Source organism: Chelon labrosus (assembly GCF_963514085.1).
Source record: "Chelon labrosus genome assembly, chromosome: 16".
Lineage (NCBI taxonomy): Eukaryota > Metazoa > Chordata > Actinopteri > Mugiliformes > Mugilidae > Chelon > Chelon labrosus.
This window is the reverse complement of record NC_140349.1, coordinates 25,215,769-25,287,857: the sequence shown is the minus strand read 5'-3', so window position 1 is coordinate 25,287,857 and position 72,089 is coordinate 25,215,769. Positions and strand designations below refer to the sequence as shown.

The 72,089-nt window shown below is 42.1% G+C and overlaps 2 protein-coding genes across 2 annotated transcripts; both read left to right on the top strand.

Annotated features, from left to right (window-relative positions):
* Positions 1 to 49,697: 49,697 nt before the first annotated feature.
* irx1b (iroquois homeobox 1b) lies at positions 49,698 to 53,372 on the top strand (the record flags this gene model as incomplete). Its single annotated transcript, XM_084563647.1, has 5 exons — positions 49,698 to 49,934; positions 50,653 to 50,895; positions 51,409 to 52,210; positions 52,404 to 52,464; positions 53,041 to 53,372. 5 exons carry the CDS (start codon positions 49,698 to 49,700, stop codon positions 53,087 to 53,089), a joined length of 1,392 nt encoding a protein of 463 aa, XP_084419773.1. The 3' UTR covers positions 53,090 to 53,372.
* A 14,045-nt stretch (positions 53,373 to 67,417) lies between these two features.
* Positions 67,418 to 71,710, top strand: irx4b (iroquois homeobox 4b). The gene is made up of 6 exons (XM_084562805.1): positions 67,418 to 67,821; positions 68,114 to 68,302; positions 68,556 to 68,668; positions 69,009 to 69,165; positions 69,349 to 69,502; positions 69,601 to 71,710. The coding sequence occupies exons 1-6, from the start codon at positions 67,777 to 67,779 to the stop codon at positions 70,170 to 70,172; spliced, it is 1,230 nt and encodes a 409-aa protein (XP_084418931.1). The 5' UTR covers positions 67,418 to 67,776; the 3' UTR covers positions 70,173 to 71,710.
* The last annotated feature ends 379 nt before the right edge of the window (positions 71,711 to 72,089 follow it).

The following is a 72,089-nucleotide window of genomic DNA, read 5'->3' as shown; positions in this document are numbered from 1 at the left end:
TCTCCTTCATTTCTTCCTGTTTGTCCTGTTGTTCATGCGACCATGCAGATCTATCTGTTCTGTAGGCAGAACTGCAAACTCACTTCTTCCCTTTCTTATTTTAGTTCTCTACATCCATCTTTGCGCCTAAAGCTGAGCTGGTCTCATCTCTGCTCTCAGCCTGCTGTAGGACTCAACATTCGCTCAGGGCTTGTTCTTCGGCTTTGTTGATCACCTGTTTGTGTATGTAGGCATGTTCTGTATATGTGTGCATGTTATTTGTCTAATCTCCACACCACCTTCCTTGTGTTGCTTTCCTTTCCCTTCCATCCTTCTCGTTCTGACTTTGCGGAGGGCTTTGAAGGTTACAGGTACATTGCATCTCATTATCATTTTCATATCGACATCCCCACAGGCTTTTACGAGACGAGCAATCGGGCATGGACCCAGATGCAGATCTGAAATTTCTCGTAATAACTACATTATGTATTATAGTGTGAGTGTGTGTGCAAATGGGTGTGCACATGAACTGACTGCCCTCTAAGCTCTTCCCCCTAACATGTGTTTCACAATCACTCCAATCTTAGCAACCGTTATAAACACGACAGGGCCGTTTATGTCTAGATGTCTCCCTAGGCCAAAGTGGTGTGTGTAGGCTGTGCAATGAGGTTGTGTCTTTTTTTTTTTTTTTTTTTAAAAACATAAAAACTAATGGTGGGACATTAATTAAAGCTTTGATAAAAGCGGAGTTTTGTGCAAAAGAAAACCTTCAAAGCACTTCAAATCTAAGGTGCCATCTAAATGCAAAGCATGTTACAGTGAGCACAGAAACTGCCGTTTAAAGTCAATACTATTCTGAAAAAGTACTTAAAATGACACTTTAACTTTATATCTGTTCAGTTTTGAATCTACTGTTTTGAACTGAAATACAATTAAATGCATTTTTCCAGACTTTAAAAGAGCTTGAGCTTACAGTATTCATGTCTGTGTCTATTATTTGATTCAGTCGTCCACTGAAGTCCATTTAAATAAAGAAGTGTTGCTTTTTGGGGCAAATATTTTGTATGTGATTAAAATGTGATTAATCGAGATTAATTAATTACAAAGCCTCTAATTAATTAGATTATTTTTTTAAATCGAGTCCCACCCCTAATAAAAACATAAATGTAAGGAGACTAACATGGATGTAAGCTTACACAGCTTTAGCCCCAGTCAAAAAAACAAAAAACAATATCACATAAGTGCATATTGAAGATGCAGTGTTTCTTTGCCTGTTTTTAAACATCTGAAATATGAAAAGTATACTTCAGGCATTGTTTTAGTCAGCTTGTAGGTCTGGTTTGCTAGTAATACATATGACAGTTGCCATTACAGATGACAAAACTGCCATTCACTTCTGATGAATAATGAAGTGATAAATCGGCCTCTATTGTCACTTTAAAGTACATGTTTGCAGTGCGTGAAAAAATGGAAGGCTCAACTGGCACCCTGGGCTCCGAAAATTGGCGACTGGATTATAAAAAACTGAGGCTTTGAGAGAAAAAGGTCTATCATAACACCTCATTTCTGTTTTATTTTACAAGCATTTGCAGTCTGATTTAGTCTCTCCTTGTGATGCCAACATGTCAGCCCCTTTCACTGCAGGTCCATCTGTCTCTTTCAGAGTCCAGCCGTGGCCTTAAATGTGTAAGCGTGGCAGGGCTGCAGTAGGGGTGGTGGGGGTGCTGGGATTGGCGGGGCCGTGGCCAGTCGGCATCCTCTGAGGAGATTCCTGCTCTTGTGGACAGTCGATAATTGGGACAAGACCCGGCTGCGCGACCAGGGTCACGCGCTGCTTCTGTGTCCTGAGAAAATGAGGTGAGGGAGGGAGGGACGGGGATAAGACTGGCGGACATAATCGAGTCATTAGTCCTTAACTGTTAACTGTCAGCGCTTGATGAACGTGAGGTGGAGAGAGAGACATAAATAATGAAAAGGAGAGCGAGAGGAATACACAGAGGTGCGTAAAAAATCTGCCACGATGAGGCAGTGTTGAGGAATGGAAACAAATATGTCCAGACTCCAGCTTGATGCCTATGGTTACCGTGGCAACCCCAAAGTGATATATGGTTTTAATGTGTTTCTTTTTCTTCTGTGGACCCGATCCACTCCCACAATAAATGGGCAGATGTTTCTCCTTTCATTTGGGCATCAGACAGTGTGTTTGTTTTGCATTTCTCAAAAGGTGAGATGACAAAAAAGGCAGAGATGTTGGTGCAGTGTCTGCAGAGATGGCAGAGATGGATAGATGTGGTGTTACCCAAACAGAGATGGAGAGATTTTTAGGCACAGAGAAGGGAGGAGACAAAAGCAAGCAATGAATGAAAATCTTTACCTTGTCTCACTGACAGCTAGGGCTGGGTAAAGAGGACTGAAATGAATGGGTGAATGAATAAGAGGGACGAAGGAGGGAGAAGGAGTAGACATGTGGGGGGTGGGTTGAAGAGGGGGAGGACTCATGATCCATCTTCTGGCACCTGACACCAGATCAATACTCGCTGAACCACGGCAAAGCGTCCACATCTCTCTGCATCTCTCTCTCTCTCTCCCTCCCCTCCCTTCATGCTCTCTATCTGGATCTCTCGGCCTGATTCATCTCCCCCCTCCGCCTTCATCTTTTCCCTGGTGTCTGTGCCTATGACCTCCTTTACATCCTCCCTTCCAAACAGACCGACAGGCTGCTATCCTTCATCTTACAGGGGTTTTTGAAGGCTGACACCAACGTCAGTATTTGCACTGAAGCTCCAGGTAGCTGCTTCTTTGCTGCTGACATTGGAAAATCTGACCATTTTACAGTTAAGGGCCCGCGCTTCAAACATAAATTGAGACTTTGTTGGAAAAGCTTCTGAAACAGCACGGCACGGAAACGTATTATTGACAGACAACAATCCCATATTGACACAGTTTTGACTAAAATAGTATAAACTGCTTCATGTATCAATCCAAATCCTAAGTGGCACTCCCATGACCTAATTCTTCGCTATTTTCATTTAGTTTTTCTTCCTCTCAGAAAGAGGTAAATGATGATTTGCCTCTTGGTTGTTTGTTCAGTTTTCATTTCAGTCTGTCTGTTTTCTATTTACTGACTCTTATCATTTTAGACCTGCCACTCTCCATTAATGTGGAATCACCTGATTTTTTTCTGTTTCTCTGCTCACTTGCATCCACTATTCTGATCCGGCTCCTTAGTGTGCCATCAGTTCACCTTCCAGATTATTTTTGTGCCCATCATCTGAGCTTTTAAGCCTGCTATCACTTGTTTAGTTGTTCCCTGACCTCTGCCTTTTAACCTGGATATAGATTTTCGCCTCACCCTTTCCTGCTTGTCTGCCTGTTTGGAGAACCTGGCCAGTGAAACGAACCTTGCAAAATACAAGTTTAACTTTACCTGTCTGTTTCTGTATCAGGCATTTCAAGTCCCTTTAGTTGAGTTACTTAACATGCACCTTTTAACCACAGATATTGTTAACCAGAATTTCATATATTAGCTAGTGTTCAACACGGTTTCTAGCTATCTCACTCAGAATCACCCACCTCAGCTCCTCTCACTCTCCACTTCTTTTCCAGTTTTGATTTAGGTGGTCACCAGGCGCTTGTAAGATAGCATTCTTGTCTGTACTTGTGCTCTTGTGAAACATCATCTCTTGCTGCCCAAGTACTGCTTCAATTTATATAATGCATCTGACAAAGTACACTAATGAACTGACTTTACTGACATTTTTTTTTTAGTTTGTTTAATTTAATTCAGAGTTCACAACTTGGCATAAATTGCACATAAATCAACTACTGACTTCAGATTAAATTAAAGTTCACATTCACTTAATCATATCAAATAAATGCTTGAATCTACACAATAAGGAATGATCAGGATCAGGAATGAATCATTAACCAGAGGGATATTACAATTAAATATAGAAACGGCTCCAATATCAATGCAGTGAAGATGGACTAGAAGTACCACCACCCTATACCATGTTGAAGATGTCATCTTCAGCAAAAACAGTCACACCTTGAGTTCGTTGGTTCCTGAATCACCCGGGTTAATGATTCAAATCTTCTCACTGAATTAGGAATCACGAGTCCGAGGTCTCCATTAATCTGGATTCTATGGGTCCTTTGGCTGACTGCTGCTGAGAACACAAGGCAAGTCAGAAGATTCACAGGGTCTGCCTTCACAGATAAATATCATGTTAGAATTAACAGTGTATGGTCCAAATACCCAATGTGTGTTTCCCATGCCTATTTCAACAAGGACGCATCAGGAGGTAACTTGTGTGGACTTGGATCAGCTAGGCATCCCAGAATACATTTTTCAGGTGTCATCAAGTGCACTAGTGTTCCAAATTACCTAATTTCTGTTGTCTGTCCTCCACAGTTTGTACCTCAGTGTCAAAATTGTCAAGTCTGAACTACCAAGTACCCAACTTTGAAGTTCACGTACTTGGCATTAATAAATGCCCTGAGATTTAAAATTGCTAGTTCATCCTTCTCTATATACAGTATACAGTCACAGAACATTCATAAATACTGTCCTTGAATGATGCTGTGTTTTTCACGTTGTAACCACTGTCTCACATGTTCCATTTGAAGGCAGCAATAGCTGACCAGATGAGACTTTCAAACAAGCTACTTAACACAAAACCAGACGGTCAAGTGCCTAACAGCAGCAGAATGTATCATGCCAGTTGCTGTGTTCACTAGCAATTGTTGTCAAATTATTGCACAAAGCAGTGGACATGCAGGATGGTTCATAATAGACAATGTTATTAAACTAAATTTCAAACATCAAAAATTGTGCAGTCGGTGAAAAAAGAAGATACATATTGATAACCAGAGGAGAAGAATGATCTGACTGAATATGTATTGTCATATGACACTGTATAGGTAGCTATGGAATTCTGTGTGCAGTGGATCATGAGTGAGTGGGTGTTTTCTGACACAGCGCACGTCTTTGTGGATCTGAAATGCAAACAGCTGTTCTCTGTCACTGTTATCCAAGACCAAGAGGATGTCCAATATGGCTGTCAGGGGATGTTTTACAATTCATCTATTCTATAAACAAGTGCAAATGACCCTGTGGATATGTGGGTCAAATTCATGTGTATGGCTGTTTGTTCTGTAATCCATCATAGCGTACTCTATGTTTGCATGTCCTGACATAGTGATAGATATACAGAGAGAACAGAGGGGGGACCAGATGAGACGGGACACAGACAGAGGATGAGGGCACGAGGCGATAGGCTGCTGCCTCTTATGTCATTTCATAAGGCAGCAGATGCGCCATCAAATTCAATTAACAGCTTAGCCCCCACTGGATGACGCTGACTTAGCCGGACCAAAATGACATCAGGGAATATGGAAGCATTTTATTTCATGGAAATCCCTGTGATGTTTTCACTCATCTGAAAGTGACACAGGCTTCCGCTCCCTGCCACTCACATCTTACAAATCACTGCTCTAATGAACTGGCAAGAATTGATTATGAAACCCAGCAGTAACGGTTCATTCGATTACTAGTGGCAAACCCCCACCAGAAAACACAATTATTTCAAACATAGGAGGCACCCCACTAACCTACTAACCTAATGACAGATAATCAGTTAATAATCAGTATCTTAGAAATTGCATTGAAGCTGATAAATTGGATTTTAATTCCATCAACCGAACTAAAACCAATGGCTCTGTGTCTCCATGGCGAGATGTATGGATCTGTGATGTTACAACAGTACCTGCTTATGGATTACTTACTTGCTTACGGTATATCTACAACTTAAAGTGAAAAATCCAATCAAGTTTAGTGGCACAGAAAATATGGAAATCAATGTAAATTTTGTGACAGGCAGACACAAAATTCCCTCTGGGCCTTTTTTTGGGAACTAATATATGGTATTGTAATCACTAACGAGATGATGATCCTGTTTGGATTCTGCCACAAGAAATACACATGTGAAGATTTACAGTTTAATGGATAACGTCCCAGGTCAGGAAGCTGCAATTTGATGTAATACTGTTAAAAGACTGTGAAAATAGTTAATTAGAAAGACAAAACACCCCAAAGTAATTGATGTCAGCATCATTTTCTATTTGCGCAAGCTACCCAGAGTTGCCAAAGACTGAGAGAGGTTCCATATGAAAGAAAAGTGAAAAATTATCTTTTTAATTGACAAATAGTATATGTGCATTTCATGGCAAAAATCAGCCATGGCTCAAAGACAATCTCTTGCCATCATAGACTGTATAAAGATGGATAGTGTAAAAGCTCCTCAAAAGCAAAGACAAAGCAAATAAAGCTCCCCCTGGAGTCTGGTTGCAATATAGGTCATAAGCTCCACCCCCTCCATGTTAGTGGATGGGACTTGGGCCAAAATAAAACACGAAAGTTCATGTCAAATAAAGTTCTTCAAGGATGATTTCAGTCATTTTAGGTAGTTAATATAATACTGATGCATATTCAAGTATTTTTCCTGAGAAGTTTTGTTTTAGTTATTTGATGCTATAGGAAGAGGATGTGACATTGTGATGATTAAAGTTGCCATGCCAACTGCTCCATGAAGTGATCCAGTACGGCCGTGACAGCTGGAAACAAATAATTAAATAAATAAGTACAGTGTATAATCCAACGTTTCCTTGTAACTGGTGGAGGTAGCACAGAGTGCAGTAATAATTAAACGAAAAAACAAGTGTGTCTACGGAAGTGTGGGCGGGTCGTCGATAACACGGCTCCGCGTGGCTCTACTCTTGGACTCTTGTTCTGCACAGACTCTGGCTCCAAAGTTGCAAGATGGCGCTGCACGTATCCCTGGGAAAATAGCATCAGTTTCACCAATGCAAGGAAGTGGGGACGTGTTGTCCATATTTATATACAGTCTATGCTTGCCATTGACTACTGTAAATCATATTTCCAAAATAAAGTTTTAAGATCTAAAGAAACTTTGCCTCTCTATTGAAAACAACTCACTTTCTGCAAACCAACAACTTTTTTCATTGTCAGTGAAGCTTTACAAAGACACTAACGTGGAAGGACATGTTTTTCTCCTGTATCTGTTTCAAACGAAATCAGTAGGTGTTCACAGACAGCCTCTGCTGATATTTCACACAGCTTGTATAATAATATTCAGGATAATTCAAATAGTGCCACATGACATTAATTTTGTCTGTCTAGCTCCAATGTATCTACAGTATGTGGTGTGGTATAGTCAGAGGCACTCTTCTGAAAGAGAGTAGGTATAATTGAGGTATAGTACAGGGCAGCTCACCGTAGTTTTCAGTCTGTCTGGCGAAGAGATGTCAGCAATTGTGATTCCTCCCTCTGAGAAATCCTACCACCAGGAAAGCAAAGCTTTATACTGTTGTGTATTCTTCTCTATCTCTGTCATACCAACAGAGAGTGGGAAAATATGAAAGCGTGAAAGAAAGAATAATCCATTCTCCACTGTAACCAAAAACTACCCTTGTCTATTTTAAATAAAGAAAATAAATAATAATAATAATTATATGGACAGCCATTGTAGTGAAAAGCTTAAATATACTGTGGCAGCAAAAACATAAAATGAAAAAGCTACACATTCAGACACAATGAAAAGGAATAATAGGAGCACTGATCAATGGGTGATTTGAGAAATTTGATAGCTCTGCATTTATGTCTACACTTAAAAATTGAATTAGTGTTATTGTCACATATTCAGTGTATTTCTCTGTATTTGTTTTTATTTAAAAAGTGATGTCAAATAAGATTAAATAAACTTTCAAACTTTGAAAGTTGTTTTCAGTGAAAGAAATAGCAAAGAAAAGGTTTAATTGGAGCGGCAGAACGTGGCACTCAGGAGGCAGTAACAGGAAGGTCGATACGGAGGAAAGTGGGGGGTGGGAGTCAGATGAGGAAAAACAAGGTCTGCTAGGCTGAAGAAGGGGAAATGTGTTCAGTGACAGGAGGGGGTCAAGGGTCGGTGTGACAATGTCACCACGACCCCCTGCACGGTGTCTCAGGAATGCTGAGGAAGGGGTTATGAGTCTGTCTCTGGGGAAAGAAGAAAGGGAAGGGACAGACGGTTAAAGATGGCATGGATGCTCCAGCCGTCCAGACCTGTTAGCATCAATTTCCACTGAAGTGGATAATGGACTCCCAGCATATTGCTTCTATGTGAAGAGTAAAACTTGAAAATCAAATATTCTCCAAATAAATACATCGTTTCACAACGTACAAAATACAATCGTCTATTAAAATGAGAGCTGCATGTGTTTCCATCCTGAAGGAAACTATTCCAGGAGATTGGATATGATGATTAGATATGCGGTCAGACTCTCAGACCTGTTACGATCGATGGTAAACATATTCTAAAATAACAAAAGAAATACATTGACTAAAACAGACATAATTTGGAAATGTAGCTATGAAAAAAATTCAGATTTTTAAGTTTTTTCTATACATTTTTATTTGAACCCAAATTAAGGGCCTGTTTTGGATGATCAGGAATCAACCTATACATGTGGACAAAATTGTTGATATCCTTCCATGGTCACTGAAATAACTTGAAACAGACACAAATAATAATATATAAAAATATATTGAAAATTAACTAATGAAAATAAGACATTGATTTTGAATTGTGGTTCACCAGAATCGTTTTATAAATCAACCTAATGAAACTTGTCTGGACAAATATTATGGTACCCCTAATATCGTGTTGCACAACCTTTTGAGACAATCACTTCAATCAAGTTTCTTTCCGTAACTCTCAATCAGACTTCTGCACCTGTTGACAGGTGTTCTAGCCCACTCCTTGTTAGCAAACTGCTCCAGCTGTCTCAGGTTTGAAGGGTGCCTTCTCCAGACTGCACGTTTCAGCTTCTTCCACAGATGTTCAACAGGATTTAGATCAGGGCTCATGGAAGTCCACTTCAGAATAATCCAGTGTTTTGTTCTCAGCCATTCTTGGATGTTTTTAGCTGTTTTTGTTTTGGGTCATTATCCTGTTGGAGGACCCATGACCTACGACTGAGACCAAGCTTTCTGACACTGGGCAGCACATTTCCCTCCAGAAAGCCTTGATAGTCTTGAGATTGCACTGTACACTGCACAGCTCCACACTTGAAGCTTAAAAATGGCTGTGCGCCAGTGGGTGATGGCCGCCACATGCATCTTTTCCACACACTGTGTGAATACAACCCACTTTCTCTGACGCAAACCTGATCGTAACACTAGCACTTTTTTGGCAATATTGTTACATCAATACATTATGCATAGCAGATTTGCTTTTATCAAGTAAGTCATTCTCTTATTATCCTTGTGTAGCCCGTAAAACTGGCAATTGTTTTCATGTCAAGTGTGTCACATAATACACTGGCCCCTAGCTCACATTTCACTTGACCACGAGTCATGAAAAACACGAGCATAAGCCGGCGAGCACGAATAGACACGCACCCAAGTATGTACGCACAGGCCTCCTGCCTGTATTATGCCTCTATTTAGTGAATAATGTATGAGTTTTCTGCTAGTGTGCTTCTCTGACAGATGCTCTCCCCTGTCACTCATCCAGCACTACCCGCCCCCCTCACACGGCACTCGCCAACACACACAAGCAAGCAGACACACACACACATCCTGGATATGTCCAGAGGTCACGCAAGAGCATGGTGGAGACAGTATGGTCTCTTCAGCACAAAACAAATGCTGCCCCATTTAGTCCAAATGTTATCATGGCTGCTTTACAGCACAATGACTCATATCCATGCTGCAGTCTAGCCACCTGAGACCAAGAGTAAAAGCTTTATTAAGTGGATACTGTTCACGCAAAGCAGAGGAGAGAATATGAGATATACCATCGTGCTGCCAGCCGGGCTCTCCTTTTAAGTCTGCATCAGTGGAAGTTATCAGAGCTCTGAAAATCAAGATGAGAGGCTGGAATGAGGGGCTTTTGGAAATAAGAAATCTGCTGGCGGTGAGCGTAGCCGTGTAATTTCCTCTCCTGGCACTTAGAGGCTCTTCCTATCACCGCCATTGATCTAGTGTGTCTGGGGGATCTCTGGCTCTCTCTTTCTCTCTGTCTCTGGTCTGTCTGGGAGAGAAACCGAAGGAGGAGAACAGAGAGGGGAGGGGAAAGAGAAGATGAAGAGCGGGAGGAGGGAGGAGACGGCCTGAAAGACAAGATGAAAGGGGCTGGTGTAGAAAGTGTAGATAAACACCAGGCTCGAAGAGAACGAAGGGAGCAGACATGGGAGGAGAGAGGGGGGAATCCTGAGCGCCTTTCTCTGCTACTCTGCAAATATAACCCTCGTTTCCTGCTGTTCTTGTTTCAAACCTTAGCCTTGCACCTCTCTCTGCAACCTTGATCATGTTCCCTGCAGCAAGAACATAATGAATGTTACTCTGCTCTCCGTGGACCACAATAAATTGCAGGTCCATTTATTCCCAGCGAGCACAAGGGCACAAGAGTCACACAGACAATACGCAGTAAAGCCGCTGGATGAACTGGCGTCTCATTTTCCTATTAGGTGTGCACCGATCCGGTGTACTCTCTCCCGCCGAGCACTGTGGCATGGGGACATTAACACATACAAGTGCAGCAGACAAATATTAAGGGCTAATTTGGACATGCACTCGCTGCTGCCCTCTCATTCTACTTCTGCCATTCCCGTATCATATCATATGCATTAGCAACACTAGCAAGGGAAATGGTGGCAATATTCACAGCTTGGATCCATGTCCGGGAGATGATTAGAGTAAAATCATTTTGTATTCATGTATTGATGTGAAGCAGGCAGGCTGGTTAAAAATACCTCCTCAGTGACATCAGTTGAACACGCTCTCCTCTACACATTTTAGTCCTCAACAATGTACTTTTTATTGTCACAGTATGCTGCATTATAGTATGTGCATATTTAAAGGTCCAATACAATACTCCCTTTCTAACAAGTTAATGCATGACTCACACGTCCCCAGAATGCGTATTTCAAGATTCAGCTCAAAATACAACACAGATCTTTCATTCTACCATACCCGAGTAACCTTGGTTTTAGCCCAGTTTCAAACAGGCTGTTTTGGGTTCTGTACCTTTAAATGCAAACAAGCTGCTGCTGCCCACACTTCTTTCCCTAAAAGAGGGCTGAGCTTTTCCTGCCGTTGGTATCACAGCAAAAAACAGGCAAAAGAAAGAAACTGGATTTGAACCCAAACTGCCAAGAGCGGTGCTTATTATTGTGGAATTGACATCATAACAAGCTACACAGCTGAATGGCTCATTTAAGGCGCTTTCACACCTAGGTCATTGTTCTGAAAAGGTTGTGATTGCAATCAATCCCCTGTTCGTTTGCAGTATGAAAACATGCACATGTCCACCCATGGCCCAATACAACCACCAACAACACTATAAAGTTTACCTGAAATACCCAACATAATGATGTATCATGCTCGTACATTGTTGATATGACTAACTTATTAGCACTTCCATGTGAATGTACACCAGTTTATTGGGTACACTAGTGAAAACCAGTGTATCCTAACGTAACAGTCCTGCACTAAATCTTAGCTTCATGAAGCATTAGTTTCAGTCTGGCTTTCACCATTCGGCTGTGGTTTGTAGTACTATTAAATTGTATTGTATTGTTATAATGGACACATGAGTCTATTATTTAACAACCCCATTGTAGTCAGTGGGCTAGGTTAAATAACAGGAACACTTCAGTGTTTAATTCAGTCCAGTTTAGCTGCATCATATACTATGTCCTCCAAAATGATCATCCAGTTGAATTACCATCTATCTGACTCTGTTTCAACATAAATGAATGCATTTATTTTCACGTGCATATCTAATGAACTGGCAAGTGTCTAAATCCAATATTTACTTACCCCTTCACTTTTCTTACTCTTTCTTTGCATGTCCTCTTTGTGGTAGTGTGCAGCTAATAAACACTGGGTTTATCAGAGCTTTAAAAAGCTGCTTTTATTGACGAAAGTTGTGAAACTGAATGAAATTACCAAAGCTGCACCAAAACAACAGGTTGAAAGATGATAGAATGCACAGTGGTGCTGTTTTGTGTTTTCCAGTAAGTGGTTTGTCACCACATGAGTCCCGTTTCACATTAGACATGGTTAATTGATCCAGTGTTCATATGCACATTCTGAATAGTGCAGCTTTAAAGGGTAAACCAACACTGAATCACATTCAGAACTGAACCCTTCTTTTTTTACGAGCTGAAACTTTGGAGCGTGATGTGCTTCTGTCCTCACTCCAATCAGCGGTGTCGCTGCAGGTGTTTTGCCTTTGACAGCTGATGGAAAGCTCCCGCGGGGGCATCGCTGATTGAGGTTTGAGAAGTGCAACATGCTTGAAAGTTTCAACCCAGCAAGAGTACGTTCTCTGTTCTGTGTGAGTCTGCCTTGAATCTTCTTGATGAAGCAGTTTTTCAAACAGACACCAAGTGCTTCCAGCGCCTTCAGGATTACAGTCAACATAGTCTATTTAAGCCCACTTACGCTGAGATTGATGTTTACATGTGTTTGTAGTGGGTTTCTGATTAAATACAGGTTAACCAAGAAAGTCATAATCAGGTCATGTGTGATTTTCAGCCAGCTAAAGGACGCTGTGTGGATGCCAGGCCGATGTTGGCATGGTAATCAATCAGACGAGAGTGGAAAATCATTGCGATATGTTGTTATTAGAATAAAATAGCCAATTTGTCACTCCATTATGCAGACACGCACACTCGTATGCCCAGATACTCAGAGGTAGTCTCTTTCAAAGCAGCGTCTGTGCCTCAGAGTACACGGTGTTGTTTGCACAGCAGAAATTAGATCATTCATGAAGCCCCGGGGTCACGTTTCCTCAAGAGAAGGGTGAGAGGAAAACATCGACGAGAAGAGCTGCAGTGTTCACAGACTCCGAGAGCTCCAGTTGTGTGTATGTGTGGTGGTGGTGGGGGGTTATCTGGCTGATGAGGGAGGAAAGAGGACGAGTGCCTGTTTTGCGAGTAAAGCATGAAAATAGATAAAAAGAAGGAAGGGACGTGGCATGCAAGAGGAGCTTAGAGAGGGGAGGAACGGGAGACAGCTGATGCCCACTGTTGCATTTTTATCAGGTCTGTGTTTGAGTCGCCATGGGGATGGATGCACGGTGTAGACACAGCACAAGGACACCTTGTCACCTTATCACTCTGTGTTGCCCTTGTGTGCTCTTTCCCTTTGCCTCCAGCTCTCGTGTCCCCGCATTCCCTCTTTTTCCTTTAATTCTTTAACCCCTCCGTGTCCTTCCCCTCTGCATTCAATGTAGAACTCCCTGTGGTGCTGGCCTCTAAACATAAACCAGCCTCTGCAAGGAAAGGAAAACTCATATTCACAAACATCTTCATTTTTACTGTTAATATTTCATGAAGTATCAGGAAACTGCTCTTCAGGCAGTGACAGGCTCTGCACTCTTGGTTAGACATGTTGCTATTCTCAAGCAGCCTTCATACGTTTCTTGCAGGTCTCTCTTTAGTGACATTAATTAAGAAGTTTAACAGTTTAATTTCTAAAATCCTCCTAAGAAAGCATGAAGTTTTCTTTCTTTCTAACTCGTTATTTGGCCTTGAAATTATCAGCACATGACAACAAAGGCTAGGTGCAACATGATTGCCCCCTGGTGGTCACAATTTGTAACATGCACCTAGAGCAGAATCCAGTCTCATTCTTATTTTTCTAATAATTTTCACCAGTCTATATAAAGCATATATCGTTGCAGCTATAAGTAATTCATCTTGATCTTGAACTACAACTCCTGTATTTTTAAGTATCACAGATGAGACACAACACAAACTCTTTTCAGCTCCGTTGCACCTCCATCCTGTCACAAGTCTTCCCACGTGTACTGGACACCATCTCCATATTCATTTGGCTGGAATCAGCTGCACTAGACTACCCTGAGGTTACAGAGACATGCTATCACTGGAACTTTCTGATTAAAGTCCTCCTCTTTCTCCTGCTTTGAAGTCGGTAATGATATTCAGGAGACCTGGATGACACAGAGCGAGAATTATAATGAAGGTGAGATTTGAGATTGGCTGGGGAATTGAGAGGGGATGTCACTGTATGATCCAGGACGTTCACAATTTCCTCTAACAATTTCGATAAAAATGAAAAGAGGTGAAATACGAATACAAGAACCATGGGTGAATTGAGCATTGAGATGAAATAACACACAAAGGTATTAATAAGAAAAAAATGTCACACGAACACATGGTATAGGACAGTAGACCGCTTCAAGAACCTGATGTGGTCAAAAAGTTGACGGTAAATGAAACGGGAAATTAAGATGGAATGTTTAACTTGACAAATTACCATTAAAACACGTCTAACATATTATCTAACATGTTATGATCATAATATGTGCATGTTTTTCATTTGGAATTTGACTACACCAGCAAGAAAATAATAATAAAAATAAGCTATATGTGTGTAGTATTAAACTGTATTCGCTGTAACTTAATTAGTGGAAAGTATAAATAAATACATTTACAAAGGAACTCTGTATTTGTACCAGTATTACTCTTTTATACTGGTTCTAACACTACCTTTAGGGATTTTTACAGGTATAGTTAATACTTTAGACTAGTCACCAAACATTTATCAACTAATAAAATAGGCTATGCTGCATCATTACTGATTAAACATAACAACATTTAAAGCTGAGACATGTATACCACATCAGTTGCTTGCAATATCAAAACTGCTGCGTTAGTTCTGCAGTGGTAAAAACACAAGAACATTGTGCATAAAGTAATTTAGCCACCAGAAATACTTGCTCGTATGCTCGTTGCTTGTATAAATTGTGAATGTTTACCATGTGCGGTGGTAAGGTGATGCCGTGGTTAGCACTCATAGCAAGAAGGCTCTGGATTCGAACGGATTTGAACCATAGACAGTGTAAAGATGAACCCAGAACAGCTCATCAAAAAAAGTGAAGCCAAAGCTAGTAGAGCTCCCCCTGGTGGCTGGCTGCAGTATAGGTCATGAGCTCCACCTCCTCCATGTTAGTGGATGAGACTTGGGCCAAACTAAAACTCTAAAATACAAGTCGAATACATTTTTATTTTATTTTATTTTTTTCAAGGATGGTTTCTTTCATTTTAGGTAGTTAATATAATACTGATGCAAACAGGATGTGACATCATGAGTTGCCATGCCAACCTCTCCATGAAGCTATCCCATAGGAACGGGAGTGTTGGAAAAAAAAATAATAATAAGTGCAGTGTATAATTACTTTTTTTTGTTTGTTTGTTTGTTTTTTGTAACTGGTGGAGGTAGAACAGAGCTCAGTATTCATTAAATGAAAACACGAGTGAGTCTGGCAGAAGTGTGGGTGGGTCATTGATAATGCACACCATGTAATTCCACTCTTGAACCATACAGCGCGGACTCTGGCTCCAAACTTGCAAATGGCTAGTATCCCCAGGAAACTAGCGTCAGTTTGGCCAATGCAAGGAAGTGGGGATGTGTTGTCCATATTTATATACAGTCTATGTTTCGAACCTGTCGGCCGACTGTGCCTTTCCACATTCCAAAAACATGCATGTAAGGTTAATTGGTGGTTTTAAATAGACCAACAGGTGTGCATGAGAGTATCTGTCTTTGTGTGTAGGCCTGTTTTCGACTGGCAACCTCCAGAGTGTACCCCACCTCTCGACTACCTTTACTCAAGTATTTTAAAATCTTGATGGATTTCTCAGTATGGCAAACAAACCAATAAACATAAGAATATACAGTAACTTTCGCAAGAAAAAAAAAATAGATACTAGGAGGCCAATAAAAAATCGCACACAGAAACACATTAAATGAATTAACAGGAATTATTCTGGCCTAAAATAAGAATGGCTTCATAAACCTTTAAAGTTAGCCCAGAGTAGGTGTTCTACTTTGAGGTGCATGATCATGTCCGTGAGGGCTTTCTCTAGCTGTGCAGGATCATCTGCCATCCAGTGAGTGTGAAGAAGACTACAATTGCAACACTGGCTGGCTGAAATCCTGCAGTCCTGGGAGGGCATCCAGAAAACACGGCTGTCATATGGTTTGTCCCACACTTTTGCTATTAATGTTTCTTAAGTAAAGAATCAAAATGTTTCTCCCGTCAGTACCACATTTAGGCTTCAGTGTTGCCATCTGCAGTGTATAAAATCCACTGACATCTTAATTTAGTCACTTTTCATTCTGACTGGTAGGTGGCAGCAGACACCAGCATGTGAGTGTCACACAGGGACTGGTTTCCACTGCTGTTTATGTTAGTAATTGCAGTCATTAAATCACAAACATCCTCCTCAGCTGTCTATTATCTGCAGATCAATAATATTGTGGGTGTGTGTTGCATCGTGTATTTTTTTTTTTTAATGGTGAGAGTGAGGGCTGAGCAAATAGTTGGGGTTGACTGCGAGTAATGGGCCATAATTAGGGGTGAATATTGACACAGTCGCACACACACACACACACACACACACACACAAGACGTGTGCACATGCAATAGCCTGAGGTAATTTGGCGGCACTAAATGAGATTATCAGTAGCGAGGTGATTAATGAGCATCCCTACTGCAGAGCCTTATAATCAACAGTCACCGCTCTGCTGTGATACACAGTAGCTGGAGCTCAGCTCAGGTACATGATACCCAGCGCCTGCTGCTAACACCACACAACACATCCCCGCACCGGCATACACCAACTATCAACTGAAATCTGAACTCATCACTGGGGTGCCAGGGAAAGGTTGAATTACAATACTGGATACTAATTGAATACAATCACATGATACAATGGTGGATTTAATTCAGTTTGTCTTAAATCAAACTTATTACTCTGTTGAAATAAGTGGGTGAATTTGGTAAATCACACACAATAGCACATTATATCATGGAGCTATCTCCAACATCTACAGCACTTGTAGTAATCTATTACAATATAAACATTAAAACACAACGAGAACATTTAAGGCAGGTCATCTTCACATGAAATCTGTGTTCATTTGAATATCTGCTACAGTAAATAATAAGATTAAGGAGAAATTCCTTTTGAGGAACACGATCACTATTTCAACCAATACATGAATGTACATTTTAACAGCATTATAATTACGAAAACAGGCAAGAAAACGGGATATTTTACAAACACGCCGCAATCGTGGTGTTACACATTTGTGTGCAACTGAAACTAAAACTTCTCTGAGTTTGTCTGAGCCGCATCATCGCAAAATCTGTAGAAATCGTATTTTAGCACCTAAATATTTGGCATGGACTTCAGAAAAACTCCCACACGCTGTCCTGTTTACTGCTGTAATTGTTTGCAACATTTGTTATATATATATATATATATATATATTGAAAATTACTCACAAATTCACTTGACAAGAAGACAATGGCCACAAAGGAGTAGGGGATGCAAACTGATGATCTTCTCATATCAGAGTAAATATCAGGATTTATGTGTAATGATGCTGGCAGAAAGAAAATAACACTAGTTTAAACTGTGCACATATTAAACTTACATTTTCAGTTTAGGACTGATTTCATGAAATGCTCCAAACAGCCACCACCTATTTTCTCCTCACCTCCTACACTCAGACTGAGCTGTTCCACCATCTCAGTGTGCAGACACCTAGATCAGATAATGCTCTCTAAGTCTCAATAGTGAACTGTTTGAAGTAGCTCCAGTGAACCGCGGCCCTCCCCCAGCCTTCGCCTCTTGTTCTTCCGAGAGCTGAACAGTGTGTGCGGGGTGACGGGGTCAGGGTGACTGGGTCCCCTCCATCTCCATATAGGCTGTAGGCTACAGCTGCTCCTATGAGATTGGTACCTCAAACACGCAGACTGTGCCTTAGATGTCGCTGGATGTGTGTGTTTGTGTGTGTGATAAGGGCCAGAGGATAGAGACATCTTTACGGTGTAGAAGTGGGAGGATTATCCCATCACCGCTGTATTAAATACAAAGACGGCGACGGCAGGCCAGTTAGCCAGGTGCTGCAGCACCCACCCCGACTGCAACCTTCCACCTTTACTACAGCAGACCTGGATCTTCACTCTCTTTAAGATTCTCTCATCATGGAAGGTCCCACAGCTACTCTACACACATTATGCTGCTTCGTCACCGTACTGCTTCTTTTCCTAGCACTTTCTGATACATTAGAAGGGATCATATGTCGTAACTAACAATTTAATGAATTTATCCTGAATGATTTGTTGGAGTCTGTGTTCTTCCCCTCGACAAACGTAATGAAACTGAAACAATATATAGGAATAACCTGATGCATCTCATTCCTCATTGCTGCATCAGTAAGCCACAGTGTTGCACTTAATCACATGTTCCATCATTACTGTAGGTACTGTAGTTTTAAATACTCCCACAGAAAGTGTGTATTGATCCACAGTTAAAAATAGTCCCCAACAAAATAATAATTTATTACAGTTATTGGTGATGTTAACCAAAAGCTACAGCACTGACTTAGGAAACTCATGTACTTTAAACACACAGCCTTACAAAATGTTATACTTTTATTGCTTCTACTTCTACCTTTGACTATTTATTATGAGTTTTATTTCACCTTTTGTATTTAGGAAAAAAAGAAAAGAAGAAAAGACCGTGCACATGAACTAAAAATCACATACCACACATTTATATTTTTGTTTCAAGCTGATTAGAGAAATAGAAATAGAACAAGAACGTGATTTTAAGATCCATGTCTTCAGTGGGAAACAGTGGGTAATATGGAATTTAACAACCCTCTGCCTTGCATTGGTTCATTTATGTGTATGTGTGGATTAAATTAGTTACGCTGCTGAAAAAATCCTCACATAGACAAAAGATCATTGTGGCATTAAGCTGTGATTTGTTTCTACCACATGCATTTTATAAAAGTTTAACTAAAGTTTTTTTTTTTTTTTTTGCACAAACAAGCAGCATTTCAGCAGAGCAATAATGCAACGTGATAATGTGATAAATAATGTGGTGCAATGCAAAACACCAGAGCAGGAACCATGTTCAGCTCCAAACACATTCTTTCACTCTTCCCAAACACTGCTGACTCTGTTGCCACTCTCTCCAAGTCCTTGCTGGCCCGCAGCGCAGCCACTAACTGATCCCAGCCGCAGAGCGGGGAGTGAAAGCGTGTGTCTGTCTGTATTCTCCACATTTATCATCCCGGCGATCAGCACACGACTAATATTTACCCCGACCTCATCACTATTCATCGGTTCACGGCTCAGCATGGGATTGATTGTTTATCATCCTAAACAAACATGTGGTTTTGAACAAAAGAATGCATACGGTAGGAATATGAAACGCTCTAGTGTTGCTTTCTGAAATCACGAACATGTGAGAGTGACTGCTGTCCGTGCGGTAAATCTGCTGATGCTGGTGTCTCCCCAAATCTGTTCAATATGCTTCCTTAAATCACAAAGTGACAGTCTAATGACGCAGCACGCCAGCATTGTTGTCACTGCACAAATATGTGCTGCTGCATGTTGTTTACCGTTGTGCATTGATTGTTTGATCCTTTGCTGGTGGAAGTCAGATTCTAAAAATACCAGTTAGTGTAGTGTAAACCTTTCACTTGCCATATTAGTGTGCTGGCTACAGTAGGGTAGTATTCTGGTGGTCGTGCTCTTTCCTCCTCCGGCTCTGCCCGTGCAGATTGCCATTTAAAGTGGCTGAATTATTGAAGAGTAACATTTGCGTCAGCCGTCCTGGTGTGCGTGCGCGTTATGTGTGTGTGAGAGAGAGGAAGGAGAGGCTGAGAGGGAGACGAAACGGGTCGCACACACCTGCCGGAGTGACTGCCGCCATTATTAGCTGTGTCACAGTCATCGCACACGGAGTGGAAACTACGCAGGCTTTAATGGACCACAAAAATTGAACTTGTAATGACTAACAGTAAAATCTATCAACAGTCTCAACTGTAATTTTTCAGTATAATTGTCTTATTTTTAACAAATCAGTTAATAAAATACCTTGAATGTACCCTGCCTGCACGTGTCACTATACAGCGCCCGGGCTCCAATAAATGATTTCAATGATTTAAATCTTCAATCTTATATATATATATATATATATATATATATATATATATATATATATATAGCTGTCTAATAGAATTAATTATTATATATATATATATATATATATAATAATTAATTCTCTTAGACAGCTGGGTGATAAAGTTTGCAACAAATGTTAAAATTACGGGTAACATTGTGCAGATGTTTGGGACTAATTCCAGCTGCGGATGAACACACATTCATTCACAGTAGCGGACAGTGGGCTAATTTGGGCTAATCTTTGTGTTCTTAAACGTGCCACAGGTCTGAGGGCAGACAGAACCTCTAACATGTCAGTTCATTGTCGTAATTAGTTAAGATATTTCTACTGTGCTAAACCTCACACTTTCAACAGTACGTTCTATTTCAACTACATTCTAGGAGACTGTTTCTCATGAAATGTATTTAGCGATTTAGTCATTCAGAAATGGATCATTTGCTCTCGGGATTTCTTTTAAATTTATACAGTTATAAATAATTAAAATATTCACTCGTTTTCCCGGATCCCCCTCAGTGACCTCTCTTCATCCCCGAATCCCAGTCTGAAAACTTAATTACTTGAATCCACAAGTCTCTCCGTTCATTAGTCCGCGAGTGTGAGTGCCGCCATTTTGTGTTTCTTTTCTAATAGTTCATAACCCTCACCTCTGAACTTCATGGTCTCGGGGGTGGCTGAGGGCAAACCCGAGGATTAATCCCCAAAATGGCCGCCTCGCCTGGCTGTTTATCCACTGACCTTTTATTAACAGAGGGTCCCCAACCTGAATGAATACTGTTTCACTGGCAAACACAGGCAGATCTAATTAATCAAAGCCTTGCGTGTGTGTGTGTCAGATTTCAGGCCGCACACCTCATGAGTGTGTTTTCACACCGTGCGGTGTTTTTTTAACCTCTCCCAGACTCCTCCAGGCCTCACCAGGAAAGGAATCACAACAGACTTAGGTTACACATGTCCTAAAGGGTGTGTGTCTGTATATGTGTGTGCCTGCGTGTGTGTGCTTGCATGCCTGTGGGTGTGTGTGTTCGGCGGGACCCTCAATTTTAACAAGGATTAGCTCTATATTTTCCTTTCATCAGTTTTCTGACGGATCCTCAAATATGTCCAAAATCAAATCGGGACAAGCGGCGCCCTGTGCGGATGTTTGGCCGGTAAAGCCCCTTATACCTGAGCTGGTTGGAGGTTGTTGAACCTTCACTCAGCGAGGGACAACACCCCTACCACACACACACACACACACAGCCAAACGTCCTCTTAAGTCATTACAATAATCCCCCTCAGTCCGGATCTGGGAGCAGCGCTGGGACGTTTCGAACTTTCCAATAAACCAGACGCTGGCTCACTGCAGCTCAAACAAGAGGCCACAGCAGACAGCAGACCACCACTGGTGGTGTAGAGAAAAAAAAAAATAACTCACAGGAGAAGAAAAAACATGTGGAGCTGTGCACAAGTTTGCACCAACACACACACACACACCACCCAAAAGAGAGAACGTCGTTATTCTTCTTGAAATGTACAGTTGAAAGCTGCAGCAGAAGCTAAAGCTGAACAGTGAGCGTGCATAATGGAATTTCCATACTGTGTCACACAAATGTATATTGACAATGCATACACACACACACACATGCTCAGAGATGCAGGGGCACTATAAACGGCTCTTTATACCTCTCCCATTCAAATCGATTTGTTTACGGTCGGCTGCCAAAGGGACCAAATCTAACTGTTTCCCCTTGAATACATTAGACGTGTGAGTGAGGTTAGGAAGTGATAATGACTTCCCCTGCTGCTCTCCCTCTCTTCTCCTCGTCCTCTCTTCACCCCCTCTTCTCCCCCCCACCCCCCTCCACCCTCTCCCCCCACCCCCGTCTCTCCATCTCCACTCGTCTGCATCTGTGTCTCAGATGGGGATTTTGACTTGTACTCGTCTGATTGAAGCCGGACGGACCCCGTCTTTCTCCCCCTCTCTTCTGTCTCTCTTTGGTCCCAGGCACAAAACTGCTAAGTCAAAGCGTCGCTGTCTCCTCTGCCTGTCTCTCCCTCTCTCTCTGTCTGAAGGAAGAAGGCTTTATCCTTCAGGACGGGGCGCGATGGCTGCACACACCGAGGCCGTGCAAAGAATAACCGAGGGCCGAAAACCCTGAGCGCACCATTTCATCTTTTAAAAAGCTGCTTAAACTTTGCGCTGACACACACACAGACACACACACGGGGTAGAACTATGCGATAATAATCAAGACAGTTTCATACTGCAAATTTAGAAAATACAGCCTTCTCCATCCACAAACCTTTCAAACTAGTTTTAAGAATGTCTACATTAATCATTAATCATTATCAAAATAAATTAGCATGCCAAGAAATTTGTAAATGTATTCTTTTGAAGTCAAAGACAGTTATTCAGTGTCGTACACAGGATTTGGCTTTTATCGGGATAGAAACAACAATTAGGTCACTGTTTAAAAATGATTGTTTCATACTTTAGTCTGAAAGAATTACAGGGATGTTTGACGACAGTGGTGTCAATGGCACCCCACCAACGGGAGGGGCGTCAGAAAAATTTTAATTTTAATTCAATTCAGTTTTATTTATATAGCGTCAATAACAATACGAATTGTCTCGAGACACTTTACAAAACCCGGCCTGAAACGCCCAGAGCAAGCCTGAAGGCAACGGTGGCAAGGAAAAACTCCCTTTTAACAGGAAGAAACCTTGAGCAAATAAGAGATTTTTGTGGGGTTTCCCTATAGCTCACATGTTAGAGCAGGTGCATCATAAATTGTGGCTATACAGTAGTCTTCCCAGCAGTGATAGAGGTTTGACTTCAGCCTGCATCCTTTGAGCTGTTCAGCTGTTTGAATCATACATATGTGACTAATCTGGTTACGTCCTGAATATGGTTAAACCAGGATGATAACAGGGACTGGTGTAGAAATAGTGGCAGCATAAACAGAAGTTAAAGAAAGTTAAATATGAAAGACAATTGTTGTAATTGTTATGAAGTTCTGATGGACCCTGGGGAGCCAGCCAACGTCAGAAAGTAACATTTTTAGAAAATGTTTATTTTGCTGTTACATTTGGCAAGAGGGACTCTTTGCGGGAATTCTCAGAGAATCTGAACCCTGCCCTCAAAAAACACACGACACGAACATTAAATCATAGATTAGATCGATCATATCATAAACATCAATACCAAAACTTAAAGCTGGAGTTCAGGGCAGTGGAAGGAGCTGCTGATGGTGTTAGTGTGAGTTCTTGAGCAAAGTGACAGCCTGAAGAGTCAGAATATGATTATGACTGGATTCTGCTTGTCAGCTGGTGACTGAGCCAGTGATTGTGGAGCCGTTTTTTGGAGAGAATACTGTGAACCAGAGAAGAGACACTAAGCAACTTCCTCAACATTTGGTGGGACTATTTATTTTCATTCCAAAAATGCACTCTCTTCCATTTACTGAAAGCCACATGAAACATGAAGATTATTTAGAGTTACCCCGTCTAATGCAGAGAGATATTCTATATTTATGCTAGTCAAAAAAAAATAGAAGATCAGAATCAAAACTGCATATCGTATGGTCTAGCCTCATTTTTTTGTTTGTTTGTTTTTAATTTCTTTTTCTGTTTTAAGGGCTGAGCACAGTAGTTTTTAGCAAGTGCAACTTAGACAGAATACACATGATGCTTCATCAGTGTTTACAGCAGCAGGACAGTCTATGCGGCATTAATAATGCCCGTGGTCCATTTAATGAAGAAACATACCATCAGTGCAACAGTCGGTAAAGGGTTCAGTACAGGTTTTTGGCTTTTTCGGGGGTTTGTCAGCAGTGCACCATCCAAAATTCAGTCAAAGGATGGTAGCCGTTACATTACTTTAAAGTCAGCCTTTTATGAACTGCCTTTCAAAGTGACAATTTAAACCATTTTTTGGATAAGAACACGGCACATATTTTCTTGCATGAATACAAAAGAACAGCTCACCAATATCCCTGAGCATATATGCCTGGAACGAGACGGCTCCACGTGAGAAGGATACAGCGACTCCTGAAGAGCAGTGTGTCCAGCATATTCCTCAAATTCGTTTTTGTTAACTGCAGAAATCCCCACTTGAGAAATGGAGGAAATGTTTTTAGTGCTTTCATCATATTATATATATGTATAACTTTCCATCCCATGGTCACTTGCAAGTTTCAAAAATGTACTTTCTTCCTGATTCGACAGAGAAGACATGTGACTGTGCTGCACCTGAACATGGTCCAGCTTAAGTTTCTTTCAGTTTGGAATGCAGACAATTTATCCGCCAAGTTCAAGTTCAAGACATATGTCGTTCTCCCATGAATTGACGAACTGGGTTCACTGAGCAAGTTGAAGAGGAAAAGGATAGAGTTTGGTTATCCACTGTGCAGCCAGTGGTGACATTTGTTGGAAAAAAATCATTCTGCAGCCAGGGTTGGGTTTAACCAGTGATCTGCCCTCATTGTGAGGGAGGAGATGACACAGACTAGCAGTACTAAGTTCAGTTCAATTCCATTTTATTTACATAGCTTCAATGGCAATATAAAATGTCTCGCATTACAGACTCCAACCTGAACCCCCGAGAGCAAGCACTAAGGTGACTGTGGCAAGGAAAGGATGTTCAGTGCATATATACAGTATATAGTAAAATAACATATAATGTTATCTGTTTAACTTATAGTCTCCTCCAAGCCTGGTAGCAATTGCAAAGTGGCCCGGTACAGGTCCATGGTCCAGTGTTTGAGGGCCTGTACTTTAAGTATCATAAGCTATGTGAAACAGGTTTTAATTTTATGTACAGTTAATAAGGTCATTTTAAGGAGTCATTTTTATCTAATGTGTTGGTCAGAGAAGGCCCTGAATCTCAAAATCTAAGAGCAAGCAACAGAAAGAGAGAGAGAGAAAGATTGAAAGGGACAGAGAGGACTTATTGTACTAGCGTTAGCAGATGTACAGCAGTGGGATGTGTGACCAAAGCTCTGTCAAGCCTGCGGGTATCACCACAATGGGGACAGACTGTCATCCCCCCTGGCTATTAATATTACATTACTGTCACTTCAGACCAATCTCTCAGTTAAAGATTCTTGTGTGTGTGTGTCTGTGTAGGAGCCATGAGTGTGTGTGCAAATAGAAAAATAGAGTCAAATTTGCAGCTAAAGCCAGATTATTCTTTGATCCATTATGCAGCGAGGCAGGAGCTGGGCCCCCATAAATGAGTGCTGAATTATGTAAAGGAGCGAGTGCGTGAGAGGGGAGACCTTCGAGGGGAGGTGACTATCAGAGGTGGAGATCAGGTAGGACATGATGGCGATGATGACATATGTTGGGCAGTGAGGTCATGTCTGGTTCTCAGGGAAGCACAGAAATGCCAGAAAGTATCATCTGACTAACATGTGGATCTGGTTTAATGCTGGATTAGTGCCTGTCGCAGAGCCTCTACACATTGTTTGTGTTTCTCTCTCTCCTTTGTTCTGTCTTCTATGTGGATTGCGTGTTTCGCTGTATTTCATGTTCTTTGTCAGGGTTTAGGTTTGAGGAGTGTTGAGTGATCCACTCATCCCATTTATTGGGTGTCCTCATTATTTTCATAGTCATATTTTCAAGTAATTTCTTGAAGGCTTGTTTGTGTTATCTTTTCACTTGCCATTAAATAAAATATTCTTATTTAGAACATCGTAGGACATGAAAACCAAAATCTCAAGTAAGCATTCTCTGTCACTTTTGATTGCAGTTCCGTAAACTCTGACTGCTGGGAACTTATTCCAGGATCACTTTAAAGCTGGGGCGGAGGACTTTTACATCTAAATGAGAGTTCATTCAAGCCCAGAATGAGTTCACACAGTGCTGATTATGCACGTCAGCTCAAAATAAATGTCTGTGTTTCACAGCATGTTTGCATTTTAAATGAGGTGTGGTTCCACCTTAACACCGGCTGTAATGAGTGATGAGCCACTGTAGCAGCGGAGACTTACCCACAGCAACTAGGTGTATGTGAGGCAATGGCAAGCTAATGATAGTTACAAATGTAACTTGGGTTGGGATCACGGCTAAATAATAAATACATTGATAACGCTGATCAAGTACTGAAAATAGCAGCAGTCATTTTATTGGTAACTACCTGGGAAAATTTTATTTTTGGTTCCCTACTCCTGTTTGTGCAGTGATTCCCTGCCAAATACTGTATGACCTCATCAGCTGTCAAACTCTGTGAAACACTTAAACCGTGTTTTATTTTTTTATTGTTGGCTCGGGTGTTTTGTCTGCTACTACTACAGTAGCTGTTAGTTAAAGGACCAAAGACGACCAAACAGAGTCAGGAGTAAGCTGAAAGCTGCAGCTGGTCCCAGGATGGTTAGAGTGGGCGGCTTTAGAAGCATTTAGAGATCCTGCCAAGAAAGAAAACCATGACACTGGCGCTATTCTAATACGTAATGCAAAGACAATTTAAGGGGTAGTGCAAGAAAAATTTGTTATTAGCAATTAGTAAAGACTGAGAGGTAAAAGGTGTACCTGGAATTGATTCCACGCCTGATGTTTTAATTGTTCTTTGAGTTTTATGTTTTTCTCTGTGTCGTTGTGGTTCTTAAACCAGATTATAAAAGTTAAGACAATTTTTCATTCAATGAAATTCTACTTAAATCCTATTCATTTGGACCTTTCCATTCCTTGCTACGCAACTGCAGTGAAATATTGCATAAGGGTTGCTGACTTTCCCTGAGCTGACGGCCCTGACTGGTAGTTTTAATGTCACTTATGTCCCAAAATGAAAAAGAAGAAGAAGAAAAAAAAACTTGTTGAAGTTACATACAGTAGCAACGTAAGGTGTTTTAAAAATTAGCCAGACTCCCCAAAGAAATCTCACAGATCCTTTAAAAAAAAAAATGGCATCACAGCACACGCAACTTTTCAAGAAAACTTGCAATACAGATAAGCAAACAGACTGACACACACACGCGCTCGGAGCTTTGTGGGGAATATGGCTGGAATGTGAGATTGTCAACAGAGCATGTGGAAGGGAAGAGGAGGCAGCAGCCTGCCAGAGTGTTGTTATTCAGGTCCACACGCCTCGGCATCTGTGTCAGCTAATGAGAGAAACTCAGCTCTGTTTCATCTAGTCTCCCTGGACCAGGAATTAGCATCTCCAAAGACAGACGCAGCGAGAGGGACAGAGGGAGGGAGGAGAGAGGGAAAAAGAGAGAGGGAGAGTCAGAGAAAAATAGAAGGAGAGAGAGGGAGTGAGAGAGAGAGCGAGAGAGAGAGAGCGCGAGAGAGAGGGAGGAAAAAAGTGGTGAAAAATAAGTGTGATCGACAGAAAATGGGGAGGGGGGGGGACGGGGAGACAGAGACTGGCTTCCTAGACAGGGAGGTGAATATAAACACAAACTCTCTGTCTCTCTGTCCCTCACACACATGCTGTAGCATATTGACAAGGCAGAGTTAAGTGAGGTGGCGGAGTGTGAGACAGCCCTTAATAGGTCCCTGATGGACCCCGGAGATGAGAGGCCAGCCACACAACACAGAGCGGGAGAAGTGAGGGGGGAGGGAGGGAGGGAGGGAGGGGGGGTCGAGGGTTGCAGGTCAGAGGTCAGTCAATCATTACAGCCCCCTCTTCCCCCGATCCACCCTACCACCACTACCCGCTCCTCTCCCACTTGACTGAACAGTGGCTAATGATTATTAACACGTTAAAACACTTAAGGAGCACTGGGAGCGAACGCACCCCAGAGAGGGAAAGAGATGAGAGGAGAGGAGGGGGAGGAAGGGGGAGACAGCGGTATGGTAATGATGTGCTCGCGCGCATGATTTGCCGGATAGATTTCACTAATCACCACTGGGACACACACTCACACTTTAACTAATACAGACTATTCTTTTGCACAGAACCAGTCATATCAACCTGATAAATATTTCTCTTTCGCATTTAATTCTTTTCAAAGACGTGTTGCATATTTAAACGCTGCTCATTAGTGCATGCATGTGTGGCACATGTACGTCTGCTTCATGTGATCTAGAGCCGTGAGTGTGTGCGCGCGCGCCTGTCTGTTTGTACAAGTGCATCGCTGCAACCCAAATTTTGTCCTTGTGCATGAGTATTTGTGCAGCAGGTTTGTGTGTACACAAGAGCGCACATCAGTGTGTGCGGAGCAGCGGGGAGCCCTCTCATCTGTGCTTAGCCCAGTAAATGGCGAGTGATTGAAGGGTTTGATGTGGAGTGATTCAGCTGGGAGCTCGTCTGTCTGCGTCGAGCCCCACAGCCTCATGATCTCATGTAGCGGGGCTCTTCAACCATTCCAAACCAAGCAGCAAACTGAAGCCTGCAGAAATATTTTTCGGCTGCCGAGGACGAACTCAAAACCAAAGAAGCCACCCACAAAAGTTTCCCTAAAGGAATCACGCTCTTCGGCAAAGCAAAACAGGCTAATGAGATGAGAGTGAGAAGAAAGGGAGCGATAGGCAGAGAGAAATGGTGAGGAACAGTGGGTCCACGCTGAATTGTAAGAGCTTAGGAAACAGATTGTACTGAAATCCTCAGAGGGCGTTTTGGAAATGAAAAATATTAAAACATTTCATTTCAAACATTTCTGAATCAGTGTTCCCACTAGACCTTTTACCATCTCTACCTCTAATGGTTTATGGTGTCCTGCAATAAAGCTAGTCTATTCCATCACTTCTACCACTGATCCAGGTTTGCTCACTAAAGGCATTTCATTTTATAAAATCTAACTGAGAAAAGTTAACAGAAAAGATTTATACTACAATAATGGAGAGAAACTATATTTACAGGCAGCCTGACTCCAGACCAATACCTGCTGCATTAATCTCCAAAGGTGATAATAAACTTATGTATCTTTGGAAAAACTATAATAGCAAGAGTTTAGGATGCAGCTGTTTGATGTTGGGTGTGAAAGATGGCAATGATCCTCATATTTTCTAACACAGTTGTTGCTCTTGTGTTTAATGATTTCCTCTGGAGAGTTTCAGTTTTATCACTCCAAGCATTAGAAATGTTGTAAAAGTGACTCAGTTCACATGTGCAGATACATTGACTTGGAACAGCTGAAAAACTGACAAACATAATGTGGTCATCCCTGTTACAGCTATCTTTGGCATGTGTTCCCCCTTTCCTAATATTTAAAATATTTTTTTAAAAAACGAAACTCTCAGCAGACGACCAGCTCAGCTTGGAAACATTTTTGGAAAGTGCAGACACATATGTCCACTTCAGGATGAAAAGCATGTTATGATTATCATGGCTAACACAGGTAGAAAGTAATTATATAAAATTTTAGACATCATACAGTTTTTACTTTAATCTCTTCATGAAAAGCATAGACTGTATATAAATATGGGCAATACGTCCCCACTTCCTTGCATTGACCAATATAACGTTATTTTCCCAGGGATATGGCGTTACCATCTTGTAGGTTTGGAGCCAGAGTCTGTGCAGCATGGTCCGAGAGTGGAGCCACATGGAGCCACGTTATCGATGACCAGCCCCCACTTCCGCCAGACTCACTCGCGTTTGCGCTTAATTGATACTGCACTCTGCTCTTCCTCCAACAGTTGCTAAGAGATTTTATACGGCACTTTTTCCTACTCTTACGGTCCTCCAGGGGCCGCTTTTTTGGAGAGGTTGGCATGCAGGTGGTAGTCATCACGAGGTCACGTCCTATTTCTATAGTGTCAAGTAACTAACTAGAATGAAACTTATCAGAAAAATAGACAATTGGACATGCATCAGTATTATATTAACTACATAAAACTACTGAAACTATCCTCGAAAAAAAATATATATTTGACATATTTTAGTGTTTTAGTTTGGCCCCAGTCCCATCCACTTACATGGAGGACGTGGAGCTTATGACCTATACTGCAACCAGCCACCAGGGGGAGCTCTACTTTGCTTTGGCTTCACTTTTGAGGAGCAGTTCCCTTGTCCATCTTTATTTACAGTCTATGATGAAAAAGTTTAAAGAAGGACTTAGCAGCTTGTTGAGTTTGCAATAGGTTTGGGCCTGTTTATTCTATGGACCATTCTTATTCAGTCTGAGCTTTCATAATCTGGCTATAATAACAAAAGTGGCTCCAGGTAAATGTTTATTTTGTCCATAGAAAGAGGACTTTTACTTCTGAAAATAGAAGTCTCCATAATAGCTACTCCCTATTCACAGCTCTACACTGCAGCTCTCTAAGCTGCCTTCTATTATCTCTGCACTTGGCTTCCCCCAGTTTTTTTTATTCATCCAATAAAAAAATACCGAAATGGAAAATAGCTTCAACAAATCGTCGTCTTGGTTGCTAACAGGACAATAAATCCACATAGATTAATCAAAACACTTACTCCCAACTCTTGTCCTTTAACTTTAACTGTGGGCTGGGACAGCTTCTACTCTAAGTGGGTTAAATAAAACGAGATGGTGACACACATAACTAATCAGCTACAAAATCTGTGGGCTCTCTTCCCACAAAAGGTCAGCACGGTGTCAAGACAGCTTGCTGTTGGCCACAAGAGCACTAATCCTTTGGAACTAATTGAAGAAACCGGCGCTTTTACTCCTCAGCCGACACTTCACCTGTTCTCAATTCACGCTGCAGCTGTTAAACTCCCGCCTATGCTTAAACACAACTGATAACTGGGCTTAAATGTGAAACTGAGCATTTAGCTGTTTCACTTCTGGCATATGCAACCCCTTCATTGCTTTAACCTCGTCTCACACTCAGCTATGTTTTGCACAAACAACTAATTCATATTTTTCTGGTGAATGAATCCACATGGAAATGAGTCTGAGGAAGCAATTTTAAGTCTGCAGTTTACATGAAAAGATTATGTGGGTTTAGTCTATTATCGCCCCTGTCTGAAATAGTAAATTGAGCTATATTTGACTCAGGGGTCACCCCTCCATCTGTCAGAGATAGTAACATGCAGGATTTCAGGACTGACATGAAGCATTTCATCTGTTCCATCAGAGAAGGTGTGTATGTGCAAGTGGGTTTCTGTGTGTGTCCCATGGGGTGCATTGTGTCGGCAGGGGTCAGCGGAACGGCTGCTGGGGGAGGATCTGCCAGTGAAGTGGTCAAGCAGCCCCAGATGGGTTTCTAATATTCTTAATCCAACAGGTCACTGTGTGGGGTTCTCCCTCGCTGCTGCCTCCCTGTAAACCTGGCTTTCTTTGCCTTCTGCCTCCCCCCTCCATCTCTTTCAACCCCCCTCTGCTTATCTAACCTCCCCCTTCTCTCTCTCCCCGCTCCCGTCTCGCTCTGCCTGTCTTTCCAGAGAGGCAGCTAGAAGCTAATGAGGCTTGGCTGGCGTTTATCCAGCCCCCTCTCCCCTTGTGCCTGTGTGAATACTTGTGAAGAGGAAATCTAAGTATCTCCAGGCTAAATTCATTATATTTATATGCATCAAAAATAAATATTATTATGAATCACTTTTTTTTTTTTTTTTTTTTGCATCTGTAGGCACATTAATGAAGTATAATAGAAGGACCTTAAAACAGATTTCAAGTTTCAGAGGCGGAAGGCAAGTTTTCCGCCCCATTAAAAGGTTCCAAGTGCAAGGAGATGCGCTCCACCTCTGGTGAGACAGCCCCCTTATCTCTCTACGGAACAAACAGATGGGAAATCACTCCAGCTTCTCCCTGTGTCCGTGAAGCACCTGCCTGTTTTCCATGCAGAGGGACTCTCCCTGAGAAACAAACACTAAACAGCCTCCTGGCGCACGCTTTGATGCTGAAATCCCCTGTTTTCCACCTTGAGAGTATTCAGCACTTCATTAACTCCCATTGCTGGGATTTTGCACGCAGATGGAGCTAATGAGACACATTTCACAGAGTAGATTTCAAAACCGGTTCACAGTTTGACAGACCGCTACGACGGTGGTACACATTTGATACAATTTACAGAGAGCAGCAACAGATAGGAAGCGAGACGTCGCCGGAATCACGTGTGATGCTGCTGCGGGGATAGAGACGGAGTGGAGACCTGTCACACACACTGTTGTCGCAGTCATTAGTGCTAAGTGACAGTTTCTGGTGGCCCTTCATTCAGCTGGGGAAGCGGAGTAGAGAGATAGAGAGAGAGAGAGAGACAGTGTGTGTTGTGTCAGGGAGGCGAGACAGCAGGATGTAATGTATTATATCAACAACAGGTTCACTCCAGCACCCCAGCCAATGTGACAGTGTTAATATTGCAGGATTATTATTCAGCGGAGCCGAGCTGAAGGTGCGATGACCTGAGCAGGTGACGGGACTAATTAACCACCGTTTGACCCTGCCTGCCTCAGACAGCTGCTCTGTCTCTCTCTCTCTGTGTGTGTGTGTGTGTGTGTGTGAGCGTGTGCGCACTAACTGTGAGTTTAAGAAATCATTTTTTTTATTCCTCTGCCAGCGAGGGTGAAGTAATTGTGTGTGTGAGCATCCACCCGTCTGTCAAATGTTCCAGGCATCAAATTTCAGGTGGCATCCCACACATGACTTGATTTGCATAGGAAACAAATTAAATGATCTTGCAGCTGTTGGCAAAAAAAAATAATAGATTTTAGGTTTAAAATGCTGGATGAAATCAGGTGTTAAGAAGTAATACGGCGCAGTGTGCAGTCAATCAGAGGGATGCACGTATGAAAGGAGCTCTTTTATTTAATGTACGGGAGTCTATGTGTGGGATGCTGCTGCTCGGCCGCTGATATAAATATCAATATGTGATTGACAGTTAGTCATCAGCAGGCAGGTGTCCATCAGCACAGAGAGGACAATAAAGGCTAAAGGACACTGTGAGATTATAAAACCAGCCTGAAACTCAATAACACTGGTGACATTACAGAAATATGTGAGATGAATAGTTATAAACACAGAGTATCATTATGTGTAAGAAACAAGCAAACTTTGCTTTTAAGGTTTGACTATTTAGACGTTACATAATTACTCACATGCACTGATCAACACATATAGAATTAAGAAGATGACTGTCTGTTGCAAAACTGTAGTATCCATTGTTCAAAGAATTTGGCAACGGCTATCTAATGAGGGATTGTTCATTTACTGAAATCTAGGGAGAGAGACCACTGGGCTTAAATGTTTGACCTTCAAAGCATCTGATCTCCAACTCAGTAGAAATGTTTCAACTATTATTCAAAGCCTGATTTTCCTCAGTGGTTTCCTCTGTCATGCTTTGTTTTGCTCGTATCTCTTAATTCTATCACACTTTTATATTTTATATTTATATTTGTTGTTCATACAAAATAGTTTTGTTGTGCACTCAGGTTGCCACTATACGTTTGGGTTCAGGATTTCAACATATTGTGCTACACTGAAACGGGTCCTGCAGTGATGTAGCACAGTGCTTGTGCAAAGGTGGGGAGCTCCAACAGATTGGCACAAGTCAGTGCAACATAGGTCAAGATTTCCAGTGATGCAACTCAATATCGTCTATCATTGAACAGTGAGTCTCCATAAAACAGCTAGCTGAGTGTTAACTTGTTAGCTGAGCAAGGAAATCCACCTCCTCCAGAAAAGCAGAGTCTCCTCTGATTGGTCAGCTCCAATAACCTGAGCAGGCACCACCCATATATGTTCACAATGAGAGCTTGAAGTTTGAAAAAACGTTAAATTGGACGCAAAATTAGTACACGCCCCCCATGATGAGTCATCAAAATTTCAAAAACATTTTCCACAAGCTTTAAAATTTCGTTTATTATTATTTATTTAGTTATTTTTTGCCATCAGTTTGTAGATCTAGCTTTCTGCTATCAAACGTGCAGTCTGTAGGCTTCCTCAGCAGCTTCTCTGCTGGATATTCAGACACGTTGACCTTTAAATTGACCTTAGTGAACGGTAGAGGTGTAAAGCCACCGTAGGGATTTGGCTTATATCATCATCATTTTGAAAAAAAAATCAGTTTATTCACTAAAATACCAAGCAGACATTTTCAGATGTACATACTCTGGAGGCTGAATTTGAAAATCTCCATTTGTTTTATTCTTGTCCAAGGTCTGAAATTGAGATAAATACATTTCTTTACCTCATTTCTTCTGAAATCCTCTTTCTTGATCTCTTGCACTTACCAATAGAGGGACTTATTGTTATTGACTGTTAAACAATAAAGTTTAAATGAGAAAAAAACAATCACATCAATTTGAAGGAACCACACATGTAGCTAAATCCTAGTTTCATTTGTTTGGCTAATTTAATGCAACTCTGCTGCCTCACTTGGCTGACAACTGGTGGTACTACAGAGCATTTGCATCTTAGAAAACAGGCAGTGTAGTTTCTGTTAGGCTCCAACGGGGGCTGACTCATTCATTGGTTGTTTTTTTTTTTCGATTGTCCCAGTCCAAGTTTTGAGCAGCTACCTGTAAGGGAAACCAAAGCAGACACACACACCGAGGCCATGGAATTCTTGGGGGCCCCCTATGGACCGCACACTTTAATCTTTAATGACATGGTGATGATGGAGTACTTTTGACCTCCAGGGTTAGCACACTTGCACGCACACACACACCTTAAATCTTTGCAGATCCTTTCCCCCAGCTCGTCCGTTTGTGTCTTTTAGCTTCTCAGCGTTCCTACAGATTGGTGACTTCCCTGGTTCAACTCGCCAACAATAGGCAGGTCCTACCCAGAGCTGGGGAAAGCTGGCCCACCATTGTCCCAGCTGAAAGCCCAGTTATTCATTGCCCGGGAGTTAAAGAGCTGACCCTGGTGTAACACTGACGGAGCTGGCTAACAACACTGAGGCCCTTTGTTTGGCCCTGCCTCGTCTCTGATCACCCTGTAATGAACTGAGAGCTCTGTCGAAAATTTACAGCCTTGTGCCCCCTCTTCGTCCTTTCATCCCCCTCTCTGCCTTGTCTTCATTTTTAGTGCTCTTTTTCTCAGCAGACATCATTTTAAAGCGTTCCCCTCCCTCCAGAGCCTCTTAAACAATAACAGTGCTGACACTATGGGATGGACCATTAATTTCCTCTCAATGGATCCCAGTTGTTTTCCCCTCTTCTCCTGTCTTCCCTCTTTTGTTTTGCTTGCTGTGTTTTGTTCACCTTCTCCTCTTTGGGTGATGCGCTCTCTTCATCCAATTGAAGGCCATTACAGAGACACACACACACACAACTAGGCAAGCGTCCTAAATGAATCACCTCCTACTGTTCTGATAATGGGGAGTTAAACGCTCTAAATGCTTTACGACATTTAATCATTACCTCCCTCCCTCCCACACACACACAAGCAAACTGTTGACTTATCATAATAGAAATACGTTCAGGACACACCGTATGCAGAAATGTCTCTGGATCCAAGCAGTGACCAAACATTTTTTGGTCTGGCTAATGTCTTTTTTTCCCCCTGAAATATTTTCTCAGTCTGGAATTGGTGATAGATTTCTCTGAACTGCAGATGGACCTGCTGTAATAAATCCTCTCCTTGAAGTGCATGAGAGCGCGTGTTTGTGTGTGTGCGCGCGCGCCCGTGTGTATGTGTGATATCCCAGGGTAAATTGTTTCCTCCAGGCTTTGAGAGGTGGGCATTCAACAGCCTGCCAAAAGAGCTATAGGCGATAATTAAATGATTCCACGCTTGAAAGGAGAAAGTAACCGAGAGAGGGTTAGAGAGAGAGGGGAGGAGAGAGAGAAAGAGAGAAAGAGAGAGAGAGAAAGAGGGAGCCGGGCAGAGTGTGGGGAAGGGGGAGAGAAACAGAGATAGATGGATTTAGAGCGAGGATTCTACCACGGTGTGGGACGGTATCACACTCTGTTGGCCAACACACAGAGGATCCACCGCCTGAAGCCGGCGTGGAGATAAAGAAGCATCATTAATCGGCCATGTTGGAGTGTTGGAGTCTAAACCCGGACAGCTCCTGTCAACACCAAACTGAGACGTTCAGTTCCACATCCAGCTGTTGTTACCTTTATGTTTGTGTGTCTTGTTCTGTGGCATCCCGTTTCAAATCAGCGCATTTCTGTCTCACAAAAAGCAGCTGTTGCCAATGGACCGTTGCTACTTTATTTTGCCCTCGTGTTCCCTTCAGTTAATTTCAAAGTAGATGTATTTAGAATAATATGGTTGATGACTAGGAATAAATTTAAAGGTGTATTAAATCTGTTTTCAAACAATATTGCTTCTACACACTTGAGACAGTGAGGAGATTTAGCTTATTACCCGCTGATGAAATGATATGAAAGACTTTGCATTCATTCTGGAAGTCTGTGGAGACATTCCCAGCCAAAATCAAAAGCTGCTCACAGTTAATGATCTGTGATCCATCACTGCTGCAGTCATCTTCCTGCAAGAGCAGTACACAGACGCCTTGAGCCGACTGACAGTGTCACACAGGCGACACTGTTTGGATGTCTGGAAAGGGAGGTGAGAGAACACACCTGCATTTGCAACTTGTAACTATGGAGGCCACCAAAGAGAGCAGAACAAAGATCTTTGAGCAACCTGGACCTTATTTCTGGCATAAAATACGATCGTTTACTCACCGATTTAACTTTGGTGTTATTTGTAATCAGTCGGGAGATATTTAGATCTGCGTATATCCATATAGTGGGAGTGACTGGGGCACCGAAATGCGGCCTCTAAATAACGCATTATCTGCCGCGAAACTCGTTCATTTCACCGATATTTTGTTATCGTACACTAGTGCTATTCCACGTTGAGTCCGGAATTGACTCCATCATCCGGGGTCTGTAGATTGACCTACAGACCCCGGATGATGTCTCCTGACCTGGATGATGTCATCTCTGAGCGTCGCGCGCACTCATGATGGTTGGCTTGTTTACCTGTCATTTGCTACTGGTACGGTTCGTCCACCACCTCAGAATCAGAAAAATATTCTGCCATGTTGCAAAAAACTAGCGGTAGTAAATTACACAAAAGTTATATGGGTGAGTAAACGATCATATTTTGTAAAAAACAGTAGTTAACCAGTTCTCTCAATGCTCCAAGCTTGTTCACGTGATTTTGTGTTGAACATGTCTTCTATTTCAAGCAGAGATACGTTTGATTATGTCACATGGATTGCCACCGTCGCCTCCATGCTTGCTCTGGGGGGTTTCAGACTGGATTTTGTAAAGGCAATTTGTGTTATTACTGATGGTATATAAATAAAACTGAAATTGAATACATCATCTCCAGAGCAGACCACTTCACAGATGTTCTCATGTCGTGCAAAATTATATTGGCTGGTAAAAATCCAGGATTTAACTGTAGCCATTTCTGATTTAAAAGAAGGAGTTGCAGATTTTCCTTCCCTTGTATGGTTGTCTTGAATTTCTTTGGGTTTGGACAGTTGGTCGGACAGAACAAGCTAACTGAAGACGTCATCTTCTCTTTGCTCTGATATTTCGAAGACTACAAAAGTAAAGGAAAACGGCAGCTTTCCTGTTGTGTTGTCAGTTGTGTGATAACTTCTACTCAAATATAATAAGTTATGTAGAACTCTTTTTTTCAAGTTTATTAAATATGGGATGCAATTTAAAGGCACACAGCCCAGTTTTTCCCCTACCTTAATATTTCCCCTGAAGAACATGGTGATATATACAAATACATAAAAACAGCATTTCACACTTGAAATAGTCACCATTATTGCTGTGTTTTTGGACATTGCACAAGTGATACACACACACATGCTTTTATATATTTTAAACACAAAAGCTTAATATGACAGTCTGTCATATTAGCTTAATATGTTCTTTTTTCCCAACTTATATCGTACATTGCCTCTTTCTGTGCTCCTCTCACCTCTCCTCTACCACCCGGCTTAGTATACTGTATGCTCATTTGCATTCCTCAAACTGCCACTCAGAGACTCATACAGAGAAATTGTTGCTGTATGTGCCAATTTTTCGGGACTCGGAGCATTCAGTCCTCTCCACTTGACACTCCGAGTTGCTCAGGTTTCAATGCTCAAACAGGAAAAAAAAAAAAAAAAAAAAAACTCTCCGTGTCTCTCCTCTCTTATTCTCTGGCTCACTCTGACAGTAGGTGTTGCATACTAATGTAGTGTGTGTCTCAGGGGGCCGAGATGAGGAAGTCCTCTCCCATTACTCAGTGCCCACCAGCTGGGCCGGGGCAAGGGCTACAGCAGCCAGACAGATGGTACTGTCACCCCCTGCTCACACACACACACACACATAATGGTGTAACAGTGAGGAGGAAGTCATTAGCTGGGAAAAACCACAAGATTCCTTATTGAATGGGGGGAAAGAAGAGAGGTGAGGATGATATAAAAAGAGAGAGAGAGGTTTCATCCTAAACTCAGTTCTGCTGAGGCAATCTGTCATGGTTGAAGTAATTGCCCTCGTCTTGCGTGAATGAAGTGATCTGTCATCAGCTACTGCATTACTGCCTTAAGAATTGCTCTGGCACACACACACACACACGCGGTCAGAAAGCCGTGACCCTCCTGAACGCTCCGACTAAGACGCAGGCAGCTGTGACATCTTGAATAAACTGCCCTTCGAAAAATTTTGAGGGGAGGGGGGTGAAAATAAATGGAGGAGGACACACCGCGAGTCCCTCTCCTTCTCCTCCGTCATTCATAATGAATCTTTTGTCTGCACAGAGAATGAGCTGCGGAGGGGAACGTGGCTGACTCTGGCTGTGTTTTATCAGTAAGGGTAGACTTGGGTCTCGTTGGGTCAACATCCTCCGCTCTTATATTGTAGCTCATTGGACCCGGCTGATACACCGTGTTGAATGAGAAAACAAAAAGGGAGGAGGGGGAGGTATAATTGCACTTTAACTGCTGCTATTGGACCAATATTTGTCCAGGGGCTGAAAGCGGGCATTAGTCACATTGATTAGAGTCATTATTGGAGCGTCTGCTGGTGAGCTGAATGGCTGCACACGCTGGATGAATGTTGAACATCGACGCAATAAGAAATAAAAAAATAAATTTCAGTTTTAAACGTTAATATTAAAAACTGAGAGGCTGAAATTGATTTTTTATGTTTTTATAAATGCACACATAGATATAGATATTACAGAGGTTAATTCAATGACTATTTTATTTCTTTGTTCACTAATATTTGTATATCACCTACCATTTGTAGACTTTATCAGTAGTTTTGAAAGCTCTTTAATAGCTGTGATATTTTTTTCTTTTCTGTGGGGAAGTAAGAGAACTCCTCTTCTTGCCACAGATCAAAATGATCTCCTTCGATATTTCTTGGCGGTTATTTTATCTCCATCTCCTTTAAGAGCAGGACATTACAAAGTCGCTTCTTACCAAGAGAACATCAGAGAAAACGGTTTTCTGAAGGCTAATGGGAATACTTAGTGTTTCAAATAGGAGGGTACGTTTTATTTTCATTGCAGCGTTGGATCCGTAACATCTCAGTTGGCACAGACCGAAGTGGCTAACCCTTTCAGACTCCTCTCATCCAGGGAATCAGTGAATCATCATTTTCTTTGCCCATAAGTGCCAATATTTAGTGTCAGTGCAGATGCAGTAATGAGGTGGAAATGCAGAATGCACTGGCAGCATTGTGTCATACATACAGAAGAAGGTGCCAGGATGTGCCTACCTTATGCTAGACAGTGCTTTTGATGCTGGGAAGTCAACATGTGGTGCATCCTGACACATTAGCACACATCAGCGTGGAATTATGATCACTGAGACTGTGCCTGTCCCCTAGTTTATGAAAAAAATACAAGAAACAGACAAAAAACAGTGTGCGTGGAGGTTTTTGTGTGTGTCATATTCAGGCTGGTGTGTGTGTGTTTCCCTCATTCGAGTGGTATATACATGGGCATGTAACACATGTGGGAGACCAGGTTTTGTGTCCTACCAAGGTCAGCTTGCTGTCTTTAATTACACCTTAAAGTAGCGGTGTCAAACATAGGGCCCGGGGGCCAAAATTGGCCCACCAGAGGGTCCAATCTGGCCCCGCGGGATGAATTTGCAACAAGTGAAAATTAAATTGAAGAGATTAGCTGCAACTTTTCAGCAAAACTAACTGCTATTACTAATTTATCCACTAGGATGGACTGTCTTAATAAAAATGGTGGACACAGCACAACATAGACCCAGAACTAAACAGCAGTCGTAGCAATCCCCTGAAATTGCACTTTTTTTTCTTAAGAAATTTCAGATTGCTCATAAAAACTTTCGTAAAAGGACATTATTATTAGAAAAGGATATTTGTCATATGTTATAGTATACTTTGCACAATAAAGATGGGAGGACATTTGAAATTGTTGTTATTCATTCATTCATTCATTCATTCATCTTCTATACCCGTTTAGTCCTGTTAAGGGTCACGGGGGTCTGTTGGAGCCTATCCCAGCTGTCATCGGGCGAGAGGCGGGGGTACACCCTGGGCAGGTCGCCAGTCCATCGCAGAATTGTTGTTATTTGTAGGTTATTATGTTATGATGTTTATGGTCCCCCTTAAGATCAAATTGGGCTCAGTGTGACATAAAATCAGTTTGATTGATTTTTGGGGGAATGTACTTACGTGTCTTGTTGCTCAGTTAGCTTAGCAAAGCAGTTCAAGAGAGTTGAAAAGGTAAATAAATCAATGGAAAGACAACCCACCTGCACATGTCTAAGAATGCAACTAAGTCAATTTACTCAAAGAGACTACAAATACAGATTTGAGGTACCACTTTCTACTCGTGTCACATGTTTGTGATGGCATTTCCCGCCATTTTCAGAGTTTTTACAAACTAAAATAATCAGTATAAAGAAATATTGCAGTCTTATCCAAAATAGTAACCAATTCAGGGGTAACAATGATATGACATATTATATAATAGCATAAAAGGCACAAGGGATTATGATATTTCACTTTCAATACTTTAAGTAATAAGTAATTTCTGATACTATTTTTACACTTTTACAGCGGGTTTACGGTGTGGAATTAGTAGTTTTACTTTAAAAAAAGGATGTAAATATGTGAATAATAGACTTGATTTTAATCTTCTCATCTGACTCTTGGAAAGAATGGAAAGTCTATTAAATAAAAATGTCAAACTATTGCTTTGACCTCAGTTTACCTTTCATATTTTCTTAGTAAGGCCACGCCATGCAACAGTTGGCAAGCGTAAATACCGTAGGAGGATGTCATTTTAAAAACACTGCCACTGGACGTAATCCCAGGAGTGGCCAAATCGTCCAATATTAAAATTCTTGCCTAGTGTCTGCATTGCTATGATCTTCGTCTTGTCCTCACCCTCGCATGAACCAGCAGCATCTGCTGAAACCCCAGACTCTAAAATGAGATGTGGTGCAATGAAATGCAATGCAAGATAATTAATGTTCAGCTTGGGCTGACACTGTCAGTCAGGTGTTGATTCGACTTTATGCAAATTTTTGTCAAGATTTTGTTCTAAATTACATTTTGCATAGTATAGTAAGTGTTACTGTCTCCAGCCCCTGCACATACAGTACCTTAAATTGCAGATGCACCCCCACATGCACACACAGAGACTCACCACCTCCTCCATCACCTCCGCACATGCACACTCACACAAACAGACGGTCAAATAGACATACAGTCTGTCATATTTGCGGCTGGTAAACAAGCACTGAGAGGCTGTTAAAGCCGGCAAGCTGAGCAAACCAGAGACAACGGTGTGCTTAATGAACTGGGCTGCCTCCCAGCACAACATCTCATCATCACTTGGACTTAAACAAACCACTCAGCTGCTAATTGGCCGAGCTGCATGGAGCCGCTGTGAGGAATGTATGCTCCCCACCTCCTCTGTTGCTTCTCAAAGGCTTGACAGACAGCAGCAAGACAGACTCTCTGTTATTGAGTCTTTGCACAGATATGTGACAGTCTGGCCTTGTGTTGGGCACAACTGTGTACATCCCCGCAGTCGCTGTCTTGTACTTCATTTATTTTTTTCCACTTTAATTGGTATCGATGTTTCTTTTCTTTCTTTTTTTTTTTAAAAAAACAAAAAAACTTTCTCTCCAAAAAATTTATATTTGAGACCAGAACTTGCACGACACGTCCCAGAGTGCACCTGTTAATCAAACACTGCAGACACTGTGCATGCATCGTGACATTTCTCTTTTGGACATGCCTGAAGATGAAGTGTGAGTGTCTGCAGGTGCACTGCTCCAGTTCATAAGTCTACCCGGTTCTTCTTTTCTGTTGGTTGTGAACAAACAAGTAAAGCTCATCAGTTCGTGTGAGCCAGAGGATTTTGCACAGGAAAGCCCTACCAGACACCAGGTGTTTAGATTAGCAAATGCAAAGATTCACAAATTGGGTATAAGCTGAATTAGATTATTTGCAAACAGACATTTATTTATATGAAATGTTGCAGGTTATGCCTTCACTCTTGCCTGTGTTTGCCAGTCACTCTTGCTTGCAGCTGTATAATCTGAGTTTCGCCACATGGATCATTAATATCATCTCATATCATCTTTCCATTTCCTTCTATTTTTGTTTTCTATTTTTACACCGCATTGCTGAAATTTGCATCCATATTGATATGTGTGAATGATCAAATGACTTACATGAGCAAGAACTACATGCACACTTTTCAGTCCAGCTGCAAGTTGTTGTTTTTTTCACTAAATACATCATATTTTGAAGCTATTGGTTTTTCCTCTGGGTCAGTCCCACCTCGCTCAAGGGTGGAGATGCTTCGGGGAGTGTAGGGTTTAGGAGGAAGTTGATAAAGCTTAGGAGCAGGAAGCACACCCTTCAGCACATCTTTCCAGTTAGTTCGAGTTCATGTATCTGTTTGCTTTATGGTGCCTTGGGTTTATCCAGGGAGTGTGCACATATTTGTGACAAGGAAATGAGTGCTGTGAACACTGAGAGTGGATTTCAACACTAATAAAAGCAGATGAAGAGCATCTGTATGCAAAAAATGTCCCGCAAATTATAACTTATTCCTGATCAGCAATTTATGATTTATATGTGTGTATGTTTGAACATTAGATGGCTAGAGCTTTATTAAGTTCCACTGAACATAAGAAAGGGACAAGAACAAAGTTGGCTGGTGTATTTTAGCTTGTCACAGCTGAGCTAAGCTTAACGCATGGTTTAGACTTCTGCGTCAATCTGACGCCATAGCTACAGTGCCAGCCAAGTCCCTACGCAGGCACTACACAATGCAAATATTTGTATGAATCATCATCGGCGAAATTTTAGCAAATGTTTCAGTCGCCATTGTTGAAAGTGAAACAGGAAGTAGAAACAAAAATGAGCACGACTGGTAAAAAAGACACAGTGCCTACTAATGTTTGGGTGGTGTTTTTACAGAGCAAGCCAGACTGACGCGGCACGAGTATAAATGGCTCACAACGGTGTAGGCTAAGTGCGTAGGTTACAGTGTCTATGTCCCGCAGAGGTTATTTATGCCGTGTCTTCGTAGCCAGCATGAATGAAGCTTAAACTGCACCTTCACCGTGATGGTTAAACTTCTGCAAAACAGCCATGTGCAGTCACTGCAGTCAAGTTAGCTGTTGATGGTCAGCAGATACATGCAAATTGTGGGCTGGCTGGCGGTAAACTATGATATCTCGTTTTACACTTCTGCACTTGCTTAAAGGCTGGTGTAGGTATCTGGAGTTCGTTATAGTTGCATTTCTAGACCCTTAAGTGATGCCTGAGAGTGTGTTTTGCAAAATGGCCTCCTCATTTTCACTGAGGAAAATGTTTGTGAAATACTGCTGCAGTTGCACAGCCATCTTGCAATTAATATCTGTGACTTTAACATGAGATGGGATGAAGATCTGGAAAAACGCTGCAGTAAGACATTATATAAGCCAGAAGCTTCAATTTCAGCCACATGAAACAAAACCCCAGTCTTTCACCGTCTCCATCCTCACCAGCAGTTAATAGCTGATTAAGCCCTGTTGCAGACAGTGGGCCACTGGGAGCCAATTGATCTGACCTTTGACCTCCCTCACTCTGATGGAAGAGGCGGCTGGGGGTCAGGCCTGTAAGGGATACCCTCTTTATCCTTCCCCCAGAACGGCAGCTCAAAGCTGGGGGAGGCACCCAGCCAGGATCCGATGGTCTCTGGGGCCCCACCACCATCATCAGATTCATATGGTCAATACGAGCCAAAGAGCAAACACCTCTGTGGCCCTGTGATGCTTTGACCTGAACTGATTAGCTTTGATTTTCCCAAGGGGAGCCTCCTTTTGCTTTCAATAGACTCGTATTGAATGAACAGAAAGCAAATATTGCATATGAAAATACAACTAAACAATATCGGTCAGTTTTGAGTCAATCCTAACTTTCTGTCACTTCTCAAATGAAGGCTGAGCGGCTTCTTCTCTCACTCAAGGACTTGCAGGGGATTTTCACTGGAGAGGACTGTGTAATGCCACTTCCCTTTGAGGTATCCATTGAAGTCAGCACTATTGCATTAAGCTTACTGGTCTTCTTAAGGGCACCTTTTCATCACAACCCACACACACACAGCCACACACACACACCCTTTCCCTCACACTCCCCCTTTTAAGTCGAGGTATTGTCTTTAACAGCATTATAACGGTATCATTCCGCTCCCACTGTGAACAACAAAGACAAGAAACGCCAAATCCTAGAACACAGCGATCCCTATGTGTGTGTGTGTGTGTTTGTGTGTGTGTGTGCTCTTTAAAGCAATGCTAATGGGCCCTAAGAAGCATTAAAGTGACCCCTACTGTAACAAAAGAGTTAATAATCCGTTTAGAAAACAATCAGATCGCTGGCCATAAGAAAAGCCCCCCTGCTAAGTCTTTCTGTAAAGAGGAGGAGGAGGGAATTCACCTTTTTTTTTCAGTCAGCAGTCTTGTTGGACATCGCTTGTTTTCATCGCTCTCTCTATGGGGAATGATGGAACTGTATTTAACGGGCGGCTCTGGGTCTCTTGCGGGGCAAATAAGCGGACAGCGCGGCCGGGTTTGACAACCGTTTTGAGGGATTCAAAAGCGACCCCGCTCGCCGGAGGTCAGGGTTTGTTATCAGCCACATCCACTGTAAATGAGCCCCACTGGACTTCTTAAGGAGCTGTTAACAAACAAACGCTGGCTCGCCCATTAATTGCTAATGATAGGGTCTTTGTCGCGGGTTTCCCCTCTGGGTCAAAATGTGCAACCAACGGGATCCATCTCCAGGCAAGCAGCTGTCAGGTCGCTGATATAATGGGTAATATTAGCCATTAAGAAGTGACATCTCTCATGCTGTATGTGAAATATCACTCTGACGGAAAAAAAAAAAAAAAAGAGTTACAGAGTGATAAAATTAGCTGAATCCCAGTGTGAGGGATCATTTGACTGGGTAACTGCATGTGTTACCTCAGGCTGGCAGGCTTATCTGCTATGCATCAGAGTGATCCATCTGTTTTAACATCAGGTCGGAGCTGAATCTATCACTGCTTATCTTTGCTGTCAAGGAGGTGAGGACAGGTTTTTCTTTATCTCCCTGATCCGTGTCCTTCCTCCTCTCTACCCTCGCTGCAATCTCTTGCATCCTGGAAACTGATTACAAAGACCATTTATTTAGCCAAAATAATAAGCAGAATGGAGAGATGCAGATACGTAGCAGCGCTCATCAAGTGTCATTTTCTTGGTTTGACTTATTCCGCGTGGCTTTTCAGGAAATGAACATTTGTTCTGAGGGAAAACAACACCACAAATGAGCAGAATTCTTGAGATCTCTGAGCCCATGAATATTTATATTTTACAGGTCCGTTTGTGAACACAGCGTTGGGCAAGTTACTTCAAATACGTTGCTTTGTTACTTCACTTTCTCAGTCCAACTCTACCAAAGCTGTCTTTAAACAACTCCCAGTCCCGCATGCACACATGTAAACACACATTAAACACAAACAGAAAAAGAAAGAATAAAATATATTTTTTTTCTAATAAACAGCTGCCTTATCGAAACACTTCAGATGTCCTGTCCTCAATCTTTGGAAAATCACAGTCTCCAAGCTGGTACTAAACTAGGTAGTGTACCAGCTGATCATGCCCTTATTGAGTCTTTCACTGTTTCCTAAATAGCACACACTGGTGTGTAGTGAAATATTGTTATGGTAATGATGCATCATTACCATAATTAACATTTTCAAAGGGAAGACAGTGCAAAGGTTTTATTTTGCTTTTTGCAGCATTTCAACTGTGTACTGCAGTATATTTATATCATGAAAAGTTTGCGATCAATTTAGATTCTAAATTTTGGAATCTGTATTGTCTGGCTCAAATTCAGATTTCAGATGGTTCATCATCCTCAGTCACCAACGACTAATGTAAAGTCATGGAACTGTAATGTTCATTTCTATTAAACACAGTTCATTGTGCAGCATAGTAAAATGTAAATGCCATCAACACTACATTATTTTATTCCAGTGAACACTTTTAGACCAGAGGAACTTTTTTTTTTGGAACTGAAAACGATGGCAGTTTGAGATTTCTTTTTCAGCCGCTACTTCAGGTTATTGTAGGCGTTTTCCTTGCAAAAGCAGAATCCTTGAGTGATGTAAGTGTGCAGCGAGTAGTCGCACATGGATGCAGCACCAGCACTGGCAAAAACTATTTATTTCCTAGGTGTTAACACTGGCAAAAAGTTGGCTGTGTAAAAGCCCTTAGCGTTAGCCTTAAAACAGGAACAGAGAGAAATGGACCGACAGTGAAGTTCAGGCTTTATCAAGCTTATATGCAATGGTATTCTGTATCTGGTTACCTTATTGTTTGCTTGTGGTGGTTCAAATGTAAACCACAAAAGCCATCCCCTGAAGGCATGGAGTTCTCAGGGAAGCTCTCTAGTTGACAGCTTTCCTCAAGGTCCCCAGAACTGTTTGGTCTGAGACGCATATTGTGCGACATGATGCTAAATAGAGATCTTTGGAACTGCTGTAGAGTGACATTTTTTGTTGTTGTTTTAAGCCCAACCCCATCCTCAACTTTCAGCTAAGCTAATATGTTTTCCAGCACCGAAAGTGTATCAGCCCTCCGTCAAATATCTGAGCATACAAGTCGTACCACAAAGTGCTTACTGCTGCTGATATAGAACTGTAATGTTACCGCCCCACAGTTTATAGCTGTAAGTTAGTGATAGTGTGTTACCAGATTCTTACTATAGAACAGATGAATGCCAAACAAGACCGTAGTTTAAACGGTATTGCATTACAGATATAATTTCTCCTTTGTTGAAGTGATAGCAGATACAAAAGAAATCATCTTCATGATGTTTTGCCGGAGTCCTCATTTACCTCACTCCAAATTACCCAGGAGGAAATGGCCAGTGTGAGTGGATTGTGGGACTTTATTCGAATGTTTCCTGCGCTAAGTTATTCCTTTGTCTGGGCCGAGCTAATAGCAGGGAATGGGATTCAAATAGAGTCAAGCTGCCTCCTGAGATCCCTCAATCCACCGTCGCCATAAAAAAGAGGTCTGAGGCCAGTCTAAATATTTGGTAGTCTTAGCAGGTTCATGTTAAAAGACACACGCACACGCACGGCACACACAAACACACGCGGTGAATGCACAAGCAGGCCGAGGCTGTGAAGTTGAATGGCATAGCTCAAAGCCTTCCTCCCCCTATCCCTGCCTCTTTCTCTCTCTAAACCGCCAAACCATTCTCCCCCTTTCTCCAGCTCAGAGGAATTCATTAACTGCCTCTCCACAGAGACACTATGGAAATCAGGCAGCTACAAAGGCAGAGAGGGAGAGGCAGAGAGGGAGAGAGAGAGAGAGAGGAAAGGGAGGGAGGGGTGGCGATGGTGGTGAATGGGGCTATATTATCCTATTAGATGGTGGATATGTCTCGTTTCCCTCCCCTGTCATGAGAAAAACATTAATTTTAAGTGAGAAACGAGACAGAGGGAGGGAGAGAGTGGCAGAGAGAGAGAGAGAGAGAGAGAGAGAGGGAGAGGGGGAAATGGTGAGGGTCTTTAACATTGCTCTTTTATCGAGCTGAAATGGAGAGTCCCCTGGCTCCATTTACCTTGGCAATGAGGATAGAGCCGCTCTCCATGAATGCCATTTAAAATGCCATGGAGATTAAGCATCCTCTCTCTCTCTCCTCTCCTCTCCTCACCTCTCTCTCTGTTTCTCACACACACACATGCAGCAGCAGCAGCAGCAGTGACGGCGGCGGCAGCGGGACTCGTCATAATATGTGTTTAGGAAAACAGCTTTGAGATTCATGAGTAAAGCCCTCTAGGTGCGAGCGCCGAGGAGGGAAGAGAACGAAGAAAGAGACAGAGAGGACCATCACTTAGCCAGAGTGGGCTTTAAGCTCTGTAATTAAATCATTAGACCCCCTCCCTCCTCTCTCCTCCCACCTCTCCCTCCCTCCCTCCCTCTCTCTCTCTCTCACTCTCTCTCTCTCTCTCAGCTCAGCCAAGCTCATCAGGGGCTCAGAGTGTGAAATGATGAATCTGTATTTATGGGGATGGAGTAATTACACAGCTAACCTCTGAGGAACCCAGGAGGGCCACAGGGCCACCGAGCAGGGTGCACGGTGCTCAACCTCATTAGCACTGCCCAAGTGTGTGTGACAGAGTGTGTGAGAGGATGTGTGTGTGTTCAAAGGAGCAGATTGAAGCGGAGGAGCTGTTTTGATAGTGGAGCCTGTCAATGGAGAAACATCAATCTTGGTCCATTTTTTTTTTTTTTTACAGCTTCCCACATTAAAAAAATATCAGAATTTCTTGCATTCAACGTAGCATTTACCTCTCCAAACACCAGTGACTGACACCCAAGGCCCAGCAGAGGTACAGTAGGGCCATTCTTCTCTGCAAACATCTGTCATTTTCCACTCCACGGCTCCCTCCTCATCTCTGCTATCTCTCTTATCGTCCTCCATCTCTGTCATTACCCTCAGCCCGGCGCTTTATGTGCGCCCTGAAAAAATATGCTCCACTGACTTCCGTCGATAATCACGGACATTCCTCGCGGATCTGGCCAACCGTATCGATGCCTCCCGGCCCATCTGCCGGCCAGGAATGTCCCGGCATTCCCTGCGAATCAGCTGTCAAGGCAAGGAGGAAAACTAACAGGCAAAATATATTTCTGGAGCAGGAATTATTATTATTATTATTATTATTATTATAATTATTATTATTATTATTATGCACACCTGTGAATATTACTAATTTTACGAGCATTCAAATTGGTTGTTAAATAGCATCGTGCTGTCCACGGTGCTCACAACAGCACTGCGCGCACACACACACACACAGACATACAGGTTTCCTTTTCTGTAGGCACAGTAAAGACTAAATCACACACACTCTCTGTCTCTCTCTCTCATACACACACACACACACACACACACACACACACGACCTGGGCTAACCAATGCACTAATCGCCTGCCCCGGGCATAGGAGGAGCTTGGTGCTTAAGTAGGCTGCCAATCAGTCAGTCAGCTCCACATCCAGAAGCTCCCGCGGCCAGACGCACGCATCACTCCGCACTCGAGGTGCCAAACTGCGGCTCTGACACAACTCGGTGGAAGAGGAGAAGTGGAGAAGCTTGACACTTTCTAAAAAAAAAAAAAAAAAAAAAAAACAGAAGAAGAAAAAAGGGGGCATCTTGTGATTTTGACAGCCTCTTCATCCTCTTTTTCGTCTCCTTTCTTGGGAATCCTACTTTTTATTTTATTTTTTTTAAGCTGCATCCTTCTTGCTGTTGTGTGACTTTGGGGGGACATTTACTTGCACGCGTTCTCCGGACATGGCTTTCCCTCAGCTGGGGTACCCCCAGTTCCTCAGCGCCTCCCATGAGGTGTACGGTAGCGAGCGGCCGGCCTCTGCCCGGGAAGGAGGCGCCGAAGGCGGCGTGAGCTCCTCCGCAACCGCCGCGGCCGTCGGCTCTATGCTGGGAATGTACGGGAGCCCATGGGCGGCTCACAACTACAGTGCCTTTCTGCCGTACAGCGGAGCCACAGACCTCGCCCTCATATCCCAGATGGTGAGAGCTGATGCTTGTTTTAAGACTGAAGCCGGTCAGGTGTTAATGGTATGAGTGCTTAGTGCTTTTGACAGGCTGAGCTGTTTCCTTTGCTCTATCAACAAATCACTCACGGTGATTGATACGTTTGAAAATACACACGATTTTGAGAATACTATGTGTTAATTTGTCCAATGTCTTTTAACATCTAGATATTAAAATTCTGAATATTTTAAATTAGATTGGTGAACGAGCACATTTAGCAGAATGCATTGATTTCTGGAGTGTAGAAGTTTTATTTTCGTTTGTTTTCTTTTATGTAAATTATTTAAATCTTGAGGAAATAATTACAACTATTTTAGACTTCATCTGCTGTGTACACCTTTCTCGAAAAATTTAGCAAAATCCTTTATAAATGAAAAAACATAATTTTAAAACACACATTTAGCGCATAATTACTTTTAAAGCGAAATTATATTAACAATCAATATTCCATGTGATTAAAAAGCTTTTCTAGAAAAGGAAATTATTATGTAAAGCTTAAAAAATGTGGCCACGTCTAATTCCTGATTTTCTTGATAGTATTTCATGTCTGTTGAAACTTTCTAAAAACTTTTTTTTTAACTGCAGAAATATGTATTTGAATTTTGATGCCTTGTCTAAACTTGAAGAGGAAATAAGTTTCAAGGCAAATCGCTCAACAAGTTGTCACCAACCTCTTTCTCTTGTAACATCTCAGGGTTCTCAGTACGAGCTGAAGGACAGCCCGGGGTCTCACCCGCCTTCCCTGTCCGTTCACACCGCTCAAGGCTTCTACCCATACGGCCAGTACCCGTACGGGGACCCGTCGAGGGCCAAAACCGCCACCAGGGAGACCACGAGCACCCTGAAGGCCTGGCTGCAGGAGCACCAGAAGAACCCGTATCCCACCAAAGGAGAGAAGATCATGCTTGCTATCATTACGAGGATGACACTCACACAGGTGTGTGGTGTATAGAGATTACTAAAATAATAATAATAATAATTAGCCCATCACTCCAAATTAAAGGCCCAATAGTGGGGACATTTGACCAACAGCACCCACTCAAGCGCACCAAAGGTACCTTTTGGTGGGCATCAGTCTCCAAGCATCAGAATAATAACTGATTATAAATCAGTCAGATGATTAATAGGTTCTTTTTAAATGTCATTTTTAAAAGTAAAGTCAAGTAAAATAAAAGATCACTGTTTAATTGCACCTGTTACATTATTATAATCCAGTTGTGTGACTGATTCTTGAATTAAGGTCCACTCAGAGAATAAAAAGTCTCCATAATGATTTGTCTCAAAACTTAATTAATACAAATAACTAATTATTTAAAATGACAGATTAATAGTTATTATTTTTGCGTATTTAATATTTTTCAGTCCGCAGCTTCCGGTCTCGCATCTTAAAATCAAAGCAGCTGATTAATAATGGGTAAAAATATATAAATTCTTTGTTTGTTTTTCTTAGGTGTCGACGTGGTTCGCAAACGCCCGCAGACGCCTCAAGAAGGAGAACAAGGTAACTTGGGGCCGCAGCGCCGAGGACCGAGACGGCCGCATCTTCAGCAGCGACAACGAGGACGAGCCGGGCAAGAACGGCAGCGACGACGAGGAGGAAGAGGAGGAAATTGATTTGGAAACTGTCGATATCGAGAGGCCAGACGAGCAACGAGCAGGGGAGCAGGGCTCCGGGAAGTTAGACGGGGACAGAGAGGCAGGTCTAGCAGTCAGAGAGCAGGCCTCTGAGTCCAAGAGCTCGGAGAGCAGCAGGACGCTTTCTGTGGAGGCCCTCAGAGGAGTAGAGCCGGGCGTTTCTCTCAGTAAATCGCCTGGTGGCGTCAAACTCGCAGTGGATCATTCACCCAGCAGACAGGAATGCCAGAGACCGCCGCAGAGCAAACCCAAAATCTGGTCCTTGGCTGAGACCGCCACGGCCCCCGACAGCTCTCACAAATCTGCCCCAGCGGCCCATGCGCACCACGCGGCTTTGGCCTCCGCCGGACACCCAGCCTTACTCCCGGGACATGGAATATATACATGCCAGATTGGCAAGCTGCACAACTGGGCCAACGCAGCTTTTCTCAATGCCAACTCTCTTTTGAACATGAGATCGCTGCTCGGAGGGGCGCCGGCCGGACACCTGCCTCTCCACGGCGCGGTGCCGGCTGGGCGTCGTGACTCGCGGCCGGCGGCGGCTGGCACAGGAACGTCGGGCACGGAGGACGACAGCGATGTAGAGTCGTCAGGAAGCTTCAGTCCAAAAAGAGATGGTATGGACTACATGACAATATATGCAGTTAATCATCTCCCTGACTGGGCCTCAGAGAGTTACTTTGACTCAAGTAGAAAAGATTCAACAAAAGTAATATTCACGGGACAGTTAAAGTTTTATTTGAAAGTGATTATAAAGTTAATTCCAATGAATACATCTTGATTTATTTGGCCTTATTTTTCTTTTTATAGATGAAGAGAGCGACCACAGGCCCGATTCCCTGAAGTCTCCGTTTCAGCTGATCACTGACAGGTAACATTTGAAATCAATTTGGCATTATGACACTATCAGCCTCAATTTCTTTCCACACGTCTTCTGCTAAATGAACCTTAAAGCAGAGGTAAACACTGGTACACCTGACTGGGCAGGAGGCAGACCTCTGCACATAAATCATGCAATTGAGTCCCCACTTTAACGCCTCGTCGGGCAGCAGTCTAATATATCCTCCTCCCCCCCGCGTCCTCCCCCAACAATGAGTTATCGCCACCTATGTCATTTAAATAATCTGCCGTTATTTATTCACGCCCCCTCAGTGAATGAAGCTAATGTATGTCAAAGAAAGCGCTGATAGCAACATCATGAATGAAGTGGAGCGTGAAAAGACATAAAACAATTCACCTGCAGTGATTTCCCCATTTGCATAAACGGACTTTAACATTGTTTTGTGACAAATAATGTGAAAGTGTTACAATTGGTTTATTAGCTTTAAGTAAGTGTGAGGGAAAGCATTGTTTTCAAGAGGGAAAATAAAAAAAATACTGAAAGGTAATAACTAAAAGTAATAAATGACCATCCACCTTTGACCGTTGTTTTCTTTTTGTTCCTCAGACCTCACCACGGGACAGCACCACAGCGAGTTCTGACAACAACATTATGAGAAGACAAGGGAGGGGAAAAAAGAAAGAGAAAAGAAAGGAATAATTTTATTTAACGGAGAACAGTTTATCGAAGGCTATTTTTGACTGGGCGGACCTGTCATAGTATTACTGTTTAGCTTCTTCATGCAAAAGAGATGGTTGTTTTTGTCACAGATTTGCTTGTATCTCTTTTTTATGTCCTATGTTTTCTTCCTCCTCTTCTTCTTCTTCTTCTTCTTCTTCTTCTGCTCTTCTGTTGTGAATGAAAACCTTGGAATTTGTAAATACAGGATATGAATTTGTCTTTAAAGAATATATTTTTTGGGAACTAAATAAATGTCATTATAGTCATTTATTATGGAAGACTCTGCTCTCTGGATTCAGTCAGAGGTGACGCGTGTGGTGTCAAGAAAATTGGGGAAAAACAGGAGGAGACTTCAACTTCCTCGGGAAAGCACCCAAGATTTAATTTTCAGAGAGCGGTTATCTACCTTTTAGTGGTAGATTGAGTTTTTTATGATGTTCATTTACAATATGTCACAAATATGAGATTTATTGTGAACATTATAACTAATGCCTGCATAGAAATTGTCTTTTACTGTCCGTCCACCCTAGAAATGTCATGTGAGGTCACAGAGGATTGCATATAATACATATATGTCATAATTCACTTCCAATTGGCCTTTCCGTCCCTGCGTCTAGTTAGTTTAATGCCCTCCCAACTAGGAGTTCCTTTTTTACAAGAAAAGTCTTGCCTTTATTGAAATCTGCAGCCTCGCCAAAACTTGCAGACTCCTTGGAAGCCACTGCAAACGCTGCGGAAACTGAAATTGAAGATTTCCAGGACCTTGTGAACCTGCGCCTGTGCTTTCAGCCCGGGCCTTCTCGCTTTAATGTCGGATTATACCCCCTCGGTGCCACCGATGCCGCCTCTGAAATATGGATCAGACGGCAGGAAAGGCCAGCAGCCAGTATGGGGGCGGCAGCTCAGGGGGAGGTGGATGGGAGGGGAGAAGTGGGGGGTGGGTTGTGTGTCACTTTGTGGCATCCTTGACGTTCACAGGCCCAAAGACGGGGGGCACAGGGAGAAAGAGAGAGGATGGTGGGGGGTCTAGGGCTGCTAATAGTGAGTGCTTCTCAAAGCTGCACTCCTATGCTTGGTTTAGCAGCATATCATGCGTGCCGCACAATTTGGGGTCCTCTGGCCTCTCGAGGGGCCCTGACAGCCTCAGGTTCATGCACACACAAAATTCAGATGTAATTGCAAATTTAAACACAGGCATTAACTACAGGCTACACTAAAACAATAGAAAAATGTATATCTGCTCTGTTCTGATTCTGATGTGAAGTCGTGATTGCAATAATCTATAAAATACAGCCTGTACAATGTATATGCTGAATCATAGATGGTCAAGTGCTAGAAATCTAGCACAGCAGTTAGAATTATTTTGTCAGGTAAAGTCATATGTTTGCAAATGTGCACAAAATACAAACGTGGCTGCGTTGATTTTGATGCTTTCTGTCACCCGATGCCTAATACCAACAGTTGATGACAGAACTGCGGCGCTCGTTGTGTTTAACTGTGATGTTTTTAGCTAAATCATATGATGCAGTATAAACTAGTGCAGCTGAAACAAACCGTGCACAGTCTAACGATGATTTGAGCATGCATCATGCACTAAAACAAAGAATCAGAGCCACCAGGTTTGCAGCATACAGTCAATGGTTTGCAGACTTGGAGATGTGACTCAGTGCTGCCACCTGACTGTCAGAAAGAGTAGGGCAGGCTTGTGCCACCTGCAACTCTCACTGTATCTGTTTGTTTGTCCTCTCAGGTAAAAATGCAGCTGGTCATTTAAGATTCTGGCATCTATCCAACGGATGTGAAAACCATGTATTTTTAATATGATGGTTTTGATTTTATCTGATAAATTGCGCGTGAGATACATTTGACTAAGTGTTTTATATGTAGCTCTGTTTTTGCACAATATGGAAATAGATGATTTATTAATTTTTTCAGGACAGCAATGATTTTATGCCGATAAAGATTTAAATTATGTTGGATTCAGATGACTTTGTTAAGTGGCTCTAATGCAAATTCCAGTTAAACCTCAATTAGTACAAATAGCACTTTGGATTTTGGATTTGCACAAAAGCCTGAAATGTCTTATATCGTCCAATCTTTATAATGAAAGCTGACATTACAGTCTCTGATGGCAAACTACTGGCAGATTAAATCATTAAATATCTATATAATTGATTTTACATAACGGTTTCATGCACATTTTCTCGAGTGATCAAAATGGAAATCTGATATAAAGGCAGATTTATCATTTCAGCAATGCATGAGGTCATTTCTGATATGTATCGAATTCGTCCATACTCCCATGGACAGCCTTAAAGGAACATTTTAAGAATATTTGAGAATCGGATCACACAAAATCTCCCTTCAACACAACAAGAAAAGTCATTTTTTTGAATTTAGTTTAATTTTATGAAGTGCTAATTAGTGAGCTTTAGTTGTGCTAATAGGCAGGGAAACACACTGCAGCTCTTATTGCTAAAGAACAGGCAGCCGATTGTAGCGTCACAATAATGCTGAAAACTGACTTTAAACCTGTCGTGTGTATATGAGGTGTGGGAAAATTCGTGACCGGTGGTGTTTAGCGTTGCATCGTATTTTTATTCTTATCTGTAATTCTTCCATCTCCTCACCCGTCTGTTCACAGAGAGAGAAAAGGCAGAAAACAAGCAATAGAAAGAGCAAATATAAGTCTAAAGAGAGCAAATGAGAGAGGGAGGGATGATGCGGCGAGCGTTGTCATTGATGTGAGAGCAGCATGGAAGGAAGCCAGACACTTGAGGCCATTTTCACTTCCTCTGCCAGCTCTGACAGGCTGCCATCAGCATTGCTGAGGAGAATATCAACCGCTCATTCGCTTACACACACTTCGCTTTTTCTACACTCCGTCCCAGCCAGATCTCGCTACTGTTCTTCCAAGTGCCCAAACAATATGTTATTCTTTCAGAGCTGGAAATCAGTGAGCTTAGCATGATGGAGCTGAAAACGACATCAAATGGCTGCTTTATCAGTTCCACAGCGTGTCCGGAACATGTTTTTGTTGTGAAAGCGGTGCAAAAAGCGAGCAGATCCAAAACACGATTAGAGTTTTCTGGCGGACGCCGCAGCAAACTTCTTCAGAGTGTGAAGTTTAGGCTTCATGTTGGTTGTTTGTCGCCCAAACTGCCCTGAAACTTTTCAAATGTAGAACTGGTACGTCATCTAAAAAAAGCTAAAAGGGGGGAAAACAACATTCGCTAGTAGTTCTGAATAAGACTGTGGAGTTTTCAGAGTATTATCAGCCCCTCAAACTCTCAGTGTGAACAGAGTCTTTATTGGTGCTTTGGTATTCTGATATAGGCTCTTTGGTGAGTTCTAATCCCCATTAAAGAGGCAGATTATGGAAGGGATTTGGCTTTGATTTGCCTGTCCCACTGCTCTTTTCTGTCAGCATCTCTCTCTCCCTCTACATATATATATCCTTCTCTTGTTTTCTTTCTCTCTGCCTCTCTGTCGTCTTGATGGGATGGTCAGGGACTGAACAATGATTGCCTCCATGTGTCATCCCCCTCACGCTCCCACCCTTTAGCCATCCTCCTGTGATTATAGCCACATGTATGAGGGTCCCCGGTCGCCTGAATAGATTGGTTAAAGGCCCCCAGTGGATGAGAGAGGTCCAAGTCCTGTAGCCTGGCCCTCATGTGCAGGTTTATCCCTTTTCGAGGCACCCGGCATGGGGGTGAACTCCCCGCCAGTCTCCCCCTCCTCCTACTGCGGTTACCCCTCCTACTCTTCTCCGCTCCTCCGCCATGCAGAGATAATCAGGCTTATGTAAAGACGACGTGCTCTTTTGACAGTCATCAGCTCATCAGTGATCCAATCAAGCCCAAATCCGCCATTGTTCGCCCCTCAAAGTGTCTCAAATCCGCTTGTGCAGGAGAGAGGGGCTGTGCTCTTTATCCTGCCAATCACTCCTGACATTCCTGCCACTGTTGCCATGGCCTGGGGTCAAAGGTCGTGAAAACAGAGAGCATGAGCTGACTCGGGGAGAATGGCGAAGCACTAAAGGAGGGACCCACCGCTCAACGGCCCCATTGGTCAGCCAACGCAGGGGGTAAATGTAGACAAGTTAGGACTCTATAGCCCCGCTGAGAGGGCCAGCCGGACAGAAAGAGACATGGGCATGGGAGGAGAAAAAAAGGGGGGATGATGAGGGAGAGAAAAGGGCCAAGGGAAGAGAAAGAGGGCAACAGAGGTGTGTGCAGAGAAAGGGGGGAAAAGAGGGTTAGGGAGGGACAGTGTTTGATTGCCAAATAGGCTTTACAGAGCTTGACCTCGAGAGGCTCGGAGAAGAAAAGGCCTGACACACGGTTAAAACCTCCAGAGAAGCAATAATGAACATGCAGTTAATAATTTTAGAATTTTTAATGGATTATTATTTTTTCTTTTGCACTTAACGTTCTTTACCACCGGAGCTCAAGACCAAAAAAAAAAACCAACAACATGTTTGATCCACGTGTGTGTGCGAACGCTAGCTTCTGAGCTGTAATTTGAAATGGAAATGTACCTCCCATTGCAATGAAGCTAATACATGTCATTGCAGGATAAGCAGGGCACTGGGTTAAATCTGTTGTAATGTTGTCAAAAGAATAATTTTCTGTACCCAATGTATACGTAAGTGAGCAAATGTTTAGCCTGGACAAGATATCATAGGGAATTTACGCCATTCAGTGTTCCTCCATAGAGATTAGCGGAATTAAGCGTTTGCACAAAAGCAAAGTATCAAAACTCATGAGTAATTCAACAAGCACCACAATACTGAGTTTACAGAGTGCTGCTGCTGAGCCTGCGCTTATTGTGGCGTTGCAGCTGCAAGTACGGTACAGACAAATAGCAAACATTGTCACTGCCTTTTAAAGGAGACAAATTTAATATACGGGGAAAATACACACAACAAATACTATGAAAGGGTGGGTGTGATAAGTCTTTTCTCTTGTTGTCTGCCTATTCATGGCAATAATCTGAGGAAAGAAGCAGATTAAGACAGAGGGAGGGTTTGTGGTTGCGTGTTCGCATCGCTGGCTCCTTTCAGCCATTTTGAAACAATGTTTATCCACTGGTTTGTAATAGCACGGCAACTTAGCTTAGTGTACTGCTGCGAGAGTCCGGAGGGAGCTGAGGACTCACTGCGTCTTTGTTCAGCCTCCTTTGAGACACGCTGAAGTATTAGATCGGGGCGGAGAAGCTGCACAAAATTGATGCATATGCGATCTTGGAAATTTGTATGTAAGTTGTGCCTCGGCAGTGATGCAGGGAATGTGAGCTTCAAAATCTTGTTGAGGGTTTATACAGACACTTTTCACACACGAGAGACACTTTTGGGCTTTGGTTTGGGGTTTCAGTGACCAAAAATAACCTTTATGGCATTCAATACCGTTATTGTTTGCCATTAAGCAATCAAATTTCAAGAAACAAGAAAAAAGAAACACAACATTGATTAAAAAAAAACAAAAACAAAAAAACACTTTGTGAATTCCATGGACTTTTATTTATTTTATCGACATGATTTTAGGGAGGCACACAACTTTGCTAATTGCTAATCATTGGGCCACCTCCACGCCAGTGTGTATATAGGTTGAAGTCAAAACTAATCTGGCCCAAACTAAAGCAGAACTGGTCTTCATGAACATCATAAGCAAATGTAGTTTAACAGTTTAATAGCACTAAGCAACTTCGTAGAAACAGCTGTTCCCAATACTAGCTAGCTGTAAAAGAGATTTCGTTTATACGTGAGTACGATCAAAGCAGCAACCTCCGAGGCTGAAAAATGAAGCCAAGCTCCAAAGCTGATGGTCTCCAGCCCAAAAACTGTTACTCTAGTGTAGTCAGTCATAAAAAGCAGTGCAAGAATAGGTGATGCAGCAGCAAACCACAACTACTCACAGCTAGCTACTATGAAGTCATTTGACGACGTCATGTAATCCACTCATCAATCGACTCCTTAGAAAGAGGCAGTTGAAACAACTGTACCAAACACTACTTGTCATTCTAATGACAGCATAATAGACATCTTCCTCTTTGCACAAACAGCGCACATCCAGCGCACACACAGACTGCATAGCAGAATTTCACTGGCAGTCTGCCTAGGCGTCATTTTGCCCACCTCTTTGCCCACTCTTGAATAAGACAGGAGTCAAGATGCCGAGACGCCTCCGGCCAGAGACACCGCACTGAGCCTATTTACCCAGGGCTCATCCATATGTGAAAACCCTTTATTATATTCTTTCTTCAACTCTATATTTCATATGCCATCACAGGTCGCTAACGGTTTGCCCGAGACATTTTCACATTAGCAAGGCATTAGGAGGAATCTGGCACTGAGACAGCCACACTTCAAAACCGCTCTTCTGGAAATCACAAGTGTCGTTATGGAACGTTCATCCATCCTTATATATAGTACATGGTGCCAATATACTGAAAGAAGACACTTGATATTCTAGAAAAATCTGGACTTAAATTGATTTGCATTAGAAATAGGTTAAAATGATCTCATAAGATGGGAATTCTGGCACAGTAAGGTGCAAAATCTTCCCTTGCTGTCTTTCACAATTTGGATAATGATAAATGACTCATGGGTCACATATCTTCACAGTGTAATTACATATGAGACACACACACACACACACACTCTATCATTCTAAAACACTCACACACAAACAGTTGCAGAGATGTGAGTCCTCATTCATTTGCCCGAGTCGTTTAGGGTAATAGAGCTTAATGGAGTGTATTAACCCCGTTCAGCCCCCTCAGATGCGTGTGTGTGTTCATGCACATGCACGGGGAAAGGGGAAACCTGCCAACTATTTATCTGCAAGGGACACACACACTGGGGGAGAAGAGATCTGGTTTCCCGCTGTCACAGATGCTTACCCGCCTCTCCATTAGTGATGTGATTGGAGTGGACATAGAAAACCAACAGCCTTCTTCCCATAGGGGCAATCTGAGGAAATTATTGCCCTGCGTCTCCCGGGGGAACGTCAGCGCTCCAGAAAGAAGCACTTAATCGACTGCTATCACACACAACTTCTCTGTCAACCGCGTGGCATAAGTTTTTGAGCATTTGGATTAATAGCAGGCGTAATAGTGTTTGATGACACGTGATCAGTCGCGGCACGCAGGAAGAAGCTCGAGGGAGCTGCAGGCTCTCTAGATGTGGAATGAGGAGATCAAATTTATTTGTCAGTTATTTGGAAAGTGACAAACAAACGATCACTGGAGAAAGATTGATAGAATAGTTAACATCTTTACTCATTTTCTGTTTGATACAGGGAGAGAATCATAGGAATCTTCATAATCCTTGTTGTCTGGCTTGGTGCAAATATTGTAGCACTGCAAGAAAAATGACACAATTAAAACAAAGGCTGTAAACTCGGCTCTGTGGTACGCTGCTGGTGGTCAAAAAGTCCTGGGAGGTCCGGCCCAGGATGAAATCTGCAACCACACACAATAAGTGTACGCATGCCGACAAGCAGGCCTACTGTGTTGCCTTTGGTGAGTCGCAAAATTGTAGGTGACCTTTTCACCCTGGTCAATAACAACCGCAAGCTGAGCCTACTGCACCCTCAGGCTAACACCAATACCACACACACGCGCACACACACACACACACACACATTGCAGTTCTTCAGGTTGTACTTCTCTAAACCACCAGATGATGGCACCTGAGGTCTAAGCAGTGGCACTGCAGCAGCGGAAACACTGGGGAAAATGAAGCATTGATTCCCTGCTCTTATGGTATCCCCCAATCTATGAAACAAAAGCGCATACACATGTGATTTATAGTTTTCTAGTGTTTGGGAATTTTCTTGGAATTCCAATTTGGCTTATAGGGATTCTTAAATAGGAAAATATAAACAGTTCTTCCCTGTCTTTGGTCTTTTTAACCAGGGAAGTAACTTAAACTACAAATGATTTGTTTCTAGTTGACGTAAATACTATTCTGCAGATCCCAAGCTTTCTTTAACAGCTCGTAACACACTCCTAATTAGTTATTGGGGTTTTGGAACAGTTTGTTCAAAAAAGTTAGGGTTAGGGTTAGGGTTACACCAAATATTTCCTTACTTGGCATAATAACTAATATTTTACAGTATTTTTTTTTTAATAGTAGGTAGCAATGGGAAGGTTTACTACTTACAATTTAAGTAGATTCAAGAGATTCAAGATAATACCCCTGTGCAAACTGTACTACGTTTTAGGTTAAGAAAAAAAGAAAAACTTTAAATTAAAAAAATATGTATTTGCTATTATTGTCGATTACTTTATACAGTCTATATTAGGATCTGTACACCAAACAATAACGGAGCAAATCCAATCTTGAGAAAACCCAAAAATTTGTTATGAGAGCAGAGAAGCACGTGAACGGAAATCGAGGCAGACCAACGTAGATCATAGAGAAATAAACAGAGAGGATCAATGGGAGCGTTAAGGTGGGTTAAAGTGTTTGTTAAAGTCTCTATCGGCCCCTGTGGACCGAGGCTTGCGGAGCTGAATAATGTATGTCGGCTCCCGGTGTAATGAAGTGGAAGTGAAGGGGAGGAATACGGCTGGCCTCCCAGGGCTCAACGCAAACTGTATACACTCTTAAGAGCTGCCTGTAGCCTAAACCTGTCTCCCTCTCTGCTTCTGTCCGTGTCCGCCTCCTTCTTCCATACACACACATGCACTTACACACACGCTGCACGGCGGCTAAGAGGGTTAGCTTGTCTCTGTTCCCGTGTCTTACATCATTGATGAGGAAGGCCTGGGCATTTATAGTATCTTACTCAGAGTTCAACAGCTTCAGATCTTCCATGAGGCTCTTATTAGAGAGGCGCAGGGAAGCGGCAGGCAGGGACAGCATGGCTGCTGCTCAGTGGTCAGACAGGTTGCTCGGCGTTGGCAGCCTTGTTTGTGGATCAGATTGAGCGCGGTTTGCACTTGTACTCGGCCGGTGCCATCGTACTTAACAAGGGGCAGCCGCTGTAGTCTGTGTGTTGCGGTGGAAAAGAAAAGGCTAGATTCTTTCCTCATGATCCATTTATTGCTCGACCTCCTCTTCTCTCTCCCTGAACATCCCTGTTTTTTCTAAAAGAGAAGATGTGCGGCAAAATGTGGAGGAAGTTACCTCATGTTACCTCTGGGTTCACTTGTCTGATGGTAGAGCGCTGTTAGCAGAGGAAGTCTCACATGGAAACATGTTTGACTTTTGACTTTTGTTTCATTTCGCCTCTGAGCGTCTTAAGATTTCTGTTTTAACAAAGGTTCAAAAGGTGTCAGTTTTTGTTCTTATTAGAGTCGTGAATCGTGACTTTTAGTGTCTCTCATGTGTTTGTTGTTGTTGTTGTTGTGTTGCTAGGCATTACGACTTCCAGGACTCATGTCTCTTGAAGTTGCTGAGACACTACATCACTGTTCTTGGCAAAAAAAATAGCGTGGCACACAATGTGACTTTGACGTCATGTTGTTTGAACTGCAATTACAAACAGCCATGTGGGAAAATCTGTTCATGTCAGCCTCCGACTCATTATTCCATGTCAGAAATTTCTGATAATAAGGGCAACAACACACCAAGACGACAATCTGTGAGCGACTGCAACCCTAGTTTTGCAGTGTTTGCCATACAGCGGGAAACAATAGGAGCTCTGTTGGTGGCTTTTAGCCTTATTGAGCATGTTCATTTGGTGGTGGAGCCCATCTGTGAGGTAGCAGAGGTCACTCTGATTGGCTGTTTGTCTTTACAAGCTAGTGCATGAGAAGAGAAACAGAATGACGGACGTCAACAAAGACAGCACACAGAAGACCAGTTTAAATAATAATAATAAAAAAAAAACAGTAGACAAAGCAGTAAGATTCATGAGAGGCCAGCACTGTACAACAGTTTTTTAGCTCTCTCTTGCTTCCCATCTTCTTAGCTAGTCCTATTTTTCTTTTGGTTTTCCTGTTTGAAAGAGAAATACAGACTACTGTACCGCCAACTGCTGCCTGTCACAGACATAGAAGTACACACTCATTAGCTCTGTAGCGAAATCAGGCACAGTGGCATGAGGCGACACATCAGTAAACCTTCATTACCACTAGTTCATTAATGTTAGGTTCGGTGTGCCTAGTCCCAAACTTTAACTGTTAGCAAAATGGCCACAAAGATTCCATTGTTGGTAGTTACATTGGTAGTAAAATCCTTCACTTAATACCACTGATTCATTTAGAGTTTCATTTTAAACGGTCTGTTTGATAAAAAGCTTTAAAACGCCCTGCTTGATGGATATTGTTTACTGACAGAAGTGGGCCAGCCATCTTCCAAGTTCTGTTTTTCTTAACAGAATGCTACACATGGGATTATTTCATAACCATTATAGCGCAAAAACAATAACTCAGGTTGTTGGAAGCATTCTTCCCCAATTCAGGCCTTTCAGCACTTCAGAGCCACTACAGCTTTCTTCAGGGTGAAATATAAAACCAAGATGAGGGCTCAAAAAGCATCTACATGTTAAACAGTGATTAAAATTGCATAGATTTCAGACTTTAGGGTGGAAAATGTTCAAATGCGACGCACCTTGATTGAAAGAACTTGTGATTGGAGTTGTTTGGCCCTGTCTTCCAAACACACTCTGCACTACTTATCTCTCCTCTTCTCACATTAACATGCTTCTATCATTAACCCCCACGCCCCACCTACTGCATAATAGCTGGAGCTGGATGCAGGAAGAGGGGAATAGGAATGTGTTTCCTTTCTTTTTTTTGTGCGGAGCATCTTGAATGAATGATTGATGTAAGGGGAACGAGATCAGAAAGATATAATCACGGTCTAACGAACGCAGAGCCTTAAGAAATACATACTGGAGGAATGCCATAAATTTATAAACAGACCATGTATTAATATATAAGTAGTCCATTGAATATTAAAAAAGAAGGAAATAACCTAATCTATGCACCTCTAAAGCATGGTTTTTATTCATTCTTTGTGAAACAAATGCTTTGGAAGTTAAATCCACACTTGCTGTCTGTTCATCCATCCTTACCTCACAACTTATTTTGCCATAAACTATATGAGACCAAGATTAAACGCAGTCATGTTGATTGTCAGTGGCTAAACAAATTGCCATTTTCTTTGAGTGACATATGTTTTTGTGTGAAGGCGTGCAACGCCAGTGCGGGGAGATAACTTCATTTCCCAGCTTTGAGCACAGATGAGCGAGAGACAGTTAGTCCGTGTTCAGTATATGAGCACCTTTCACGGGACAAATGGAATGTCAATCAAGCACCAGTACACAGATGCGTTCTCCCCGGTGGGGCCCGAGATGCTTTCTGGTGATGCAGCTCTGTTGTTCCAGCCTTACTCTGGGTGCACTGGGAATATTTTTGTCCTTTTACCTCTGCACATCCCCTTGCTCCATTTCAGATCCCCTGACTATTAACGAAGTATACGGCTCCCCAAGTTTGGCTCTTTAGGCTTTCCCTCGACTCCATAGCCACTTCTTCATGTTGGATCTTTGCACGTGAATGTTCATATCCAACTTATTTCTTCTTTCTTTCTATAACTTCTCATTGATTCACTATTTCGCTTTTGTGCTCCCCTTTCCTCTGATTATGTCAGAAAAAATAAGGTGTCTCCAAACCATTATCACTATTTTCTTTAGACATAAAAGACACAATAAAACGGCACAAATATTTAAAATTCATATATTAATCAAAACTTTAACAGTTAAGGAATCTACGAAATGGAGAAAGGTATCAGGTCATGGCTGCTGACAGATGTGAGAGCAGCAATATTTACAACTCGACCTGATATTATCTAACAGTGAATTAGTCATATTGTGTGTTGTCAGTTAGCATTTTGTGGTTTTGGAGAGTTATTTCACTCTGGGCAATCTCAGTTAGTGACTTCCTGCCCCTGTCTTTATCCCTAACCCTAGCCATGTAGAGAGGAGAACAGGGTGGATGGATAAGTCAACAAAACACTGGACATTTGTTTTCCATATAAAAATGTCCTAATTATTATTTTTCTTTAAAGTCACCATTAAACAGCTTAAACCTTGTACTTAATATTGTAACCATTACCATGTTAGTCTCCTATTCTCTGTCTCTCAAACATTTTTTTTTCTAAATAAATACAGCTGAAAATACGTTATGTGTCTTTTAAAGTTGTAGGAAGTTTAAATATATAGTCAGGCTGATATTTATACAGTATGTCATGATATCTCGTTACCCATACGTCAACCTTGTGTCCTATGAATGATTTTTGTGTCCGACTGACGTGCATAGTAAATACATGTGAGAGGAATTGAGATTCTGACCAGACTATACTCTTTTATTGACATAATGAAGCTGAACATATCAGTAAACCGCCAATGACAGTGTACTGTAGAGTGTTGTTTTCCACTAAAATATACAACCTGTGAAAAACATTATCTACTTACAGAAACTACAGCATTATTTAACTGTTTATGCTTAACCCAACAATTCCTCCAGTCTGAATGACCACAGGAATGTTTCCTGAAACAACCCGTGGAAAGAAAAGTAACGAAGACAATGTTCACTTCTGTGATTTTTATTTGATTTCTTTAGATTTTGACTCAATAACATTTAGTTTGTCTAAAGGAAAGAAAATAAAGAGCAGTCATAATTATGTTAAGCACACACTTAAGGTTGTTCAACAGATATTGTAAACACTAATGGTAATGCTGACTATATAATGAGAAAGAAAGTCTTTGGACTTTGTGGCTTTACCAAGTCCAGGGCTGAAGGTAAGAAAAATAAACATGTTGAAAGACCAGTACAAAAAATGGGTTTGGTTTTTATAGCAACCTTACTCATTCATGAAAAGTGTGAGCGGCTGATAGGAAGATGCTGTCACAGGTCAGGTGTCACCGACAAACCTCAAATCCATTCACTTCTTTGGAGTTGGTGATAAATAAATCTGCCACACTGAGATTCTTCACAGGTAGTTTGTCCATCTTTAAGCAGAGTCTGTGGGCTACAGTATCTTCATCTTCTTCTTCTTTTGTAACCACTTGTCCTGTGAAGGGTTACGGGGTGGCTGGAGCCTATCCCAGCTGTCAAAAGCTTACAGCACCTGGTGTTGGGCTACAGTATAAGTACAGTAAGTGCAAAATAATTTTCTCCATTAGTCCTGACATTCTAACCATAGCCAAGATATTAGAATGAAATTAGGTGCTCCTAACTAACCAGATTTGGCTAAGAATACAGAAACATTCAGTCTGGTGTAATACAGAAAAACCTTATGAAGGAGTCAGATGTTTCAGACAGTATGAGCACAGTCAAGTGTCGAGAAATATTATCGTTTTGATGTGACTGTTTCATTGTTATTTTTTTTACAATAAATATCATGGAAAGATTAATCTAGGATGGGAAAACTATTCGCCATTCAACTCCACCTTATTCATTTTCATACAGTCCCTAACTACCTTCTCGTTTCTCTTACCATTACAAATATTTCTTTTCTGCCAGTTTGTCAGGAAGGTATCCAAGTGTGTTGGCACCACAAGCCCCTCTATTACACCTGTCCTGATCGTCCCCTCTTTTAAAAAAAATCAAATCTAAAAGTGAACTGATGGGGGAAAAAAAAAAAAATGTTTCCACTTCGTCGGGGCAGCTTAAGACTTTGTTATTAAAAACATGACAAGCCATTCAGCTGCTAAAGGTGCTTACTCAAGGGAACGCATGGAGTGTTTATTCTTTGATTAATTTGCTTGGAGGAGACCTGAAATCTCCCCACTCATGAATATGTGGGTGACAGCGAGATTTCTCCGTGGTGACAAGTTATCTAAACTACAGGGCAAAACGATTATGCTAATATCAGGTTGTAGTCATCAATCATCTTGTGTCAATGTGGTGTCAACGTATCACACGTCCCTAATCCCCCCTCTGGCCATACCGTGTGTGTATGCGTGTGTATATATATATGTGTGTGTGCGTGTGTGTGTATGAGAAGGTGTGTGTGCGTGTGTGTATTTGGAAAGGAGAATTGATCACATTCTCTTTACGCCTGGGGACTGTTGGGGGGATTGCTCTCGCACCGCGCAGAGCTGTTCTCTTGGATAAGAGCTGAAAGAAAACTGGGAGGGAATTAATTAGGTGAGTTTCTTCATCTTGATATGAACACTGGACTGCACACGCACACACACTCTCTCTCTCTCTCACACACACACACACACAGACACTGAGTCCGAGGTGACGTCAGAGAGACGCGCCTTAAAACCAAAGAGCGCATCACGGAGAGACGCATGGTTTGATCACACACACACGCGCATCACACACAAACTCGCTCTGGATTGTGAGATAGCAAGGGGCTCTCTAGAAGCTGCCGCAGCACAGAGGGTGGGTGAGGCGGAACTGCACTGAAGTCTAGAAGTTACTTTTAAAGCCCGTCAAAGGCGGTGCGTAAAATGAAAGTGGCGCGTAATTATCTGCGCGCCCTCATTTGGACAAGGTGGTAGGTGACATTCAGATGTTAAAACCAGGCAAGTTCTGCGGAAAAACTAACTCTGAACTAGTATCAGAGGTAAGGATCCACGTTTGGCACGGATGCTGTTGGATGCCGCCCCGCGTCTGGGCTCCTGCTTTTGCTTCTTTGATCTTGTTTGAACCATGGCTTACTCTCAACTTGGATACCCCTACTCCGCCACACCACAGGTAATATAAATATTTTCGTCGTCCTTGAAGTTATTCTTATAAATCTGAGCTAATTAAACGAAGGAGAAGACTTGGAATTTGTCAGGAAATATGAATTTATAAGTCAGTTTATTCTCAGTTTGTCTTGTCACAATGTGGAAAAATCAGCCCAGCTTTTTTTTTTGTTTTCTGTGAAGTCATGGCGCATATTTGGGAATATGTCTGCTTTACACACGGGCTACCGTTTTTGAATGTGTGCAATTAATTTTCACAAAGGTGGATAATTAAGTTATTTTTACACATGTCTCCATAGTTCCTGATGACCTCCAGTCCCCTGGCCGGCTGCCTTGAGCCGGGAACTCCTCCGCCCCACTCGGTGCTGCGCTCCCCGGGCCAACAGCTCACCCCTGGCGCTGGCATCGGGGTCTACAGCGGCCCTTATCCAAAGAGCCAAAGCTATTACAACACCTGCTCCAGCGACGCCACAGCTCTCTATTCCAGAGTGAGTGTCTTTACTTTCAGCTCGCTGATGCTTTTAGAATTAATTTAAAAACAAACTATTGAAGTCAGTAAAGACAAGGAGGGAGGGTTAGGAGAACAGGTTGAAATTCCTTTGTAATTTTTGCCTTTAAGGTAAACACAGTCTGGAGCCTAGTCTGCTGAGTGCCACAACATTTCTGAAAAGGAAAAAAAGTTGGAATATTTTTAATCTTGATCAGGCTTTAATGATCTAACTTATTCTTCCATATTTTCAGGGGCCACTAGATCCCAAAGAGGGAGCTGCATCTGCACATGTTGGGACATCTCAGCCTCCTACCTACTATCCTTATGAATATACATTTGGACAATATCCTTATGACAGATATGGGTAAGTCAGTGAGCGCTTTTATTGCCCTTATATTAAAGACAATTTTTTGGAAACAATTATATATAAAGGTCATCATATCATCATATTATAATTGGGACTACTCTGTAGCAGGTTTACAGTGACAGTATTTCCTTTTACGCTCTTGTTAAACTATCACTATAATATTGGGATTTAATCTGTGGCACTAGTACATGTTATACAGATTGTACTTAATGTTATAATATCTTTCATAAAAAAATATTTATAGGATATTATTTTACAGTCAGTAACATTTAAGCATTTGCAAATATCACATGTGAATTTTTGGTATGAACTGTATCATTTTGCTGACCTGGCGCAGATATTCCTGCTCGGATGGCGCGTCGCGTCGTAAAAATGCCACCCGAGAAACCACCAGCACCCTGAAGGCTTGGCTGCAGGAGCACCAGAAGAATCCCTACCCAACTAAGGGGGAGAAGATAATGCTGGCCATCATCACCAGGATGACCCTTACACAGGTGGGGTTTTGTAAATTATTTCACATATGGATGTGTCATCATGTTTTGTTGCATTAAAAAAAGTTTTTCCTCAGTTTACTTTTACCTTTCCTTCTTTTGTCTTCTCTTCATGCTGGGATAATGACCTTCCTTCTCCTATTCGTATAATTTTAGGCTCTGACCTCTGTCTCCTCCCTCATTCAGGTGTCTACATGGTTTGCCAATGCACGCAGGAGACTGAAGAAGGAGAACAAGGTGACGTGGTCACCTCGTGCTTGCAAAAGCTCTGATGACCGAGGCTGTGAGGAAGACAGTGACGAAGCGGAAAAGCCACTTAAATGTGACAAAGACTTTCCTGGTAAGCCTAAATCAATCTGTTGGTAGTTGTTTCCTGGTCTGCTCAGGCTTGTTTGGTCGGCACAGACTCATTGTTGTCTCCATCCCTTCTTATTGCAGATGAACAGTGTGCAGACCTCCAGAGTGATCTTGAGGACTTTGACCTTCTGGAGTCAGACGCTTCTGACTGTGAGGCAAAGCCACAGTTTGTTCCTGAGGACAACAAAGCAAACCCAGAGGTCGTTCATCTCACCCACAACCCTGACCCGCTGCACGGAAAAGAGAGGCTGTCCCCGGACTGCCCCAAACTCACAGCGGTCCAACACCAAAACAACTCCTTCTACCTTAATCCAGAGCTTCGAAGCACAGACACTAAGCCAAAAATTTGGTCCATTGCTCACACTGCCGCGTCTCTGGACTCCAACTTGCAGCCAGAATACCCTCCCTGCATGCTGTCATCCACCGGATCTCCTTCACCAGGCTATCCAACAAATATGGCGCTCACCAAGTCAGACAGGCAACAGGAGTCACCAGTCGCTACGCTCAGAGAGTGGGTGGACGGGGTTTTCCACGGTCCTTCTTTCCAACACTCCAAACCAGCAGAAGTGTGGAAAGGATTAAACGACGCCATGATAGACTGCAGAACGAGCGGACAGTCCTTTGAAATTGCTGCGTCTACATCCTCTTTGTAGTCTACCAGCATGTCAGTGGCGGGACATTCTGACTGCTGGACTTAAAACACAAGTCTCAAAAGTTTTGTTTGTGTGACATGACCAACTGACCGTTTGCTAAGCGCCACCACCCAGTTGCTACATCTGTCAATGTCTCAGTTCTGTTTTTTTTTTTTTTTGATTTTGTTTTTTTAAATAGGCGAAAGCAGCATGGCCCAGCCGATCTTTTAATGTTGACTCATGGAGAATCTTGTTTACATTTGGTCAGACACATGCTGTTGTGTTAAAAGCCTAAAGTTTCATGTACATCACCAGCTGATAATCAGTATAGCCTGTTAGCACGAGGCATGCTAATTATTCCAGCTGAGGTTAGAGCAGTTTCATGCATCCTTACTCTTTTTCTCTTGTATGTTTGGGTTTGAAAATGCTGCGTTCAACATCTGGAGAAATTCAAACACTGCTGTGGCTAGTTACAGTCGCTAAGTTATGACAGGAACGTCTTTATCTGACGGACGGGTTTAGCAAACGGTCAATTTTCAGTGTATGATCGTATTCTGGGAATTTGATATTCTTCAACTCACAGACTCCTATGAACTCCATCAATGATCAGATGTCGGCTCACAACTCCCTTCAGCGAGGTTGTACAGTTCACACAAGAGAAATATACAATATTGTACACTTGCACTATATCCTGCACATGCACACAAAATCACCAAAATAAAAAAGTGTATCCTGTAGCGTGGTTCAAAGTTCTCTGAGTGTGCCCTTACATTAGCCGTTCAATGTTCTGGAACCAATGACTTTATTATATAAACGCTGTTCAGGAGAAGTGGAAGATACCTCTGCCGCTTTGGATGTGTGTGTGTGTGAGAGAGAGAGAGAGAGTGTTTGTGTGCCAGTGTTTGGAGGGAGTGAAAGGGGGAAAGTGGGTGGTATTCAGCCGTGACTAATGGAAACACACAGAGGAGGGTGCTGCTAAATTGTTAAATCGATGCCACTTCCACCTCAGCTCCAGATATAGCTGCAATCAGCGATGCGTCCCTTTTCATTAGGCGGCTTTTGACTTTGTCAACCTGGGACTGCAAGAAAATCCACCACCAGCTAGAATGCTTCATAAAAGCTCTTAAGTTTATTTAAGTGTCACATCTTCATCCACTTTGATGATTTTTATTATTTTTTTCGCATGCAGGAAACAATAAAGCAACATCACTGAAATAAACAAAGAAATGCCTAATTAGACCCAGATGTTTTATTTAATAAAATACATTTCCTTCAACTTTAATTATTAAAGAAAAGTTAGCATATTTAGCCCACAGAACATTTAAACTGACACTTTCTGAAACAAAGCACAACAAGAAACAGTGAGAAGTTGTTTTTTTTTTTCTCCCCCATCTTCCTCCTCCTCCTGTTTTCGATTTAGGAACAGTGATAAAGTATTTATCAGAACAGAGAAGGGATCTGCCTGGGCTTTGTATGGAATTAACCATTTCAGATTAAATAATTCAGGATGAATTCAACCGAGAATTTCATTCTGTTTCTACCTCATAAATAAGTAAGATTTAAGATGATAAATAATGACATCTGACTTCTTATTTCTGTAAAGTTTTCTTTCTTCCCCTCACAGACAGGGTTTTATTGTGGTATAGGCTACAAATATATTGTTCATATTTTTGCACACATTTTTAAATCATTTGATCTAAATGTAATATACTAGAACCAAAACTGTTTGTTTCTTTAAAATAAAATAAAAAATAAATAAATCTTGAGTTAGATTTGACTTCAAAGGAGGAGGTGGTAGCATCATGAAGGACATGGAATGGCAGTCAGATAAGTGGTGCTTAGTGGGGTTAAGAGATATAAGGCTACACTTGTTGTCACCCTCGGCTGTTTGAGACAAGACTTTTCTCTCTGGTACAGAGCATTACGACATATAGATTC

Excerpts from the sequence above, each read along its gene's own strand:
- irx4b (XM_084562805.1), top strand. The coding sequence starts at position 67,777 with ATGGCTTACTCTCAACTTGGATACCCCTACTCCGCCACACCACAG. Across the intron at positions 67,822-68,113 it reads CCTACTCCGCCACACCACAG|TTCCTGATGACCTCCAGTCC; the intron begins GTAATATAAATA and ends ATGTCTCCATAG. Across the intron at positions 69,503-69,600 it reads ATGTGACAAAGACTTTCCTG|ATGAACAGTGTGCAGACCTC; the intron begins GTAAGCCTAAAT and ends TTCTTATTGCAG.